We start from the raw sequence: 72,089 nt of genomic DNA on the forward strand, positions 1-72,089 counted from the left end.
TAATTGGTGGTGTCATGCTGAAATTTGCACCTTGCCGAATTTGGCATTATTTTGAGATATGCATATGCATAAAGCGTTTCATTGAATTTTATCTTTGTGATTAAGAGTTTTGAACATTTCAAGACCAAGGGACATAAAATTATTTTGTAATTGAGAAGGAAGTCCCCATTTAAATCTGGTAAGATGCTGTTTTCAGTCTTTTTCCTCTTTCTTTAGCTGAATTTATCATATTTTTCCACTATTAAGAAAAAAGTAGTATGCAAATTCATTTATAGATATCTCTAAATATTTGAAGATATCTCTAATCATTTCCAGATATCTCAAAATCTTCAAATATTTAAAGATACAGAGATATCTCAAAATGATTTACAGATATATTTAAATGGAGCTTTAAATGAGATATCTAAAATGCATTTTTAGATATCTTTAAATCGACTAACTTGCTATGCGGCCCTCTGCTCTGTAAACTGTAAATGAATACATTAATAATAATGAAAACGGACGCATAAGCTTATTTCAAAATAATGCAAAATTCAGCAGGGTGCACAGTTCAGTGTTCGTTAACCCCCTCTTCCTTTCTCCTTGCTCGTGTAGATTCGGTATATGCCTCGGTCTTTTTCGTCATCGAACGACTTTCTCTGGAATCCCCGCCCCGCTAGGTTCCCTGCGTTGTTAGGGGACTGTAGGAAGATGGCGGCGGCCCCGCTGTACTGTGTCTGCCGGCAGCCCTACGATGTAAGCCGGTTTATGATCGAATGTGATATTTGTAAGGATTGGTTTCACGGCAGGTAAGAACACAACATTCTTCTTCACCACATATCTGAAAACGGTTGAAAACGATCAAGGAATTTCGTAATAAGTACTCCTAGAAAACAATGTGGTCAATTCGGTGTCAGTCCCAATCTGTGCGGTAGGGGGGTCTTCATGTGTGTTATTGTTGTTATTTACACTTAAATATAGATATCTCCATACATGCAACGGCTTTTTTTTATTTCAGTTGTATTTCAAAGTAATCCTACAAATATTATGCAGTTCCTGTTCTCGTTTCTGAAATTAGTTAGTATATTTTGGGGGTTAAATTATTTTGCCAGCTGGGAAAAACAGTGCTGTATATTAAGAAAACAGACAGAAGTGTGTGTTACTATGTATATGTAAAGGAACATTTGGAGAAGAAACGTTGTTTTGATACTTTGTTTCCGTTGTTTGAAGCAACACGTGCGATACTGAGGTAGGTTTGTCTCTGGTCACAGTGTTTCTGTTGGACGTAAGCAAACGTCAAAATAATACGAAAAGTACATACCGTGGTTAAAACGGACCAGGTTGGTTGATGTTTTGTCAGTAACACCCGTTCCCATGATTATTCTGCAGTGTAACAACACGTTTGGTGTATTGTTTTTGGACGTTTTAAAATGTCTTTATCCAAGGATTACACATGTATTGAAGTGTTGTATTATTACAGCGGTTAATGTGACAACGCGCTGCGCTGTTTTGTGTTACAGTAAACTTTCCAAATATCAGTTCTCAAATAACCTAAAGCCCACAAGAAACAACAATTATAGCTGCATACAACTTTCATCATACATCGTCTGTTTTTGAAATCGGAGGGGGAAAAAAGACACTGGGTATCTTTGTGTAAGGATTAGTGTCATAAAACAAAGACGAACAACTATGACATTTATTGCAAACAAGTTGGCATGGACACCATTTTTGTTGCATGTTCAGGTAGTTTGTCGATGTTTTTCTTTTTTGTATAGTTTTGTTGAGAATTACAGAAAGAAAGAAAAAAAAAAAGCCTTGTTGTGATTGTTGGGCTTTTGATTGGCAGTAGTGGTCGGACATTTAAATACCCCCTTTAACAAAAATACACATAAGCAGACAGCCAGGCTCCCTCTAGTGGATTCAAGAGGAATGCGATTTTTTTTTTTTTTAAAGAGACGCACCATTTTTAATGTTTTGTTTTAATGTTTTGTTTTTGCCACCAGCTGTGTACAAGTATTAGAGCATCAAGCTGTGGACATTGACCAGTACCACTGTCCCAGCTGTGACATTTTACACGGACCCTCCCTCAGTAAGTCTATTATCTGCTTTATTTTGTACATTCTTTTATTTTATTATGTACAGAACATGTTGCTAGTTGTCTACTTGTCTGCATCAGCAAACAATATGTATATTTTTCAATAGAGATTGTCATTAACGCATTTATTCAGGGCTGGGATAAAAACTTTCAGTCTAATACAACTCCACAGACTTGGTTTATCCTTTAGATCCTAGAACATCACTGTTCTCCCTGGAACGGTTGCTGATGGCCGGCCTGTTGTCTGAATAGAAATATTACAGTGCTGCTGTAGCATGACGTATATGAACATATATGAACACATACAGGAGAGTTCCATGTATTCTTTCAGTTAGTAACTATGGCATGCCATAAAAGAAAAACAAATATGATCTAGGAGATCATCTTTTGGAATGATGATAACAGTATTGATTATTTAAAAAGGGGAAATATGAAAATATGCTGTAAAAATATTTTTCCTAATCTAGTGAAGAAACGGAATAACTGGCATCGACATGACTATACTGAGGCTGAGGACGGCAGCAAACCCGTACAGGCTGGGACGTCTGTGTTTGTGCGAGAACTCCAGGCTCGATCGTTTCCTAGGTATGGATAAAAATGTGCTTCTGCTGTGTAAGCAGATTTAGCAAGAGGTTGTGCAGTAGCATGAATATCTGTTTTGAACTAATAGTAAAGTAAACTTAAGAACAATTTTCACAAGTTTTTACAAAGGAGGATATGGACAACATGCCCCACATGTCGACATGTTCCTATTCAGTTTTAAATAACTTTAGCATAACAGAGGCAGAAGTGTTAAAGGGACTAGGAGCTCTTAAAATAAACAAATCCCCTGGGCCGGATGAGATCCTTCCAATAGTACTCAAAGAAATGAAAGAAGTTATTTACAAACTGCTAACTAAGATCATGCAACTGTCTCTTGGTACAGGGGCTGTACCGACAGACTGGAGAATTGCAAACATAATACTGATCCAGAAAAAGGGAGACAAAAACCGAACCAGATAACTACAGACCAATAAGCCTGACTTCTATTATATGTAAATGTATGGAAACTATAAGATCCAGAATGGAAAATTACCTATATGGTAGCAGATCCTGGGAGACAGTGAGCATGGTCTGCTTGATTTTTTTGAGGATGCAACATCAACAATGGATAATTGCAAAGCATACGACATGGTTTATTTAGAGTTTCAGAAAGCTTTTGACAAAGTTCCGCATAAAAGATTAATTCTCAAACTGAACGCAGTAGGCATTCAAGGAAATGCATGCATATGGATTAGAGAGTTATGGGAGACACTGGAATTGAATTAGGAATCTATGAAAAAATTCTAGGAGTTTATGTTGACTCAGAAATGTCTTCATCTAGACCAGGGGTCTCCAACACTGGCCCTGGAGAGCCCCTATCCAGCAGGTTTTTAGGTGTCTTTACATCATCAGTGGGTAAATATCTGGAACACCTGTTAATATTGACTGTCAATAATTGGTTCAGTTAAGTACCTGAGAGATTGGTTGAAACGAACACCAGCAGCCACAGTAGCTCTCCAGGACCAGGGTTGGAGACCCCAGATCTGGACAATGTGGGGAAGCTGTAAAAAAAAGCCAACAAAATGCTCAGATATGTAGTAAAAAGTGTTAAATTTAAATCAAGGCAAGTGCTGTTAAAACTTTACAATGCATTAGTAAGACCTCATCTAGAATATTGTGTTCAGTTCTGGTCACCTCGCTACAAAAAGGATATTGCTGCTGTAGAAAGAGTGCAAAGAGCGACCAGAATTATCCCTGGTTTAAAAGGCATGTCATATGCAGACAGGCTAAAATAATTGAATCTATTCAGTCTTGAACAAAGAAGACTATGTGGTGATCTGATTCAAGCATTCAAAATTCTAAAAGGTATTGACCCAAGGGACTTTTTCGACCTGAAAAAAGAAACAAGGACCAGGGGTCACAAGTGGAGATTAGATAAGGGGGCATTCAGAACAGAAAATAGGAGGCACTTTTTTTACACAGAGAATTGTGGGAGTCTGGAACCAACTCCCCAGTAATGTTGTTGAAGCTGTCACCCTGGGATCCTTCAAGAAGCTGCTTGATGAGATTCTGGGATCAATAAGCTACTAACATCCAAACGAGCAAGATGGGCCAAATGGCCTCCTCGTTTGTAACCTTCTTATGTTCTAACATTCATTCTTTGTGTGTTTTGTATTTAATTTATATGCTTTATTTTCTATTCTAGTGCCGATGAAATCATTATGAAGATGCAGGGGAGCCAGGTGACACAGAAATATCTGGAGAAGCAGGGTTTCGATTTCCCTATCATGGTGCCAACGTTGGATGGGATAGGGCTTAAACTACCCCCTCCCTCCTTCTCTGTTAAAGATGTGGAGCACTATGTGGGTAAGGCTCTTGCTGCTTGCCCCAATAGTCACAAATGTTTTATCAAGGTTGTTTAGTTGTGTGCCATTCAAGTGTGGTCAAGAAGATATTCTGCTTAATCCTTAGAAGCGATATGGTCTGAAAGAGCTTCAAGAATGCAAGTTTTCATTTAATTTCATATACAAACAAGCTAGTTTTGCACTTCAGGTCATCTAGGGCTGCCTGGGTTGAAATGTTGTTAAACCCTCAGCAATCCTTTTCTTTAGCATGTTAAAACTGAATAGTCAAGTATTCAGTCCATTACTTAATAACCGCGAATGCTAGTTGTTTCTTTTAAACTTATTCATTTTATAAAAATGCATCCACATGTTTGTAACCTAAAGCTAAATACGTATGAAAAAACTTACCAGTACAAGGGAGTTGAGGTCCTGTGTCTGGGAACCAGGGAGGAATGGGAACCTGAAAAAAAAAAAGAGAAAAGAAACATTAAAAGATGGTAGCAGGGATGTCGTGGTACACTGAACAGTGGCTTACAGTATATACCAGCAAAATGTTGTGCAAAGCGGCATGCTGTGTTTGTTAGTGTGTGCTGCCTGGAACTAAGGATGGGCATGTGTGTGTGTGTTGTGCATCCTTTTTAAGTCTGACGGGAGCATACCTAATGTAAGTCTATGAAGTGGCAAAGAATGGATGGAGAAAATGGTTATTTTTATTTCCTAAAGTACCTCATCCACAGCGACTCAAGTAGTTTAGTAATATTTGATGTATTATTTTTTGTATACAGGTTTTAATTATGATTTATAAATAGTTTAACCCTTTGCGGTCCATTTATTCAGCGCGTCTCAGGCACGTCAGGTCCAATTTATTTTCACACGCGCAGTTTATTTTAGATGCGCTGTTTTAAAAGTATTTTTTTCTCAGTAAAATAGGTTTAAAAGGCACTGCATATCAACAGGACACTCCAGCCCCGCTCCACCCCTTGTTAAGACTGCCTGGCTTTTGTCTGTATCGGTTGTGCTGTTTGCTCCGCCCTTCCCCCTTCTCTCAGAACAGCGCCAAATTTGAATCAGTTTTTATCAGAAAAAGCTGCTAGAATTTAATTTACCAATTTACTGTGTTTTCTGATTAAAGCAATTAAAGATTGACTTTCTCCCTTACTACTTCTATCTGCTCTGTACTTTTCCACGACTGTACTTGAAGTCCTGTATTTGACGCAAGTGAAAGAACTGCTTCAGCACTGCCCCACGACTCAACCATCGTACATCGGTAAAATACAGTTAATCATACTGCGATTCCAACTCATTTAACAAGGCATGAAACTGTCGATGTTGCAACCCCCTGCTGCAGATGAAATTCACACACTTGATAACAATGCTCATTATGTGTTCTAATTCTGCAACTTTTATATTACTTTTAGAAAAAAAAATCAGTTTTACAGTTTTGTATGTACCTGTTTACACAATAGTGTTCAGTGGAACTGCGTCTGTGTTTACAACACAGATCCTGGATGCAGGCACAGTCAGCTGGCAGACGCGTACGCTCCTCCATAGAGTACAATGCAGCCGTCATACCAGAAGTAGTGTTATATTTTCTTTTTATGTTGTATTAGAAACAATGGTTTTGGTTTTCTAGTTTTGTGTGTACATGTATCTGTTTATACCTGTACACGGGTATATGTACATACCTGGGTTTTTTTAAAATGTGTATTTTATTATATTTTTTCACTGTTTGTAATTGTGCTGTATATGCGTTCATTTTAAAAATAAAGCCTTTTATGTTTAATTATTAATTTAAATACGGTGTTTCTGCGATGCAAATGTTAGATATGATGTTCATGAATAAAACTTTTCAGTTGTATCCGATAGTATGTCTTTCATTTTCATAACGAAGCAGTTTAAAAATGTATGGGTCAAAGTGACCCACGTAGATAGTTTGAAAATCTGTCGGTTCTAGTGTTAGTCGTACAGTGTTTGACGCACACTTCCTATAGCTTGTGAAATGTGCATTGTATGTGCTGCTATGTCTCATAAGTCATGACGGTGGAGAGAGAGTATTAACTTTCTAAGCTGTGTGTAAACCCTGCCAGTGTTCATTGCCCTTATTGTCTTAAAAAGAAGAAACTTAAGTGAGCTATGTTTAACTGTTGAAATTCCTGCAGCCCCAGTTTCTGCTCATATCTTTAAAAGTAGGCAGAAATTTATGTGTGAGGTTAATCTTTCACTTCGTAGTTAAATGTTGGCTTCATAACTTTGAGGTTATATTTTCTACTTATCAATTTGCTTATCTACATTTTTATCTGTATCTTTTGTCTCTCTTGTAAATGGTTTCTGTTTTCTCTCGTCTAGGTGGTAATAAAGTGATCGACGTCATTGATGTGGCCCGACAGGCAGACAGCAAAATTAAACTCTGTGACTTTGTGGAGTATTACTACAAACCCTATCGGCCAAAAGTGTTAAACGTCATCAGCCTGGAGTTCTCAGACACCAAGTAAGCTTTATGTACTAATAATGCATTTGATTGGTGTCCATCCATTTAAAAGGTAAGTAGCAGGGTTCCAAAACATGTAAGAAATAACCCATGACAGGGTGTGCAGTAAGACAATTCTTACTGCACGCCCTGGCAACCACCCAGGAAGTGTAGTAAGAATTGTCTTACTGCACACCCTGGAGTGGGTTATTTCACTTATAAAATGGCTACATTTTGTTTGGAAAATAATTACGCAAACTAGCTTTTTTAAGGAAAAAATATGAAATGTATTGTGTATCCTTCCACTGAGAAAAAAAAAGTCCCTGAATACATATATTTTGTACTTTATTTGCCATAAACATTACATTGAACATTCCCATTTATGGTAAATTTTCAAGATAAAATGGCATTTGGGAATTGAAAGCAGACTGATTTCCCACATCTGAGGGAGGATTCACGGAACAACTAAACACTGCACTGGCACTTGACATTGAGGGAGGAGCTTCAGGGGGTGTGTTTTTATTTTTATTTTGTTGTGTAGGAAATGAGCCTACTCAGGTTTTGCTGACCAGTAATTTCAGTGGCTGTATTGACACCGATGGCTGGTAACCGGCATAATTTCCCTAGATTGTAAACCAGCATTCGATGATTTGTGGACTAAATGACTTCCGTGTCAGTTTGCGCTGTGCCACAGTTCTTCCCATCTGTGGCGAGTAGAATAGAATTCTATGCCAAACCCAACCTTTTTTAAAAGCCCAACAGTTGTGTCAGAAGAGAGCAGGAGAGATGAACTGTTTTAAATAATGTTTCTGAAATCGGATGCTAATGGTGAGATGTATCTGTTGAATTGCAATGCCATAATAAAGTTTATTCTCAGTGTGAGATAGACTGATGGTGCTTTCTCACCAGTCCCTAATCCCCTAGAAAATAACATGATTTTAAACCCTAGTATTACAACCTACTTTAATGCTACATACCCCAAAAATTGGGGCTCGAGTCAGGGAAGTAAGACTCAAGTCGAGTCGCAGACTTTGCTCAAGTTGAGTCTAGTCGAGTCATCTATCTGGCTCGAGTCCATTCGAGTCATTAGTTATGACAGTTCAAGACAGTTTGATTTAATCACCATTAAAGGTCCAAGGTTTCTGCCTTGTGTTTTGTCTCCATTTCAGTGAATTCAAGATTCCTTGGCCTGTTTATAAGCAGCTTTTGTTAGTGACCATACAGAGGTCCTTTTACCTGTGCTCAATTGGGTTGGATGTACAGTAATGGATACCACAAAACAAAATAATGCATTTGCATTTATTTACAATTTTACAAGTGTTTATCACTTTCTCAACAGTGAAGCTTCTTGATATTTTTTTTTTTGATACCTTAACCCTTTGCAGTTCGATGTCAGACTTGGTCCGACATTGAAATTATTCCTATCCGGTCCAATGTCGGACCCTGTCCGACATCATCAAAAAGACGCAAAAAACGGGTTTCTAGACGTTTTTTCTCCGGAAAAAGCCGAGAAAACCATTCAATGGCCGAGTGGGAGCGACAGGAGTCGAGACAAGCCGAAAAAAAAAAAAAAAAAAGACGTATCTCATGAATAGTCATACTTGCCCCTGGTATCAGATAACGGCAGCCATAAGGAAACAAGCTGGCTGTTACTGCATCAGCGCTCGGAGAATATCACAGACATTTGCAGAGCTTTTTTGAGATGTTATAGTAATAAAATAATGACTTGGATCGCATTATTGAGGCGTTTGGTGATAAAACGAGTGATCAGGAGATGATTGATCGGTATGTACGACTATTATTATTATTATTATTATTATTATTATTATTATTATTATTATTATTATTTTTTTTTTATTTTTTTTTTATTATTATTATTATTTATTTCTTAGCATATGTGAAACCTATAGCGAACGAAAGGGTGGGGCGGGGCTGGAGATGCCTAGTGAGTGCTTTGTTGATATGCAGGGCCTTTTAAACCTGTTTGACTGTGGAAAAAAAATACTTTTAAACAGCGCGTCTAAAATTAACTGCGCATGTGAAAATAAATTGTACCTGACGCGCCTGACACGCACTTAATAAATGGACTGCAAAGGGTTAACCATATGAAAGGAAATTGTATTAATTTTGTATAGAGATCTTTCTTCTAAGCTTAAAGCATAGCAGCTACAAAGGAAAACAGTCCAAGTACAAGTACAGTTACATTAAAAATAATGTAATTGTATGTAAAAATAATATCTTGTAAAATAATATCTTGTACATGAGTTTGGATTCGCAAGTGGTTGTTTGGATTTTGAAAACAAAATGTAAAAATAATATCTTGTAAAATAATATCTTGTAAAAATGATATCTTGTAACAATTGTAAGTCACCCTGGATAAGGGTGTCTGCTAAGAAATAAATAATAATAATAATAATAATAATAATAATAATAATAGGTAATGCAACTGAGGCAAAGTCAGAGTTTTAAAATGTACTTAATGTAAATGTACTTAAAATGCACAAACATACAGTAATACTAAGTGGTCAATTGTATTTTGAATAACCCTACTAACATAAAAGACTGGTATTGTAGCTGCTGTTTCTTAAACACCCCAAAATACCCCAGCAGTGCAAACAAACACTTTTTTATTATTACTGGTGTAATAATTGATCTGTTCACCCACAATAATTGATCTGTTCATGACAAAATCCACAGATCACTTCTTAAATTCATTGAAAACAATGCAGTTCCGTCCTCAACCTCTTTTCATCTGGCAATGTTGATTGTGCCTTTTCCCAAAATCATGCTGCTGTGGTCTGGTCTGCTCATTTTCATTTTTATGAATTTGTTCTTCAAAAAAAGCAAAACGTTTTAAACCAAACTAACTCTAAAATATCCAGCATGCAAATCCTGATGTATTAAATTAATCAAGCACGTCTAGCTGATTAACTCGGTTTGGGAATTCTGGAAATCAAAGAAGATTGATCTGTACCGTGTAGTGCCAGTGGTTTAGAAAGCTACGGGAATGTAAGAAAATAATTATTAAAGCTCCAGAGGGTTGTTTGTGTGTTCATTTCTTGTACAGTGCATCATTACGTTACATTTCATGTGCAAAACATTTTTTTTGTTGTTTTATAAACTTGTACATGAGTTTGGATTCGCAAGTGGTTGTTTGGATTTTGAAAACAACTAACAAGCTTAGCAAACTATGGCAAAACATAGTATAGTAGGTCAATATACAATAAACCAGACAACAAACGCTAAACTCCTATTTTCTCTACTGCATTTAAGTTTTAAGTGTAATTTCTATTAATTGGCAAGAATTCATAAAAAAAAGACTGATCTGGATGGCTGCAGGCATCAGACCAGGGAAATGAAACCAAAACAAGGAATGGCAGGGCAAACAGAGACGCTGCGGTGCTCTGGGTTTTATTAAACAAACAAAAATAAATATTTAAACAGAAAACGCTGATATAAACAAAAGGGCACAAGGGCCAAAACCAACATGGAACAATGAACACAAGTAGTATGCTGGTTACAACTCCCAGCATGCGTAGCAATTGTATTTGAGATATTTTCAAGACTCATGTCTCTTGTCTCGCCTCTGACACTCTCCACCTTTTATATTCTGGCCGAGGGGTTAACTAGCTAGTAATGATCTTATTACCCCTCAGCCAGAGTCTGCACGAGTTTAGTAAGGATGTGTGACTGTCAGCTAGTTAAATAATCAGTAGCTGACAGTTGCGCATTCTCACAAGGAATTTAAAACAATAACAAATAATGGTGTTGGCTTTTTGTCCGCGCTGCAAACAATAATAATATAAATAATACATAATAACGGCGCACAATTATACATAGTGGTGGGACAATCCGCCACAAAGACCAAAAACTATTTCAGTTATTTTAGACAGTTTATTTTAGTTTGTCATTTCTCAGTGCTGGCAGGATGCAGACTGCTTATTTCTCTCCCTGTCTACTGCATAGTTCTTGCGAACTCGACGACGGCAGGTACTCTTGAGTTTACTTTCCATACTGCTGAAGCTCTTCTCTCTGGGTGCGTTCACGGAGATCATTCTGCGCAGATTCTGTGCAGAATCAGACCAGTTAACCACACGTTCACAGAGCACCCTCTGTCTCTGTTTTCTCTAAGGACATATATTGCAATACATAAGTATTGTACTATAGGAGAATATTTATGCTCAGTTAGAGGGTAATTTGCATTATTGGGTTATTCCTGTAAAAGTGGTTTAGCTCTAGGGAGGGGCTAGCACTGGGGGGGTATAAAAGTAGTTGGTATAGACCAGAGGGCTTTTTGTTTTTTTGTCTGGTGGAGGAGGTTGGACTGAGTATACTGGGAATAAAAGCAGGACCCAGTAGGTTTTGCAGGTTTATGCGAAAGTTTGTTTTATGATTATTATTTTCTTTTATTTTTCAACGTCTGTAAATAGTTTCAAGTTTCTGTTCCGTGCTGTTGGTTCTGGCTTTTTGTTGGTTTGATTCATCCATCTGCTTGTAAACCTGAATGGTTTTGGGAAATAAACCTTTTTCTACTTTGGAATCCGTGGTCTGCATTCATCTCTGCCATTACTTAGTACATCAAGGAACCTCTTGGTCCATCTTGAGCATCCAGAACACTACCGTAAACAGAGGGCAACACCATCTGCCTTGCACTTAGGATCTTTTATAAGCAATAATGGGCCCTACTCTTGATTTATTTATCAGTAATAATGGAATGAACTGATATCAGTTTAGTTCCTGAAACATTATCTGCTTATCTACTCATTTCTTGATATTTGTAAATGTTGTAAAAACATATATATTAAAACACATGAGACCGAATAAATGTTCTAATATAGTAAGTCAAATACATCAGGTTTACAATGTTTTCCTGTTTTGTTTCTGCGTGCTGCTGTAAACAGACTCCTCCCTTTAAAAATGAAGTGCCCATCTCAGTGACATCACACAGAGTGAAATTTAATTCCTCCCTTATCCAATGATGTGCATTTCCGACCTGTAAGGCAGTGTCGTGGCCCAGTCAGTAAAATGTAGTGCGTTTTTTATCATGTTACCTGGTCACAGGCCCAGAAAGACACTTGGTATGATTGCGGTCCTTAAAGGGTTAAACTTATAAGTGTAAAAAGTTGTTAGAATGTTAACAATGAAAAGAAACATTACGGATACGTTAAACAAACAATTATAGCAACACGGGGTGGACGTATAACGCTGTGTTTTTCTGAACCCTGCTACTTACTCTTTAATGCTTAATGTTTACTATTGACAAAGTTATTGCTGCTGCTACTAAATGGTATCGGTTTAGTTGCATATTCCCAGCCTTTTTATAATATAATGTGAAATTTTACTTTAAAAAAAAAAAAAAAAAAAAAAAAGATAAAACCTACTTTTAATTTTCTAGGATGGCTGAGTTGGTGGTGGTTCCAGACATCGCTCAGAAAATGTCTTGGGTTGAGAACTACTGGCCAGACGACTCTTTCTTCCCAAAGCCTTTTGTACAAAAGTACTGCCTGATGGGGGTGAAGGACAGTTACACAGACTTCCACATAGACTTTGGGGGAACATCTGTCTGGTACCATGTACTCTGGGTAAGCATCTTTCAGTATTGGTCATCTTCATTTCCTCATGCATAAACCAACTCGACCTCTCTGCTGTCAGTTCAATGTACTATGAAGGGTAACAATAATAGATTTTGTAACAAACGATGTGATCGTCTCCTTAGATCAGTGTCCCAACCTTTATCAATGTAGGGACCACCTTGGTGTTTGGATTTTTCCCACGAACCACTTGCACGCATTGTTTCATCAGCATTTTGAAATTAATGTTTGTGTATAAATACATATAGAAGGTCATTTATATAACATGACTAACTTAATGAGATTCCTGAACTTGAATCTTCACTACCAGGTTAGTAAGGAATGTTGTCATTTTGAGCAGTAAAAGTTGCTGATGGGTGTTCCTGTTTCTTTTGTTCATTTTTTTTCCACATTTTAAATGGTTTGTAGGTAAATGGCGTCTCTGTTTTGCCGGTTTAAGAGTTTTGTTTGACAAATAATGGGGCTTGAGTCGTCCTCGGATCCAGTAAATGTAAATGCCAGTGCTGGTCCCCGCAACCGTTACCTTGTGTAGCAAATTAATCTATCCATTTCTAGAGCACCTTATTTTTTATTCACCAACTTCGCTCGATGTATGTATAAAAAAACACGAGAAGACGAGGTGGGTGGGAAGCAATTTAAAGAAATATAAAATGATTGGAGAGTGTACAGGAGGATTTCTGCCACTTTTTGTTGGCGATGTGTACATTTAACAGGATTGGTGGCACACAGCATTATAGCATTTTGGTTAAATATGACTGCGTCAAGAACAGACTGTACACATTATTTGTGGTGTTAATAGCATTTGCTTTTGGCATATAGTCTTGTGAGCTATTAAACCTAGCTGAATAAACTCGTATAATAACATGGAGCTGAAATCGATCATTCACACTACGGTACACTTCATAAGTCAAGCAACAAATATAGCCTCTTTTTGTGTCATTAACTTCTGTTACTATATGCAGCTAACCTCTCCAAAAACATATGGCAATACTAGGTATATTCCTATATCTCTGGCAACACTGTAGCTTATATTCTATATTGTTGAAAATGAAAAGTACTAAAACGGTGGTTTTAATGTGTTTTTTTTTTTTTTTTTTAATGATGTCATTCCAGCAGAGTTGAATATTCAGTGCAGTGTGCTGCTTTTATGCATAATGAAAAGGCTGGGACAGCCAGATTACAAGCAGTAGAATGAGCACAGATTAGAAAGATGTGCATTTACATGGATGCTAGATGTAAACATCTTTTTAAATAATGCTGGCTAAAAAGAAGTCTAATTTTGACAAGACAAACGTGTCTTCATAATGTATGAGTTATTTAGTTGGTATTTGTTTCACATTAGAAAGCTGTTTCAGTTAATGGCGGCTTTCAAGGCGATGCGTGGTATTGCATCAAAGGGAGCTGTAATATATATTGATTTATAAACATACCTGTAATAAAAGAAAACAGATAAAGGGGAAAAATGCAGTCTTCATACACATCTTATAATTGTATATCACATGGTTAAAGCAGTTTGTTGTGTTGCTTAGGTATACATATTGTAGTAGCACAACTTAACTGAATTTGGGGTGTTGTCTGCAGACCACCTGGAGTTGGGAACCACTGCCTTAGATTTATCCAGTTCTCCTGATTCGAGTCCACCGAGTGCTTCTAGGACAGAAGTTATGCTTTCTACACAAGCATGTTGCCTTAACGAAATTTTTTCTAAACCCAGAAAGGCAACATGTTTATTCCTGAAAACATTTCAAACAACGCTTATTGTAGACATTGGCTCACAAATTTTTCTATAAACTGTCCTGTGCTTAATGAACTGTTATATATATTTTTTAAACTTCAGGTTTTATTGATGTGTGATGAACCAACTTGCATTACATTCTCCAAGAAACCAATTCTAAATGACCAACGAAATGCCTCTGCCTAAAAATTGTTTCATTTTGTTATTCTGTCTCCCCCCTCCCCCAACAAGGGCGAAAAGATTTTTTACTTGATAAAGCCAACCAAGGCAAACCTTGCACTATACGAAGCATGGAGTTCGTCCCCCAATCAGAGTGAGGTGTTTTTTGGGGAGAAGGTGGATAAGTGTTACAAGTGTGTTGTGCAGCAGGGAACAACTCTTTTCATTCCCACAGGTAAGGAGTTCACAATGAGTCTCTCAAATCCAAACATTTACAGCATTTGCCTGATAATGTGTGCGCTTTATCCTGTATTATAAATTTGTTTCTTATTAATGGCAATTTATTACGCTTACTCACATTCACACCAGCAGGATTATTTAAATGCCTAGAATCCTGTTTTTTTTTTTTTTTTTTTTCCTCTAAGATTATGGAGGCCAATACAAAAATTGCATAGACTAACATTTGTCATGTCAAAATGATTTTTCTGCATTGCTGTGAATTAATAGCTTGGGAAATTTCTATATATATATATATATATATATATATATATATATATATATATATATATAAATTACAAGCTACTGTACTCTGCTTACCAAGATTCACATTTTGTTATCTTGTTGTTACCTTTATTAAATTGTTAACTTTATTTCTCAACCCAGGAAAAAACAAATCGAATGCAGTAGTTATTATCACTGACTGAAAAAAAAAAAAAAAAAAAGTTTTCTGTAGCCCCTATGGTGTGTATAAACGTAGCATGTTAACATCGCTTTTTTCATTTCTTTAATGTGATTAATAAAATGTACCGGTAATTGTATTTTAAATGTATGGTGCTTGCTTGTACAGTACTGCGTGCAGCAACAGTCTCGGGTCCAAACCGTCAGCTGAGTGTAGATATACTATTTACATCCTCGCTATATGGCCTTCGTTATACGATTTAAATACTGATTTAAAAAAAAATAAAAAATAATAATAAATTAAAATTCAAACTGCTGCTGATGTTGGCTTGTACAGCTCTATGCAACTGGCATGGCAAAGCAACATTTTTCACATTGTATTTGGTCAAAAATTTTTGTGGGTTGTAGTAATATATAGAGGGAGTCTGAAAGAAAAAATGACACCAAAGTTTGGTGCTTCTTTCATTTGTTTGGTGTGCAAGGTAATCAAACATGCAATCTTCAGGTGTGAAAGTTATTGTCCCCCTAGCTAACTTAACCCAATTAAAGGGATAATTAGGGTCCGCTGTTTGAGTACTTTGGTTAACAACCAGGCCTGATTTGGGCCAGCCCTGCTCAATATAATTCTGACAAACTTTGGCCCTTACCATCAGAGTGAAGTTGTCACATCATGCCACGAACAAAATAAATTCCTGAAGACCTCTGGAAAAAAGTTGTTGATGCCTATCAGTCTGGAAAGGGTTACAAAGCCATTTCTAAGGCTCTGGGGCTCCACCGAACCACAGTCAGAGCCATATTGTCCAAATGGAGAAAGTTTGAGACAGTAGTGAATCATCCCAGGAGTGGCCGTCCTGCCAAAATCTCTCCAAGAGCAAGGCGTAAAATCATCCAGGAAGTCACAAAGAACCCTAGAACACCACTCAGGGATCTGCAGGCCTCTCTCGCCTCGGCTAAGGTCAGTGTTCATGACTCCACCATCAGAAAGACACTGGGCAAAAATGGGATTCATTGCTCACTAGAAGAACATGAATGCTCGTCTCAAGTTTGCCAAAAAACACCTGGATGATCCTCAAGAGTTCTGGAACAATGTTCTATGGACAGATGAGTCAAAAGTGGAACTTTTTGGCCGACATGGGCTCCATCATGTCTGGCGAAAACCAAACACTGCATTCCACAGTAAGAACCTCATACCAACGGTCAAGCATGGTGGTGGTAGTGTCATGGTTTGGGGGTGCTTTGCTGCATCAGGAAGCAGAAAATCAGATGGCAAATACTTTTTCACGACACTGTAAATATCAGTCTATATGTATATATGTTTCATATTGCAATTATGTTATTATATTTCTGTGTTTTGGAAGACTTTGCATACATAGCCTTGCAAGGTTGTCTATTAAGTTTGTTAAAAGCATGTTGCTACATAAAAAAACATGGCCGCCGTGAGCCAATCAAATTTCAGCTATGGTCAAATTGCACATATTACTTTGGTAAAGCTCAAATGCAAAACTTGTTTAGAACTCCTTTGAGAGTTTAGACAGTGTCATAGTTACTATAGAATACATAAATGAACCCATATACAGTGGTTTGCAGAAGTATTCACCCCCTACCAATAATGTCACATTTTGTTGAATTACAAATAATCTATGCACAGTTTTTCAAACAAACTTTTTTTTATTCAATACTGTAGTGGTTAAACTGAACACAAATTTCAAAGGCGTTGATTATCCCTCTCAGCGCAGTGAAGTCCATCATTAAGAAGTGGAAGATGCATCCTACCACCCAGACACTACCCAGATCAGGTTGCCCTCCCAAACTGAGCAGCCGGGCAAGCAGGAAACTGGTTCAGGATGTCACTCTAAAGCCAACAATGACCTTGAGAGATCTGCAAAGTTCTGTATCTGAGATGGGAGTTGGTGTTCAGACATCAACAATAAGCCGGTCCCTACACAATGCTGGCCTGGATGGACTGCTGGCAAGAAAGAAGCCATTACTCAAAAAGCCTCATCTTAAAGCACGTATGGAGTTTGCGAAAAAGCATGTAGATGATACTGCAGAGATGCTAGAAAATACAAAGTGCAATCCTACTGTGCAAAGCTAGTAGAGACCTATCCATAAAGACACATAGCAGTAATTGCTGCAAAAGGTGCTTCTGCCAAGTACTGACTTAAGGGGCTGAATGCTTAGGCAACCAGTAAATTTCATTTTGTGTATTTTCTTTGCAAGTTTTGCTGACATTTAACCTCCTCCTCATATAAACAGAAAGTACTGATTAGAGGAGAAACCTCAAAATGGAGCGAGGTAACCAGCAGACCCAACGCCAGGAATTACATGGGAGGGGGCACATGTACATACCATATGATATATGATACCATATGATACCATTTCATATAATATACAAACTGACACATTGTACCGGTATTTAAATATGAGTGACACAAATAATAATAATACCCAAGTGCTTTACATTGCTACTCACTATATGCACCTAAACTGTGAAGGAAGACAAGTGTTGAATTGACAACAGAACTGGCAGAAGGCACAGCTGTCGTTGTCCATCCATCAACAGTTCAAAGCACCTTCAACCATTGTTCCATAGTCCAATTTCCTTGTTCTTGTGCATATTTTAGCCTTTTACAGAGTTATTCTTACTGTAACACATCATTTAAATCCTGATGTCAAGAATGACCTTCGTACTGTTGATTTGATGGACAACAACATTAAATTTTGTTTGAGAAATTTCTAGAAATTATAAATTTCCATTGGGGTATGTACACTTTTGACGAGAGAGAGAGAGAGAGAGAGAGAGAGATTTAATTTATCTGACTGTTATTATCTAAACAATCAAAACTGTGTTTTAAAATGACTCAGTAGCCCAGTGGAGCTCTCAGTATTGTTTCTTTTGAAAATGTTGTCATCTCAAATAAAAACCCTGTAAGAAGGGTTTCTTGCTGTCAAAAAGCAGTCTCCGACTTTATTCCAAAAAAACCTGTTTTCTAAAACGTGGTAGTTCACCCCTTACTATGATTTCTGAGAATATTAAACATTTAAGAACCATACTTTCTTTCTTTATTTTTCTTTTGCTTAAAAACTGATTAAACAAACATGGATTGACATTTGATTTTGCAGTTTAAATACTGTGTATACAATAGTCTTATAAAATGAATACAACAGTACATTTTTAATTATATTTTTAATCATTTTTAATTAATTCATTTTTTCCTCACAGTATTTTCTAAATAACAAGGAGAGAATATTACAAACGCTATTTCAAACTCGCTTGGAGTTTTAATGTTTGAGATCACTATCCTCCTAAATTGCTTACCACGACCCCCTTGCAAATGAAGGTCTCAATTGGTTAACTTCCTGCATAAATAATACATCAATGACGTGTATTTTATAAATATAATTGACTGATTTTATTTTTATTCAATAAAAAAATATTGTATTAAAAAGTTTATATTTTCACTTGATGCCCTTTTTTAACACCCCACAATTACTTGCTAATCGCAGATTGAGCAGCATCTTTAAAATCTGTTTGGGAAGAAATTTCAGTGGATAGCTTTATATCGATCAAAATAATTTGCCCAAAGACTGAAATAACCTTTTTGTTCTTTGTAAATTCTCAAATCGCGAAATGTTTATTTCTCAACTCCGCCTCCTGATGGATCTTTTCAATGGCAATGTAAAATTGAACACATCAAAAATAAATATATTTACTTACTTTTGCAGGTTTCAATTAAATCAATTTAGCTTAACATAATGTGTAGTCCAGTTATACTATTTTTGTGGTCCCTTTATTGGCGTAAGGAGATAATTAATTAATTAATTAATTAATTAATTAATTAATTAATTAATTAATAAATTAATTAATAAATACATACATACACACACACGCAATAAAGCCCTTCAGGGTGTCTGTGACGTCAAATATACTGACTTCTCGGGGTTTGGAGGCCTTATTGTATACATATGTCTGTACATTTTGGCATTTTTGTAAAATATTAGCATATTTAATTTTTCATAGCTTTTTCTTTATATAATATGACATATATGTAGTTATATCATATTCAAATCTGTGCTTGTATCTGATAGGATGGATCCATGCTGTTCTCACCTCTCAGGATTGCATGGCTTTTGGGGGGAACTTCCTTCATAACCTTAATATAGGCATGCAGCTCAGGTGAGTTGATTTTATCTATTTATATTACATATTTCAACTGAGCCCCTCACTCTTTATAAACTCCAGGAGTGAAATGGTAATTCACAGTTCTATCCCTGTGAAATGAAAGTTCTACTTTGGTATAGAATTTGCTGTACTTTGCCTGTGGTATCTTTCAAAAATGTAATTTTTCCTGGTATGACCATTGCAATCTGTGACCTCCCTGTTTTCATTCTACCCCCTTCCCCCTGCAGGTGTTATGAGATGGAGAGACGACTTAAGACTCCTGATCTCTTTAAATTTCCCTACTTCGAGGCTATCTGCTGGTATGTGGCCAAGAATCTGCTGGAAACCCTTAAAGGTAAAATTATGTTACCCCTATATTTAAGTTATTAATCAACAGTGTTAGTTCTATCATCTTTGTTGCCTTTCACTTAAACAGTGTACTTCAATGTAATTATACTAACTAACCCTACTATAACTAATTAAATGAGTCTTAAGTAGTACAAATGTAATTACCTGGCCTGCAGTGTTGAAAGAGCTAAAGTTATGAGTCATAGCAAGGTTTAACATTGTTTTACCTACTGTGACTTCTGTATTGTGTGTGTATATGTTGAGCAATGCGAAGGAAAGATACGGACGCAATGCTGACAGTTTTCTAAATCCACTGCAAATGAACCATTAATGTCCTCAAATAAATTTGCATACCCACAAATGTTCTATTGGATGAGAAAAATGAGTTAAACTGTTGCAGAATCTTGACCCACTGTGTTCTTATTCTTCCTTTTTATTAACCTGTAGAATTGAGGGAAGACAGCTGCCAGCCCCCATACTTTTTGTTAGAGGGAGTGAAAGCTTTAACTACTGCACTGAAATCTTGGCTAAAGAGAGAGGTATATGATTACTGCTTATAAACTAACAGACCTCCACGTTTGAGGTGAGCTGTCCATGAAAATAATTTCTTCTTAGTCTGAGTTTTTTTTTTTCTTTCATTCTTTCTTGTTTGCAGGTAACAGAACCTGCTACTGAGGTTCCTGACCATATCAGACCGGGCAATCTCATTAAGGAACTTTCAAAGGAAATCCGCTACCAGGAGGTAAGGTACAGCTTGGGACTTAGTGGGGCGAGAGGAAAACATGGGCAGGCAGAATCTGTGTATATAAAGGGGAAGTAAAACCAAAACTGGAATAATGCAGATTATCTGAATGATGATTTTTCGTTTCCTCTCTGTTTTGTGATATGTTTTGTGTGCAAACTTGATCTGTTGGAATAACAAGGTAAGTTATACTGCTATGTATATGTGTTCACAATTACTAAATGAAGCCAAAGCATATTAGATGTGTTATTTTTGTCCAAAAAAAGATAAAACCACAAACTTTACCAGAACTTGCGCTTCTTGGCACTGTAGTTCTAAACAACATTGAGGAGGTGAATGTTTTCCCCAGATAAGAGCCATCAACCAAAATTTGTCTTTTTCCAATATCTTTAAGAAAAAACAGCAGTGAAATGTTTTGTGAAAACCTAAAGAGGAGAGGTTAACCTGACCTACACACACAGTGGTTGAAGAGAACTACCCCATCCCCTTCTTTTTTGGTGAAGGTTATACTTTTTTTTTTTTTGGACGGTTTTTCTATTTTCCTCGCTGTCAAAATGTCGGCGCATAAAAAAGACACAGCTTTGCCAGCTTAAACCCCGACTGGGAAACTAGACTAGGGTTCCCAGTGTCATTTTGTACAAAAATAAATCAATAAATCATATACTTTGACAATTAATGTCCCGGGAAGTCTTACAGATTTCCCAGGACAGCTTCCTCAAAAAGAGAACAATCTAGGCAAAACCAGAACTGGTGGCAACCCTATTTCAGACCCATCTTCGCAAAATCCCTCAGAGGCCTGCATCGTGAACGCCGTTTCCCAAGCAACACAAATCCCTCGAGGCAGTGATCTCTAAGGCCATGAATGGTGCGATGGAAGGAGTGAAAGTTTTGCTTCGGGAAACCAGAGAATCTCTAAGAACAAACATGGATTTCCAGATGACAGTAGTTCGAGGGCTGATTGCTAAGTTGGATGGTCTGCAATCAGAGATGAGAGTAATGAAGCGTGATATTGGGCACTGCACTTCTGAGATGGACAAACTGTATCTCAAAATAGCTGATTTCAAAGATAGATCCAGAACCGGGAAGGAGACAATCCTGTCGGCTTTATGCAAAAAAATGCTTCCCTCACTGGCAACCCAGTACCGATCAGACGTGCACACAGAGTCTACAATGGTAACTCGAATGGTTCTGAAGTAACACGCACCATGATCTTCAAGGTTCTCCAGTACAACGATCGGCAGGCTATTCTACAGGGAGCCAGAGAAAAGAGTCCTATTCAAGACGCTGCTAAAACCCGCAGATTTTTCACTGATTACAGCACGGCTACTGCACAGAGGTGAAAAGCTTACGCTGGAATTCGGAGAGAGCTACAAGCGCTGGGTGTCACTTCCTTTTTAATTTATCCAGCTACCCTATGATTTTCTTACAAAGGAGAACATCTCACTTTCTCATCGGCTGTTGAGGCAGAACATTTTCTGAGCAAAATCAGTAATTCCCATCACGGTTCCAGCAGAAAATGACTCACTTTTCTACCTGACAAGACACAACAGTTCAGATGGAAGATCCAAATTGAATTTCTTGGACTGAAGAAATGAATTTCAGATACTGTTCGGTTAAAAAATTTCTATTTTTTGGTCATTTGGCCTGGTATATCTGTTGAAATCTTGGTCTATGTTCAAATAATCCTTTGCTTTCAAGTGTCCTTGTGAGGGCGCCCACGTACCACATATCCAACTCGAATGGACTGATAAGTATTATATAGTCTTCTATAATCCTGTATGTTTACAGGGAGGTTCTCGATGAAAATGTATGAGGAACTGCTGTCGGTTCATGATGGCTGGGATGTAACTAGGAAAGAGAGAAATAGAATGATTATATTGTTTTAAATAACCTGATAATGTTGTACTTTTAATTTTACATTAGTAATGAAGGGATGGAGGGGTGAGATTTGGGGACAGATCAAACGATGACTTTTCTGGTTATCAGCAATCGGCATCCCAGCATTAAATCGATTAGCACAAGACCTGAATGTTTTAGATATCTGGCGTCTACAAAATCCTTCCTACAGTTGTTTTTCCTTGCGTCATAAAAGCTTTCAAGAATTGACTATATTCTGTCTTCACCTGATTTAGTTACATCTGCCAATATAATAACAGTGCTTCCTGTGATTCTGTCCAATCACAACCAGTGTGAATTTCAATTCTTCCCTGCAGTGCAAAACATCAACATGCTGGCAATTCAATTTAACTTTACTACAAAACCCAAAGTATGTTGCCCAGTTTAAAATTAACCATTTGTGGCCCTTTTATTCAGCGTGTCTCAGGCGCGTCAAGTCCAATTTATTTTCACACACGCAGTTTATTTTAGACGCGCTGTTTAAAAGTGTTTTTTTCACAGTAAAACAGGTTTAAAAGGCACTGCATACCAACAGGCCATTCAGTACTGCATCTCCAGCCCCGCCCCACCCCTTGTTCGCTGTATTTGGATCACAGACACAGTCAAGACTGCCTATGAGCAGGCCAACATGCACCCTCCAGAAAAGCTCACTGCTCATTCCTTACAGGGGTATGGCAATTTTGTGAGTTTTATTCCAGGGTGCATCTGTCTGTGACATTTGCAGGGGAAAAATGTGTGCATTATTGTATGTAGTGGTGTTGTTTTTGTGCTGTATAAAAACACAATAAAATTTTGATCACAAGTGGATTAAGCAGGTATAGTCTACTTGATGTGTCTAACCAGTGGATTAAGCAGGTTTAGTCCAATTTCTAATCCCGATTGCAGCGTACCAGAAGTCAATCACAGGTAGATCATCTGCTAAATCAGACTAAACAAGATCCTGATTGCAGCATACCAAATCAGATTTGTGATGATCCTGTTCAAGTTAGTTCGCTTGCTTGTCCTAAGCATTTACTGCTTAAAATTGTTTGCAGAGACAGCTGCATTTTCCCTCTAAAATGACAAGTACATCTGAAAACTTTATTCTGAAACTATATTTCATTTTTTATGTTCACCTTTTTAAAGACATTTTTTATTTTCGTCATCGCTGACTTATCAAACAAAATAAAAACATAAATACATGTAAAAACAATAGAGACATGAAAGTTCCCTTCTTGTACCAGGCAGAGCGATCTTTAGAAATATTTCCGATTTTTGGTTGGTGTCCTTTTCGTTGAAGACATTTTAAAAAAATCCTGCAGCTCTATGCAGCATGTTCAATCAATTACCAGAAACAAACTTAACCGGCTACCAGGTTAATCAATTAAGTGTAACTGGTCATGTGTCTGACAACTATTCAAAATTACACTATTCTTTCGGAAATGAGAATTTTCACAGGGAACTACATATTATATGACAATGGGTAAATTCCAAGGAAATCATGAAATAAGTGATAACCGTGATTGTAGGTATGTTTTCAGCCACCAAAGTCATGAAAAGCTGCACTCCGCAGTAGTATTAGACATCGGGATAGTAAAGTAGATTGTTATGATATGATCCGTGCCTCGTTTTTATGTAGGACGCAGAATATAACTGCAGCTAAACACTGTGTGCTATACAAGCGCCTTTTTTCTGATCCTGCGACCCTGGTGCTGTAAAAAACATGGATTTCAGGTGCAATGCCTGGTAAATAGCCTTTTTGTACAGTAGAATGTGTTTTTTGTTTTATTCTTTACTGTTATTTCTGACCAAATTTTTCACACATATTTGGCATGATTGGATAACTTTCTACTATCCAAAAATCTAATGAAAGGCATTGTATCAATATAAAGATGTAGATGCTTACTAAACAACTCTGCATGTTTCTAACCATTCTTTGTTACTTTCTGTAGGAGGACCATGGTGGTAGCAAGCCAATGAAAACTCAGGGAATGGGAATCTCGTGCCCGGTGACGCAGTCGACACTGGAGAGAAGCTCCCAAGCAAGAAGGAATGCTAGGCGACTTAGAGATCATGGGAGCAAGGCTCCCTCAAACCTTGATATCCTAGAACTGCACACCAGGGAGGTGCTGCGCAGGCTGGAGATGGCTCCTTGGGAAGAGGTAGAGTAATGTCCACAATAGCCCACATCTATTCTGTTACAAACACTATGCATTTGAGCCTCTGCTTTTCATGTCCATAGTCAATTTGATTGTTTATGAAACAGATATTCAGTGATTGTCCAGATTGGATTTTCTCATGTGCGTTAATGGGTTGAAACCCACTGTCCTGGACCCAGTTATGCATGCTACAACAACCATGTGTTACTAAAATGTTCAGGAGTTCTCGTCTCCAGATCTTTTATTTACCTGCTGTAAGAGATTCAAGCACAGTAAAGAAGAAATGTAAACAACAAGGTGTTAACAGTGCAGGGCCAGGCAGGATTTGCACAACCCTCATGTAACTGGCAGTGGATTAAAAGATTTTGACTCCTTGTTTTCTTCTGTTGTGTTCTACAGGATGTCGTTTACAGCGCCAAGCTAAACAGCAGATTTAACAAGATCTTCCAACCCTTGTCCACAGTGCCTGAAAGGAGGAACAATGACAATAATATTCGCTTGGTGCTTTCTAAGGGGCAAATTGTCAGGTAAGCAAGGGTGGCTTCATTTGCAGCCAGCAGGGAAAAATTCTAGTTTGCAAAAAAGTGGGGGGAGGAGAATTAAAAAAAAGTGGACATATTTTCAGTCTAATGTGCAAAAGAGTAAGCTGTGGCTTTTTATTATATTTTTAAATTATTTGTTTCTTTGGTTTTTTTTTTTATAGTTTTCTCTTCAGGTTCAGTAGTATTATTTTATGATTCCCTTTAATCACATTTTGGCTAATATCTTCACTAAAGTAAAACTTTTGAAAAAACTTGTCAATGCATTAATCAACTCCTAATTTATTAATGGAGAAAACTGTGTTAAAGTTCAGAGCGAGAATGAGCCTGGCAGTACTTGAGACCTTGAATAATATTACTTCGTATTTTGGTTGCAAAGTTTATCATTTTGTGTTGTTAAAGTACATATAGCTAACAAAATAATTCCACTAAATTTGATATGTAGATCTCACATTTTCCAATATGAAAAATAATTTATTAACATTAAAATTGGTGAAAGTATGTACTCTCTTCCATGCTGCACATCCTGTTGAAGGAACGCGTTTGACGCATGTAAGCTGCTTCTGGGAGTTCTTGTACAATTCCAATGACTCTTCTAAACTTTAAAAAAACAAAACATTAAAAATGTTTGCTATTTATTTCCTTTAAAATAACTAAAACTCCCAGAAGCTAGAAGAATTGACTTGCATTTGAGTACCAATCACTGCTTTTCCTATGACTGATGTGTTTCAATGGCGACTTAATTCCTTCGCACGACTTTGATCGGAAGTACTGCATTTTTTCTTCTCCATTACCATTTAAAAAATCGAATTGTCCTTTATCACAATTTGTGCTTTTTCATGTAGGAAAATCTGAGACAAACAAAATATAGAACTGTATTAGGCAAGATTTACTAGATTTATGATGTTCGCACTGTGTACTTCAAGTTTGCTGTGTATGAGGACAGGGTTGGTTTTAGTGAATTTAAGAACAGCTATAACCTTAATCACTGTCTTCCCCTGTAGAGACAAAAGGCAGTCAGTTAGAGAGGAGAGTCTATTTACTGGTAACAGTGATGACGACAGAGGAATTTCAAAGGAAACCAAGGTGGTGAAGAGCGAGGAGCGCTGGGGAGAGGAATCTGAACAGGAGAGGACCAGGGAGAGTGATACAGAGCAGAAGCCGCTCAACAGTAAGTTTTACAGCACACCTGAGGTTAAGCTTGCTTAACAGGAACAGTTCTACATGACTCTTTTGCTCGTGATATGTTTCTGAATCTATTTAGACTAGAGCAAAGAAGGACATGATCTGAAGTGTTTAAAATCTTAAAAGGAGTTGACATAGTTAACCAGGACCCGAGGACACAGTTGGAAATTAAGTGGCGATAGACAGAACAGAAGGAAGGAGACACTTCTGCACACACAGTGGAGTGGATGGATGGGCAAAATTACCACTTTGAGTACACACAGGCTGAAACATTTCACTAATTTTGTGACCTTTCAAACAAATCATTTGCACCTGAGCTGATTTAGGGTTGTAGTAGCAGTAACCCAAGACATATCTTACTGTACGTCTGGGTGATTGAAAGCACTCTGCCTAGAGCAGGGATGTCAAACATATGGCCCGCAGGCTGGCCCCCGGAGCGATGTCATCCGGCCCATGTAATATCACAGAATATGTCAACTCTCCTTTATTTGCCGGGACTCTCCCATTTTCTTTGGACACTTTTCCCAGACAACTCCCTGGACAGATTTTCTCCTGTATTTTGCTCAAAACTGCACTGTTAAACCCCTTTATGTCAGCAAACCTTTAATTTCTGCAAAAGTAATGTACAGTCTGTGGTTACTTAAACCCCCATCTGTACCTAGCAGGGTTTAGGACCCAGGGGAGCCCTGTGGCAGGCATGCATTAAGTGCGCAAGGCAAGCTTACATAATTGACCATCTACGATGGCGTCGCATGTGATAAGCCCTTCCCGTAAAAAAACGAAAGTATTGATGCAAATTTCAAGCTTCTTGGACAACAAAATATTCTCGCATAATCCGAAGCAATGCTGGAAAAAAACGCATATTGTCTGTAAACTATGAATGACGGATTTTAACGGTGTGAGCAAGAATGATGTTTGTGATAAGCACATGGAGATCACAGAAACACCTAAAAGCCAGTGAGATTTTGGGTTTGCCTGTGCCAAGCACCAGGGTATTGGATCAGCCCGCCATACTACACAGGTTTGACACCCCTGGCCTACAGCCTCGTGCCTTTCAACACACCTAGGTGTGCACCCAGATATTAACTGCTCACCCTGTCGTGGGTTATTGCTTACATAACAAATACCAATAATATTATCATAATTTGACAGAAGAAATTCATTAGAAAAAAAACTTTGTTAAAAGATGTTACTAAAGTTTTTTTAATTCATTTTATTACCTTTTTTCACTGCTCTCCTTATAATTGAATGCCACTCTGCCCATCACATCTCAGTGGTATGGCATTTCCTGACTTTAGTGGCTATAAGTAGCACCATTGAAGTTACCATTATTTTTTTATAAAGAATGTCTTAACTTTAGTGGCTTCCAGCTTAAACTATAACTATTTAAATGTTTTTTTTGTAATAAATTATGTGCATATTTATGCAGTCCTTTTCTAAATTCTACAAATGCTTTTCTTTAATCTAACCTCAAAAGCAGGCTTTGAAGAGCTAATTTACTTTTACTGACCAAAAGGCTTTTTGTATTCATTTTCCTTCCTTCCTCTCTAACACGTCACTCTGCTATTACAGTGATAATGAAAAAATTAGATCAGAGTGGCCCTGTGAAGGAATATTACAGCATGACTACTGCTTTTAGGACAACTGTCTTTGTTTTTTTTCTCCAGTGTTTTTTGAATGCGTGAAATATGAACTCAGGAATGGAGCATCAGGGCACTCAGACATGTCAGATTCTGGAACAGAATCTGAAGACAGTTGTGCTACAAAGGTATTGTCAGCTTACGATACTAATACAATGTACAGTGCTGTTCAGAAGGCCTATCCAGCAATTAAAGTACTGTAGTCAGTAGAAAACTCTTCCGACATGTAATTTGTGTATTCACTGTGCAGCCCAGTGCATCAGTTTTATAGTTTTATTGAAAGCAGCTTGGTACTATGATAATTATAGAAAGACGTCAATTATAAAACGAAACTAGAGCCCAGGCAAACATATTATAGAACTAGAAAAGCTATAACAAAAGAATAGTTCAGTTGTAAAAAAGCTGAGGAGGACTTTGCATCTTAAAAAGTAAGTCTGGCATGCCAAATAAAAGCACTGATTAAGCCCAATTTCTTGACCATGAGTATCAAAATTAACATAATTCGAAACTTGATAGAAGAGCAAGAAAGTGTCTAGTTTGTCATGCATAACAAACAACAAACGTATTCATATGAAAAGCAGATAATCATTGTATTACTGTGCCTAAACATTTCATTCAATGATCGACAGTCATATTCAAACCTTGCTATTGACACATTTTGCTTTCTTAGATGGAAATGTGTGTTCTGATAGCATTTTGTTTTAAAGCAGAAATATTCTTCCGAGGAAGAATCAGGTAGCTTGGAAGAAGATGGTGAAGAGGAGACCTCCTCCAAGAGGGAGATCCAGAGAGGCTCTGGGGGCATCATGGACCTGTACCAGGCCAGCCAGAGACTCCGGGACCAAGAGAAACCACTCAAACGGTGAGAGGGCCCTGTGCTCCACGCTGTGCATTCCCATGCAGTCTGGAAGATGCTACTTTTCCATTTTAATATTTTTTTTTTTCTCTCATTCTGTGCTTCCTTTTGTATTTAAGTATAATATAACAGTTAAAACATTTTAGTGCTCTTGGGGCTTATAAAACATAGCGGTGGTTTTAGCAACATGCTTTTAGAAAGCAAAAGCTAAAATGTTTTTTTTTTCTAAAACCACAAACTTTAGGTCATCCATGGTGTGTCTGTTCCTTGTAAGTGCTGAACTAGTGGTTCATTTACTTTTTTATTTCTTATTTGATAGGTAGTTCTGTAGTCTCTCCTACGTATTTTATTTTATTACATTTATGCAAAGTATACCATATACAATATATACACAGTGCACTCCACTTAATTGCATAATTGATTTTATACGGGCCTGTATAGTTAGTTCGGGTAATTGCATTGATTAAGAGTTGACCGCGTGACCACAAACCACTTGACTTGTCATTATGGTGACTTCTAAGAGGAGGCATACCACATTTACTTTAGCTCAGCGAGTTGAAATTTTTAAAAATGTTAGAAATAAACAAAATTCGAAGTCAGTTGCAGCTGAGTTTGATGTTGATCAAAGCACAATTTCCCGAAGAAAATTATTGACGAATGGCAGAACAATAGCAATCCAAGCAAAAAATCCCACAAATCTGGGAAAGTAGAAGATGTGGAGGCAGCGCTGCTTCAATGGTTTAGCCAGGCGTGCGGTTGACAAGTTCCCATCAGCTGACCTTTCCTGGAGGGGAGGGGGAGGGGGAGGGGGAGCAAACAGCCTCTCAACTGAGCTGGGTGTTGAATTTAAAGCAACGAGAAAAACAAAATTGTAATTGTAATTACAGAGAACTTCCTACCTTACCAAGTACAGAAGAAGACGCTATTCAGGGCATGCTGTCTATGGCAGGATTGCTGTATCCTCAGTGTTTTCCCAGCCAGACAGAGGGGACATTGAGCTTCCAGGAGCCTTGGGATTCTAGGGAGCAGTGGTGGTCGAACCCCAGTACCAGAATTCCAGACTCTGGTAAGTAACTTGGTGTGTGGTGTTGGGGTGGTGTACAGTGGTAGCCACAGACAGCTATAAAAATGTCGAAGTATGGCGTGGTACTCCCTGCGGTAAAACTGAAGTCAATGTGATATGCAGTTTTGTTAACTGCTATATTTTTTGTTTATTTAGCAGACGCCTTTATCCAAGGCGACTTACAGAGACTAGGGTGTGTGAACTATGCATCAGCTGCAGAGTCACTTACAATTATGTCTCACCCGAAAGATGGAGCACAAGGAGGTTAAGTGACTTGCTCAGGGTCACACAATGAGTCAGTGGCTGAGGTGGGATTTGAAGCGGGGACCTCCTGTTACAAGCCCTTTTCTTTAACCACTGGACCACACAGCCTCCTATATGGTGTTATCTGACTAGAAACTGGTCTGTTACAGATTATTACTGAAACACAGTGTTTCGCCAATGGATGCCACACACTAAAGCTCTTGAATACCAAAAGCGTAATTTGTAAACTGTACTGTACAATTCCGGTAACAACTCGAATTTTAACATGAATTGAACAACAATCTGTTCGGCTAAATGTTCCCCAATAATAAAAAGAAAAAAAGTTACGCGTTGTTAAAATGTGTGTGCACACGACAGTAAGCAGAGCAAATAAAGAAATATCCCGCTGTCACCTGATTGATTTTTTTGTGTGTATTTATGCAACCTACAGTAGTAAATACACGTTCATCATTTGTTTTCACTTACCGTTTAAGACCAAGAAGTAATGAATGGATTTCTTGTCAACAACAACGCATTTCCCAAGGGTGAAAGTCAACAATGTACAGAAAGAATTAAAATATAGGAAGACTTGTGAGTACAATAATTATGTTCTGTATTATTTTTAAACGTAACACTAGAAAGGCGTGTGATTTCAGTTTAGCATTTCATATTTATTTACTTACAGGACGGTACATGTATATTTATTTGTTTCGCGTTGTCCCTTTTCCAGTGGGATAGCTATGGCATTCTGGGATATTCTTTTTCATTCCTTGTTTAAACAGCAAGAACTCCATTTCTGTTTTTCCAGCTACATTTTTATTGCCCACGTTACATTCCAGGGTAAGGGCTGCATACTATTCAGGGTCCGCTGGGTCCTAGTGGCGACCGCATACCGATTTTTATACAAATACGTTGTTGAGAAATAAAGATTTTAGTACTGATGCAATGTGAGGGGGACATTTCCCCATTGTTGAAAAAGTAAGAGTGACATGTACCCTGTGTAAATTACGCCTATGTGTTTGGGCTATACAGTAGATCCTCAGTAGAGCTGAAATTGTGGGCGAAATATTTTAAAAAAAAAACTGTGATGGCACTGGAATCAGAAGAGGAAGAAAAGGGTCCGTTTTTAATTTTTTTAAAAAAAATTTTTAGGAAAGCCTATATTGAAACTTCCATTTTATTTATGTAAACATTGTAAGAAAATATTAGGCGATTTTTTTTTTTAAATAGAGCTCTCTTTCACCACGTACTATACACTGTTTTACCATGTTTAGATGTTCTGTAATGTATAATAACGTTGAAATTGAAATGTAACCATTACCGTACGGAATATAACCTCTTATAGCCCAAATTACTTGAGCACTTATAACAAAGTTGCTTCTTTAAGAGCCCCGTATGCGTCAGACGTCGTCTCCGCCCCAGGAAATAAATACGAGTGAAGCATAAGGCTCAGCGCCATTTTCTTTTCATGCCTGTTGCGTTGGAGTGAATGCAGCGAACTTGAAGGTTAATGGTTACATGTCTAGTTCAGGTCAACCAGGGTTATGATAGTAACCTGACATTCCCTTTCAAGTAATGTAACCATTACCGTATGGGATAGAATACCCAAGCCGTCACAAGTGAAGGACTTGCAGCACCGGCAGATGTGCTACAAAGGAAGATAACTGCCTTTAGCATTCTGGCTGAGGGCCAAAGAGGATCCATGGCATATATTCCACAGTACAGTCAGGGAGAACCCTCATGCAGTGTATACGCTGCAAGGTTATGCTGAGTATGTCCATGACATATACAGTATGACTTCGATTTTCCACACCCCGAATACATAGCACTGTGCCACTGCCATTTTAAGACTATATATTTAAATTTTTCCACCTTTCATGCATATACAGTAATTAATAAATACAAAATTAACAGGACTATATAATTGTTTGGTACAGAGTAGTGAATCATTATAGTTGGAAGTGTACAAGTACTGTACAATATCAATACATATTTGCATGAATATTATAGTAAGGACGCTGCAGATCGTATGAGATTCTTGCGGGACTGATCATCTCCTGTACGTTAAAGGGTGAGTGTTTTGTGTAGTTTTTATACTTGTAAGCACATTTTATTTTAGTTCAATAACTAGAACTTGTTTGAACAGGCGTGAACAATCATTGACGTAAGAGCAATTTCCACCTGGTGGCAGGACTAATGAAGTGCAGCTTATTTAATGTAGTCGTAAAAGCTGCAACATTTTTGTGTTGTCGTATCGCGACAGGTAAATAAATGTGAATCGCTGTTTGATTAAGGCATCTCCTCTCTTCTTTCGATTGCCCATAATATATTGCCCTCAGTTTATTGCTGTAACCGTACTGAGTGTTTTGCATATTGAAAAAAATATGAATTACGTATGATATTTAAATTTGAATGCGTAAAAAATACAGGTAACAATTTTGGTGCATTTTGGTTCACATGTTGTCAAGCTTCTTGTACTGCGTTGGTTCCTGTTGTAAGAAAAGATGGCTTAACCTATTGTTTCCGTAATATTTCTTGACACCAAGAGGGAAAGCACCAGTCATGACACACACCTTCAGGTCACAGTAATCAGGTCTTATTAACATACAAGTAAATGGTTATACAGAGAAATTCACTACTACTAGAATATATGAACTAGAAAGTAACAGATAATAGGTTAATACTTTCCAGTAGCTGCTAGCTCCGGACAGTTGGCGATGTCCGCTCTCCTCCTCCCTTTTCCAACTGCTGAGTTTACCAGTATAACACTGCATGTAACCTAAACCCCCACCTTGTACTGGCAACATCATCCCATACATTCCTTGATAAGCAGAGGACCTCAACCCCCCATAGCAACAACTATAAACAACTATAAAAACTGTAAAAGCCTAGAACTAGTGGGAGGAGACTCAGAGAAAGGCAATAGCTAACTACATCAAGAGTAGCAATTTCCCAGACTATAATATTATTAAGACAGGAAAAAATTGCTGCGAAAAAGACACTGTTAGATTTTTAAAATAAGGAAAGGGAAGTTGTTATTGTAAGACCAGTGCTTAATTTGAGCCGGATCCTGCCGGAACAGGATCCGGCGCCTCTCAGATTTGACTTTTTTTGTTCCGGCACCTAATTTGCCTGGATCCGGTACCTCTCGTGGCATGATTTATTATTTTTTCCACTGTCTGCACTGTAAACATTCTAATGAAAGCGATCAGAGTTAAAGTTGCCTCTGCCTCCTCGTTATTTCTCCCGCCCACCGTAAAAGCGCATCCTATCCTACCACACTGATTCCAGACCTGCTCTCTTATTTGTACATAGAGGTTATGGGGCGGGCCGGCGAGGTAAGTAACTGATCTTGAAACAGCTAGTGAGAGGTCCCTACGTAATCACGTCACTTAGCTTAGTCGTCGCTACTGAATTTGAAACGTGTCGTGGGAAAGGAAAGCCAAATCAAAAATGAGGGGGAAGCTGCCATCAGTATCAATCTAATTTAATTTAATCTTTAAAAAAAAAAAAGTCAATTGCATTTCTTGCGTGTTTTTTTTTCTATCCATTTGGAGTCACCCATTGTTTTTTACAACAACAAAAAAGAGAGGCTCTAAAGAGTGGTATTTGTGGAACTAATCCGTGGTATTTATTCAGCACATAGCAAAACGCTGTTTGCCCAATTCCTCTTCTATCCAGTAAACCTTTGAGATTAGTCATGTAATCAATCACACGTTGAAGCACACCCATAACCGCAACATGTACATTTTATATAAACAAAGTTTAAACGTGAATATATTTAGTATTTTTTTAGTGTTTAACACAGTAAAATAACATTTAGAAAATGTATATTTAATGTGCGTGTAAAATATAATAGACGTTTAAGAACGTCATCCATTAGAATGTGCAATATCCTCCTAAAAGGTGGTTGTATCGTAGCTGATACTACGTGTCACCTTGTGGACTAAGGTGAATCTCCGTCATTATTAAATTATAGAATATTTAACCGTAGTTGTAAATTGTCATGTATAAAATACATTCATTCCTCAAGGTAAAATTTTTAATCACAAGTTATACAATTAAGCCTTGGGTACAATAACGTTACAATACCAGTAGATGTTTGTATTTATTTATTTTGGAAATGAGGTGTATATCTCAATAATTATTATTATTATTATTATTATTATTATTATTATTATTATTATTATTATTATTATTATTATTATTATTATTTAGTAATTTGGCTGACTTTACTCAAGATGACAGAAGTATTAATCATAATTTGTGCAAAATAGTTAACTATAGATATGATTAATTTTGTATGTGTATAAAAAATAACAAACACATATAGGCTACAACTAGTAGTGATTCATTTTATTATTTATTTGTTTGGCAGACTTACACAAGGTTACGTACATAGAAAACTAAGAAGAACTGTAAGAAAAATAAAATTACGGTGCACAAACCTGTAATCTGAGTTTCTGACGGCGTGAAGCAGCACTTTAGAAAGTACACTCCGTCTGGATCATATAGCTATGGTCTGGAGGATGTAACCATTTTGGCTCACACAGAGTTCTTATCATGCACTAAGTAAGCGGGAATTTGGATCCAACATGGCACATACGGTCTTCAGTTTCATAACAATGAGTTGAGAGACAATCCGGTTTTATTGTTACAACGAACAAATCAGCCAGACTCGAGAGGTAAGGAATCATTTCATGACTTTTGATAGGCTGGTAACTCGACTCCTGCGCCACACAGTTTGTTCATAGGGTGAATCAAAAGAACCAATTCAATAGGGACTCTGATCCGATTCCCATCGTTCACCTTAGTGAGTCGTTCAAAAAGAACGATTCGTTCGCGAACTACACATCACTAGGGAGGACAGTGCATCCACCGACGAAGTGCCCGGAGCAGGTGCAGTTTGGACGGAGGCTCAGTTCAAGAAAAAGCAAACGTATAACCCCTGGCTTGTCATGCAAAATTCAAAGCTGGGCTGTACAACATGCAAAAAGGTAGGGAGCTTTGGTCCGGAAAAGACTGGAGGGATGAAACTAGCAAAAGAGTGGGTGGAATGTACAGTAACGTCATCTGCCTCCAACGTAAAAAAAAAACAACAAAGAGCCCTCAGAAAAAAGGTTTTTGAACATGCCTGAACCAAGGCCCATTTAGCGGCAGCAAGCATTGTAGCCAAGTCTAAAGATGACACCTTAACACAGGTTATAGTTACATTGTCTGGCTACATTGTGTTTGTCACTTTTTTTCTCATGCGTTCCGGTACCTCAGAGCCCCCCGGAACACCCCCCCTCTCGCACTCACTATGTGTTCCGGGACCTCCCGATTTACAAATTAAGCACTGTGTAAGACCCATGTTTTTGTACAGAAGTTCAGAGTAACATTACAGTTAAAATGTGAGGCTGCAGTTAATGCATACCCTATAAGTTAGCATTAAAGTATGTACAGTATTTATTGAAAGTACTCATTACTTCAAGGTAATGTTGAATTTTATCACCCAAAATACATTTTACTCACATAGTGTCTAGATTGAAGAGTATATTCCTCAGTGACCCAAAACCTTATCTGAAGCACTGGCCCTAAAGATGGAATTGCCTAGAGACTTCTGTATGTGATTCTTTTTCTGCTTATGTCCTGCAGGTTTTCACAGTAGAGAGGAGCCGGTGTATAAGGATGAGAGCCAGGGGAACTCTTTAGGAGCGGGACTGTCAGCTGCAGCTCCTAGACTCGACCATCAGGTATGTCTGAATCCAGAATGAAAATAAAACAATGTTTTAAGCCCCTTTCACACTGGCACTCCTACCCGGGTCCGGACCTGGGTTCTGGCTACCCGGGTCACAATTCCTCAGGATGTGGGTTCACACGCTTTGACCCAGGTTGAGCGAGACAAAATGTATGATGGCAGATGAAAGAACAAACAGCCACGCCTGTGTGAAGGTTTCATTTCTGCAAGGAACGTTTTTGTTTATTCTGTTTAGCCATATTTTTGTTGCTTGAGACACACCATGAGACAGATTGCAGCAGGGATGAAGAAATGTTTGCTCTAATCAACATTTGGGCTGACTGTTCAATCCAGAGAAGCTTGGATGGAAGCGTCCGTAACAAGCTGCTTCCGGGGGCATTGATATGCACATTGTTTACTTGCGTCTGTCACCCAGGTCAACCCTGCTTTATCAAAAGCAGTGTGAAATCGCGTAGCCAACCCGCATGACACCAGGTCCTGACCAGATGCCAGTGTGAAAGGGGCTTTAGATTGATCCAAATCAGCATCTGCAACCAAACCCGCTTCAACTTTGTGAAAATGGCTGCCACCAAATTCATCAAAACGCGCCCAAACATCAAACATCAAACTGCTTCCGTTTACAAACCGTTTAACCAGCTAACTTGGTAGGTGTCATCCTGGGGACAATGGAATTCAAATATGGCAAAATGGTGTTCTTTCGTTAAACAAGATGGCGGCCAGACCTACATTTTCTTCTTAAATTTAAGACTGCATCAATTGAAAAATGGTTTATTTAACTCCAAAGGTGACAAGCATCATTCCTGTATCAATACAATTTGCTTTTTCAAAAATGGTGTTTGTGCGTAAACCAATATGGCCATATGACGCATTTCTTTAAAAACCTTTTAAAATCTTTGGTCAAATGTAAAACTATCTTATAACTCCTTACAGTGCAGATAGGTTAACGGTTACTATGGGACACATATAGGAAACCATATGTGCTCTATCGAAAAATGACCCTGCGACCTTTGACCTCTCCTTAAGTTAAAATGTAAAACTAGCTTATAACTTAGAGTGTATATAGGTTAATGGTTACTATAAAACACAGATAGGAAGCCATATATCCTGTATCCAAAAATCACCTTGCCTGTGACCTTTGACCTCTAAGGTCAAATGTAAAACTAGCTTATAACTCCTTACAGTGCACATAGGGTTATGGTTACTATACAACACATTTAGGAACCCATATATGCTCTATTCAAAAATTACCTTGATCGTAACCTTTGACCTCTCCTTAAGGTTAAATGTAAAATTAGCTTTAAAGTTATAAAGCATCATGAGAATGAACTAATGCAGTATTTTGAATTGAAACTGCTCCATAAAACTGATCTGTTGCTGACACTTGTGCTGCAATGCTACAGCTTGCCAAAATTTCCAACTGGTACTGAGCTTGGAAGCCGTAAAACTGCCTGGCAGTTTTAGGTGTTAAGATGATTATTATTATTATTATTATTATTATTATTATTATTATTATTAATTTCTCTAAAATTCTGAGTGCGGGATGTTGCTGATGCAATCTGTGGGGACATGACTTATGTCATTGATTTGGTTTCTCTGTGCTTCTCAGGCATTTGCTGATGTATGGGAGTTACGTGTGATTTGCATGGCTGATAGCAGCTTCTGAACTACATTCACCGGGATGCATAGCGATGACTTGAGTTGTGACGCAGAGATTTTAGATGCAGGTTTGCTTATTCAAGTTAGGTGGCTTGTTTTGTAGCGTTATTGAGCAGCTTATACTGTAGTTATCGCTCAGAGGACTTAACACAGGATTATTAAACTTAATTTATTGTTGTATTTTATTTTGAGGATGATAAGGGTAACAATTAATCTGTGTGTGTGTGTAGGTTAGGGTTGCCACGATATCAAAATTACAGTTTTTGATTGTTGAACCATTTTTATTCTACGATTTTATTGAAGTTTCGATATCTACAATACGATATTTAAATTAGTTTACATAATTGTTAGCATTAAAATGGCAGTCATTTTTTATTTTTATTTGTGTAACTGGTTTGAAATAATTTAGTATAAATTCAAGGTAACAGGTAAAACTCAGTTTTAAAGTGTGTTAAATGATCTTATCTAGAAAGACACAGAGTATTAAAGCTTGTGACAGGGTCTGCTGTGTGGGTGCGTGCATTCGCTGCTGAGTGACAGGCAGGAGAGCGAGACGGAGGTTGAAGTGGATACGCCCTGCAGACGAACAGGATTTATTTACATATCTAGCCAACACACTGAACAATGGTAACACACGGAGCACATACAATACAGTGTACGGAAACTTTGATGGGTTCTGCAATCTCTGAACTAATCTTCTCTGTTTAATAATAAACTAACCTGGCTGAAGAGCTTGATCATGGCGGATAAACTGGTAGGGCGGATATGTGACTGGCGGATTACTGTATTTACTTTCATCATGTAGAGGTACTGTTTCTTACTAGTTTTTGATTTCTTGTCTTTTTATGAATTAAAGAAATTAAACTGCTTCCAGTACATTTTGACCTGGCCCCAGCAGCTACAGATTAAATCTTTAAACTTAAAATTCTGAATCACATGTGACAACATTTTCAGGTCCAAAGTTGGCTGGTGGGATATATTACAACTGTTTATTATAAGTTGTCTTATTTTTATACTTTAACATTGCTGTTAACATTTTGAACATAGCAAGTCTTTTATTATTTGTTTATTTAGCAGATGCCTTTATCCAAGGTGACTTACAGAGACTAGGATGTGTGAACTATGCATCAGCTGCAGAGTCACTTACAATTACGTCTCACCCGAAAGACGGAGCACAAGGAGGTTCAGTGACTTGCTCAGGGTCACACAATGAGTCAGTAGCTGAGGTGGGATTTGAACCGGGGACCTCCTGGTTACAAGCCCATTTCTTTAACCACTGAACCACACCAGTTACATATAAGTATTTTAGCAGACTGATTGTGACAAAAAATACAGTCAACTTGAAAGTCATTTAAGATTTTGTGACAAAAACTAGCATGTTCACATTTTCAGGGTCCAGACGGTAATGCAACAGTGTATGTTACCACCAGAGCTAAACACCCTTTCAGAAGAGACACTTGAAGCAGGGATGCAGAGGTATTTCTTTACTAGTTTGCTCAGGAAAGGAAACAGACTCTGGTGTGCCTTCCCCCATTCAACATCAGTAAAAGTGATTTAAAGATCACCATTTAGTTGTGATTCTTTCATCTAGATTTGAGGTGTGGGCTGTGGAGGCATCAGAGGTGGTTGACTCTTTGGAATATTTTCTTAGAGGAGTGCCTAAGTCCCTTTGATTTGTTTGTTGTGTTCAAGTCACTGGCTGCAGTCGCTTTGTCTCTATCACTGGTGGCAGCAGCAGTCTCACTGACAAGTTCTTGCAAAAACTTCTGTTTAAACCTGGGGTCCAAGAAAGATGAAACACTGATGCACTGCTGAGAAGAGTTAGTGGCATTGCTGTATCTGGAAAGTGGATTTTCTTTGATGCAAGTTTTCATCTGCGACACCAAAGAACGGTCTACCTTGTTTGTGGAAAGTAGATTTTCAAGGATGTCTAGAATTGGTCTGATAGCTGAAACTGTAACGCGAGACTCTCCACACAGAGAGTCTGTAAACTTGTGAACTGGCACCAAAACTTTTGCAGTGTCTTCAAAGACAGCAATAGCAATAACTGCTCTTAAGGAGCCCTCTCTTCTTTTTCCAACGTCTGCTGATTGCAGACACAAGGTACAGGTCTTTACAGCATCTTGCACCTGACTGATTTTAAGGGCTTGGTTAACAGCAAGATTTAAGTTATGACCAAAGCAGCTCAGTCTTGGGATCTTCAAAATGGTGTAAAAGGCTTTGACACAATTTGATCCATTTATTTATGTATTTATGTATTTATTTATTTATTTATTTATTTATTGCTTGCTTGCATTTATATAGCACTTTTTATACAAAAGTATCACAAAGCACTGTACAGTGCATAGCAGAAAAAAAGGAACAAACCACAATACATTTGTATAGCATGTCACACATACAACTGCCACAATCAGACCATTTAAATAACATATTTAAATAACAGTATACACAATACAAAAGCAGTGATTTTAAAGTTACATTAAAACCCACTAAGATAAGAAAGCTATTTTATACTTGAAAACTGTAACGGTCCCAGCTTCCCTGACAAACAAAGGCAGAGCGTTCCATAATTTAGGAGCGCTACAAGAAAAAGCCGTACCTCCTGTGTTGCTTTTGTTGACCCTAGGAATAACCAGCAGCCCCGCATCCTTTGACCTCAGAGTGTGGTTTGGAAGATACAGGGTCAGTAACTCTTGCAAATAACTAGGTGCTAATCCATTCAGGGCCTTGTAAGTTAACAGCAAAATCTTAAAATCTATTCAGGGGTAATATGTTCATTTTTTCTGGTTTTATTCAAAATTCTAGCAGTGGTATTCTGAACAAGCTGCAAGTGGGATGTCACACGTTTTGGGACAACAGAAAAAAGTGCATTACAATAATCAATTCTAGATGAAAAAAAGGCATGCATTAGTCTCTCGACATCAGATACAGAAATAATTGGTCTTAGTTTGGCTATATTGTGGCTAGGGACCTACATGGAGGTAACACTCTCACTCTCTCTCTCTGAGCGCAGGATGAAATGAAAGTGCAGAAACACATCAGGAAGGAGTGCACAGCAGAGCTGAGCCAGAGAATCCAGGAGAACAAAAACTTCATGGACAGTCAGAGCAGCAGCGGCAGTGATGGCTGGGCTAATCACAGGCTCTCACTCAGCAAGTTCTCATCCACCTTTAGTCCTCTCCGTGATGACGACAGTCCAGAGTTCCAGTACAGCGAGACTTCCCTGTCCCCACCTCTTCACCCGTCCAAGAGACCAGCTTCAAACCCCCCACCCGTCAGCAACCAGGCCACCAAAGGTCAGTCCTGCTGCCAGCTGACCACTAGGTGCCAATCTTTATTGTTTAGGTCTGGACCCTTACGTGCTGATCCTGTCTGTCTGTGACACTCTACACTGGTAACACGATAACTGCCTTGATTTTGCAGTAATTCCTACCAAACTTGGATAATGCACTCCTAGCCTCTTACACAGTGGTAGCCATGACCAGATGTATAAATGTCTGTAAGCGGGGTATTCTCCAAGATAAAACTGTGGTTAATGTGGTATGCAGTTTAGTTCCCCTGTCCTACATCTTGTGCACATTATCTGAGTAAAAACTGGTCACGGATTCCTACTGAAATACAATGTTTCACCAGCAGGTGTCACACGCTCAAGATCAGGTCGCGATAGAAGGTCATGTTCTGAACTGTGGTGTAACTTTGGCTTCAAAAGTGGGAGGGACAGTTTCTGTAGCTGGTGCATTTATAAAGAGTATTCTATCTGAAATAACAGAAATAGAAATAATGGAATTACAAAGCCATGACGTTACTCTTTGAAGAGCACTGAAGCACCACTCAGACCGGAGACTGGATCCAGGATTTAATACAACCCTGGCCTTGAGGCAGTGTTGAGCGCTACAGCGAGTATGGCATCATGCAGATTTAATGAGAGGAATGAGAATTGCCCTTGAAATATATTTCTAGAAAAGTTGAGGTTTCCCCGCAATTGAAATACTTAGGAGAAATACAGTTTCGCTATTAAATGATGCCTGTACTGTATTTTCAGCTTCCATCCACTTAAAATATGCAGATGTAGTTTGAACCTCAAACCGCAGTGTATCAACGATAATGTAAATAACACCAAACTCCAATGAGTTGCAAACTTTAAATGTGTTCCTGTTTGCAGGTAAGAACTCAACTTTACTATGATGAATACTATAATGTTCATTATGGTAATTGTTTATTAGTTTAAAAATGTTTTGTAAAATGTGACAAGAGTGAGTTTTTGGAACACTGAGAAATAGAGACATCCATGACAGAGAGTCGATGTATTTGCGATGTATTTAAACACGCAAAGTAATTTATAATTAGTAATATATTGTGATTAATTTGATATAATTAGTGTGTAAAACGTTATTGGTTATGTATTTCATTTTTATTGATGTCTGTACTTATTTGCATAATGCACAAAGGTCATTTTGCTGTTTTAAGTTTACTGTTTCAATTTAAAATGAAAGGCTAACTATGCAACTATACCAGTTACTAGAATATACTAGCAATAATGTTAGGAAAAATAAATGGTCCAAACCCCTTAACAGCAACCTGACATATCTAGACTAAAGAGAACATGTAAAAAAAAATAATAATAAACAGCACTTCATGCTTTCATTTCAACAAACACACGAGGCTCTGTCAATTAGAATCATCATGGATGAAATCACACTTGTATAGTGAAATTGGTCTGATAGAGCAATTATATCAGCCTTTGTGGTTATATCCCAATATTTTCCTTTCCTACACCTTTCCATTTTAATTTGAAACAAAACACTGAAGTCAGAACAGATGCTCAGTGTTTTTGTTAACTGGTAAGTCAGTTGACTGGCAGCAAGAAACATTGACTGTCGGTAACAAGAGCGAATGAGTGAGCCTCCAGTGCGCTTCTATACTATGCCCTGTAAAGGCACAAGAAATCGAATGAGAGTGATTTGGCAGTTCCTACCTTGGCGCATGCTTGTTAACAAAGCAAGACACAGATAGGCCGATTCAATCCACACCCCACCTGGAGGGGAAGTATTTGTTTATTTCCTTTTGATCCATGATGATTGTGATTGACTGTGCCATGTGTTCATTGAAATGAAAGTATAAAATGCAGTTTATTTTTGTATTGCTTTTTTACGTGTTCTTGTTAGTCTAGATATGCCAGTCTGGTCAAGTTTGCACACCCTCTTATCTTTTCAGTTTAAAATGTATTCATTGACGCTGATATTATACCAGTAGTTTTCAGTTACACTAAGAATTATTGTGTAAAATATTTGAATTTCAAATTATTAAGCGAAATATGAATGTAAAAAAACTAAAAAAAATCTTACGGATTATTTCTTTCAATAATTGATTGTGTATATCACATGTTTAAACGGTAAAAGCGAATCTATTGTTTTCTAATCTGTTGTGCATAAATAATTAACACATGAAGTGTTTCTTTAAATAGTCTAAAATTCTGGTTTCTATTTTCTAAATTCTGGTTTGTGGGTTAGTTCCTGTGATCAGTCTAATTTATATGTGCACTGCAGCGCACAGGAAATGTTTCTTTAAATAGTCTAAAATTCTGGTTTCTATTTTCTTTATTCTGGTTTATGGGTTAGTTCCTGTGATCAGTCTAGCTTGGTCCACTTGATCAGATCATCTAAACAGGATCTTCTGATTAACAGGATATTCTGATTACTAGCTACAATTTGGACACATTTTATTAAAATCCTGTGGATCTAGTCCCCTTATAGTATACTAAACCATCTACTGCAATTGACCCATGAAGTTTAAAATCTATTTACACAATATGTATGTTTATAACATGGCTTGGAAAAATAACAGCCTCTGATTTGGTTAAACAGCATCACATGGTCGTGCATATATATAGCGTATAGCACAGCTTGCGCTTCACACTGAATAAATCACTACACACCGCTACATTCTAAATGACAAACTGCGGTTCATCTGGCTCTACAGCAATTTTTTCCAGAGATACAAGGGATATGTGTGCTGATACGTAGACAACACCACAGTGATGGCTTATATCAACCACGGGGGAGTCTCCAGTCTCTTCGTCTCAATGGTGTTGCCCGGGAGCTTTTGCTATGGGCCTGGGCTGAGGAACTGGGTGGCGGACTTCCTCTCCAAAGGGGACCCCACAGTTCGTAATGGCGACTTCACCCAGAGGTTGTGAACCTCATCTGGGAGAGGTTCGGGTGTGCACAGATAGATCTCTTTGCGACCCAGGAGTCCACCCATTGTCCCCACTGGTATTCCCTAGTGGAGAGCGGTCACCCGCTAGACAGAGACGCGCTGGCCCACAGATGGCCAACGACTCTGATCGGTGCTTTCCCTCCATTGCCACTGCTTCCATTGGGCACGGAGAAGATCAGGCAAGATCGGGCCCAGGTGCTCTTAGTAGCGCCAAAGTGAGGAGAACATGGTTCTCGTCACTGGCACAGCTTCGGTTCGGTCAGCCGTGCGACCTACTGAGCCAGGCACTGGGGACTCTGGGGCATCCAGATCTAACAGATCGGCAGCTTTGGGTCTGGCCCTTGAGTGGAGACATTTGAGCTGTCTTAGATTATCTGACAAAGTCGTTGAGACTCTTCAGAATGCCAGAGCAGCATCTACACGCATGTCATATGCAGGCAGGCTGAAAGAATTGAATCTATTCAGTCTTGAACGAAGAGGACTACGCGGTGATCTGATTCAAGCATTCAAAGTTCTAAAAGGTATTGACAGTGTCGACCCAGGGGACTTTTTCGACCTGAAAAAAGAAACAAGAACCAGGGGTCACAAATGAAGATTAGATAAAGGGGCATTCAGAACAGAAAATACAAGGCACTTTTTTAACACAGAATTGTGAGGGTCTGGAACCAACTCCCCAGTAATGTTGTTGAAGCTGACACCCTGGGATCCTTCAAGAAGCTGCTTGATGAGATTTTGGGATCAATAAGCTACTAACAACCAAACAATCAAGATGGGCCGAATGGCCTCCTGTCGTTTGTAAACTTTCTTATGTTGTTGTTCTTATGTATGGCTATAAATGGGGTGTATTCCTGAAGTGTCCACACATGCCTGATGAGGACAAAGCGTCGCTGTTGGATGCCCCTATTACACTGGGGCGTACCTTTGGTCCTGCGGTGGATGAGATGTTGCAGCACGGGAATCCACAAAGGAGCTAGTGCTCTTGCTTCCCAAGTGACCACCCCCAGTGCCCCAGGCCCCAGCAGCAGGGACTGGCACAGCCGGCTGCTCCTGCTGCCAGAGGTGGTATTCAGAGCCGGGCCGCGACTATAAGAAGTTCCAGCGCAGAGGCAATAGCCTCAGGCCAATCCACAAGGTGAGCAGTGGCCCTAGGGGTTTGCTGCCACAGGAACAGGGCCCCTTCTCAGGGAGCCATCTGGAGTGTTGGCATCAGTGCACCACAGACATCTGGGTGCTTAATACCATTCAAACTGGCTAGTCTCTGCAGTTCAAGCATGGTTCTTTCCCTTTCGGGGTGTGACTCCAACTTCAGTCACAGACCCGCAAGACGCTGCAGTGGTGTCACAGGAGGTAGCAGCTCTGCTGTAAAAGTGGGCTATTTGTATGCTACACCCCCTCCAATTGGATGAAGGGTTCTACTTCAGGCACTTCCTGGTGCCCAAACAGGATGGTGGCCCCAGACCACTCCCTGACCTCAGACAGGTCAACCTGTATCTGAGCTGAAGGAAGTTCAAAATGTTGACGATGCAACAGCTGTTGCAGTCAATCAGGCCAGGTGACTGGTTCACCATGGTGGACCTCAAACATCCCTATCTAGGAGTGTGCTTGGATTTCAGGTCCATGCTGTCCACTCTGTCGGACGGCAGAGTGCAGAGAATAGACGCCTGTTTAGAGCTCTTCAGCTCAACAGAACCTACTGGGCTTGATGTCAGCAGCTTCTCAGACCCTACCTCTGGGTCTCCTGCGCATGCGCCCTCTGCAAGCCTGCTGACAGTGTCTTGTTACTGTCTAAAGGCACCCTCTTGGTGAAAACAGCCTGCCCATCTACGCCTCAGACAAATAGGTCTTTTTAGTTTCAAATATCATTCTGTCTAAAAAGGGTTACCTTTTTGTTTTTACTAATTTGCAATACCTAGCCTCCGTGTTTAGTTCCCCCAGATGCCTTTCTTTCAAGGTTACAGACTTCCATGAGTGTATGTGCACTAATAACAAAGGAACATAGACAAGCTTTTTTTCTAACATTAACACTTGTCAGTTTTCTTGGTTTAAATCATTGTAACCTGTTCATAATTTGCTGCAATATTATTTATGATGGTTTTATATTCTTTAAAGCACAATGCAATTATTACAATATTCTGACAGTGTCAGTTAGTACTGAACTACTTTATTTTTTAACTGTAATATGTTCTTTCAACAATAATACTGTTATTTGTATAGCAGTTTAACTTTAAGTGATTTTATAACATGTATTTCTAATTTAGTTACTTCACTATAACAGTTGCTAATATTATTTTACTGAATTAAGTCTGACCCCTTTCTCTGTTCTTACAAAATCCAGTTGAAGCAGGTTTTAAGACAACCTAGCCTTTTTGCCAATTTTAAGGTTGATTAATAGGAGACATGAAGCAAAGAAAGTAAAGGATCGAAAGAAGCTACTTTTTCTCATAAAACTGGAATGTGCTAACAAGGCCTTATGATAAGAGCCTGCCGAGTTTAACACCTTCCAGCAGGTGCTTTCATAGACTGCACGCAACTATCCATTGTTTTCTACTGAATATGCAGATCTCAGCATATTCAATTACAATTAATTGGAGATAAAAGATGATTTAAGATAATCATAATTATTTTTTATTGATTTCTAACTACTTGTTTATTTTCTTTTTAATGCATAGTTTAAGTGTTGACCTGCATAGAGAAGTTCTGAATGTTTAAGTATTGCCACTTTGCATTGCCTTATGTAGACCAATAAATCTATCTTTCTCCTGTTTATAGGCAAACGTCCGAAGAAAGGCATGGCAACAGCAAAACAGAGACTGGGGAAGATCCTGAAGTTGAACAGGCACAGGAGCTTTTTTGTTTAGCAACACTTTTACCACAAGCACAAAGTGTTTGAGAGAGACGCATGTACTGTAGAATCACTGCCTGAGGAACAAAGAGTAAATTACCTTAACTACATGTTCACGATTTAGGTGACAGAGTTTTGGATTTGTGCAAGCAAAGGCAAAGCCACTTAAATTAAAATGGCCAATGTGTTTGGAGATTCCAGTATAGCAGAAAGTCAAGGACTAGGATTGACTGCACAGATCACAAAGCTGGTCCAGCAAAGGAGATTACCGGAGATGTATCTTGAAAAGGGAGGGGGCAGCCATGAGAAATGCTCCCTCTTAAAAGCTATTTATTCTAATTGTAAGACAGAAAAGAGCCATTACAAGCCAATCTTTGCGAGTTGCTTAATCAAGCCATCAGATGTCCTAAAGGAAGGTGCGTTTGTAGGTTGTAAGATTGGATATCATGATGGGTCCCTCCCTGGTGGAGTCCAAAGTCACTGATGTTTCATTCCCTGTCCCCTGCCCTCTCACATGCTCACCAGCAATAATGAAGTTGGAGAAGTGGATCTCAGTTAGTGTCTTCCATAATGCTTACATTTGTGTCATCCCTAAACAAAATGCAATGAAAGGGGGTGAGGAGGGTTCCTGTTTCTAATGGTGTTTTTGGTCCCCATTAAAAAAAATATAATAATAATAATAATAATAATAATTATTCCATGCTGCTACATCAGGTTTGAAATATACTGGTAATTCAATGATGTTTTAGTGATTGATTAGCATTCATAGGAAATGGATTAAGGTGTAGTGCCTCATGTGTTTGTTTTATTTAACTTTTGTTTACTTTTAGGGCTATAACCAGCCTCAAGATGTCCTTTTTACCTCCCACTGCTGCAGGTAGTAAATATGAGCCAAATAGTGTTCCACAAGCTGAAACTGTGGAATATAAACAAACTGCTTTTGAGGGTTCACAGACGATGATAGAGACAAAGGATTTTTTTTTTTATCGTGGGGCACTGCGCAGATGTAATTTTAAATACAAATATGTAATGACAAGTGTGGTAATAGTTGATCAGGAGGTTTATGCGGGGATGGAAGGAGAAAATAATTTTACATACAAATATTGTAACTTCTGAGAGATAGTAATTATACATCTGGCAGTGCTGTTAATGATTTAAAAACAAGAGAAAAAAATGAAATAGTACAAAATGAAATAGTAAATACTTTTGCCTGAATAGATAGTGTGCAGATTTATATAGTGAGAAATGAAAGAAATCATTTTCCAGTTTATTTATTTGTCAGAATTTACACCTTTTGGAATTAGCTATTTATTAAATAAGTTATGATGTTTTTTTGTTTTTGTTTTTTTGTTTTTAATTGAATGTGCAGGCTTTTCTATATTTTTTCTGTTTAGTAATAAAAACACCTTTATCTGTTTCCATCCAGACAGAAACCTGGCTGAAGTTAAAATTACTGTTTATTAACCAAAAATTTAAAAGCACAAGTGTTTTTTAATTTGAATGAAAAACATGAATCTGCCTAATGTCACCAGTATTTTGCTGTGTTTCTTGTATTTATACACATAACATATTATTGTATAGGATGCTGTACCATGCAAGCTGATACCTTATGCAAGAGGTCAGAGCAGCTTGTATCTTACACAGGACCCAATACGTATTTTATAAAAATGTATAGTAAAATCAGAATATCTCATTTTAATGTGACGTCATTTCCATCTGATGCAAGCCATTTCAGATGGCTGTATCACATCAGGGTCTACTATAATATTATAATTTAATCTCAAATATTTTGGCTTCAGCAGGGTTTTCTCATGGACCACGTATTGCTATGCCTCAAGGGTGCGCAAGGATTCCATTGCTAATGAAATTTTTTTATTTAATCTTATTTCTAAATTGGCAGTGTACATTAATCTGCCCCAGGCATCAATACGCTTGTATCTTTGTTATAATACGTATTAGACCAGGCATACCGTGTTGAGTAATAATCAGGACATTTTTTCTTTTTTTGTTCTAAGCTTCTTTGTTTGGCTTATGTCCGTGCTGTAACCAATGTAATAGTTTTACCAGGTTTTACCTGTGCTCAATATTACACAGAGTAAACATTTCTCAAGTCAAAAGATCCTAACTTTGAACTATCGATAATGTGAGGCAGCATGGGCTTTAATGTTAGTGGACCTCACTGTGGCTGCCCAATCTGTCTTCCATCATGGCTGATTGTTAATAAAAAGATGGAAAGTACCGTCGGTGGAAGTGACCTAAGCACAGTTGTTGCTCTTCTTTTACAATAGAAGAGCTGCCATCAAAGATCATTTATTTGACTTGATGAGGACTGTTCGTCAGATAATTTGAACACTCAATAGTGCTAAATTTAATAATAATAATAAATTCAATGACAAGTGTTTCAACTAGAAGTCTTTTTTTGATAAGCAGAAATAAATTGGAAAATGTATATAAGTATATTTTTCAGAAGGTAAACAAAAGGACAGATTTGTTGATACCCAAATATTTTCTAGTATAGTGGTGTTATTTTGTTCATTTCAAATTAGCTATGTTACTAGTCGTGCTATGAAGTGTCACTCCCTTGTCTTTCGTTTTGGTAGCATGTAGGGCTTCTGATTTTCTGTTTTAACTGATAAACACAGATAAAACACGGCAGATACAAAAAAAAAATACATATGTGAAATCGGTGCATAAACACAGGAAAAGAAATGGTCACTCAATTCCATGTCCATACTCAATAAATAAATAACCTGACTATCTCGCATTGATTAGTTCTGAATACTTTAAACCCACTCCAGCTACTGAGTGGCAGCAAATTCCTACATTTCTATTGGAGGATTGTACACAATTAAGAGATTTATAACAAGAGTACAATTAGAAGCAGAGGAGTGTTCTTGCTCGAGAGATTTAAAGCTGTATCACAGTTCGAGAGGGAGGATTTACACACTTGTGGAATTTAAAACAGAATTACAAATTAACTTCATACAGTATATAAAAAGTGAAAGACCTGAAAATAACAGATTTCAGGGTAGCCACATAAAACTCAAAAATAGCTAAAAATAAACACAGAAAAACAGAAGCCCTACGTATGACTGATATACATGTGTGTTTAAATACTTTGAAAAATACTTCTCCAGTTTTCATTATTATTATACTAATTTTATAAAGCTGAGGAAAATAAGTACCCAAAGGAATACTGCTTTTATAGTTGCCCAATTTTGTCAAGAAAAACATTTTTAGATGAAGTTTTATATGTATACTTTTTTATAGTACGATGAAGAAAAAGCGCTTCAGTCATGTCATCATGATGCCATGTGAACTGTGATAGAAGCACAACTATTCTAAGAAATGAGGGCTACATTTTTACTTGTGCTAAGAGCCAAATAAGTTCTGTGTGGAGTGAGAATTGCCTGCATTACCGTAGCAAAATAAATAAATAAAGCCCAATGAAAAATACACTGTTATACATTAAACCCCAGTTATGTCTTACAAAAAAGCCAATGCCACTTAACTGTTACTTCAGGGGATATATTAGTAGAGCAAATGCTGTAGACTTCCCAGATTCAAATATGTGTCGTACTGTCTGCTGTGTGTTGTTTTGGGTGGTGGTAAGTTTAAATTGTTTTTATCTTATGCGCTCATGTTTCTAGAATCGGAAGACATAGGTAAAGTAGTTCCACCTTCAGATACAGTGCTCCTCTTTATATCGCTGTAGTCGGGAGCCATAGTTAAGAGACCGTGCTGTTTGTGTTCCACCTTATAACGCAAATACTAGTATTAGTGTAATGGCATTATGGGACAAATGGGAGCCATGATCGTACACCTTATAACCTGTTTCTGCAGTATAAAGGGCTGCCATATACACAGGGAATACTGTATTATGTACATAAAGTGCATATAGCAACAAATTACATTTATGATTGCTATCTTTCTGAACGGTTCTGGTTGGTTAATCTAAAAGGCTACCATAGACTGCTTCCATACTTTACCATGTTTTATCAATGCAGAAATGACAGTTTAAGTCATACAATGGCTTTTGTCACTACATATACTTTAATGTTCCAGTTGGTGACCCTGTGTAATAGCCGTGCAACACATCAATTAACTGGTTCTGCACTGAAATCAATCAATTAATCTGCATTTGCCCATGTCCAGTGACTTAATACACCCTATACTGTATGCATGCACATATTATATGTGTAATAAAAACAAAAAATAAGCACAATTTAGTTGAAGAGAAAGCCATCTCAACAGGGCTGTTAAAGAAAACCCTGGAGCATTTAACCTGAAAACATTAAAAACTACCTATGCAACTTTCTACCACTACAAGGGAGGGTGGGTTAAAATAGCATAACAATATGAGTTTCTATCTTTTAAATTAACTTCTGTCCATTGTACTTTCCTATAGTACTTTGGGTTCTCCAATACTATTACTAAAGACAACAAATTAGATTTTTCTCAAAAGAAAAACATTTTATATATGAGTTAACTAAACCCATCTATGTTGAGACCCATCATTGTTGAGACTGCAAGTACACACGCATATACAGCAATCCAAGCACTAATTGGTATAAACAATATTTTTGTTAAAATATGGGTAATATTACATTATTATGGTCTAGAAAAGTACGAATTATTTATTTTGACTAACTATAACCACAATAAGTAAAATTTAAACTAAAAGTAAAAATTCTATTAATGCATTGCTATACATGTATATGTGCACCGAAAATGCTTATAGATGACCTCCGTGGCATCTACTTGACACCTTGCTGTCAGTGCCTGGAAAGCAGTTGCCCATTGTCTAGGTGCAGAGAGACCTGTAATAATTCTACAGTGCCTTTCATGTGTTTCACTAATAATCGTTGCCTGGATTGTTCCACTCCCAAGTGAAATTAGAACCCCCTTGATGGGCACAAATGGGGAGAGTGGCTGGGATTAAATTGAGAGGGGACCTCACTGCATGTCTGTCTTGACCTCTGATACCCAGCTCAAATATAACTTGCATCTTTTCATTGCTAAGCATTAAAACCACTGCACTGAAGTGCTGAACCACCCTGCCAGCTTTGTCTTTCTGGTCTTGAATTTATCTTTGTGGTCACTAACACTAATTGATTTTTTTTCTTGCCACAGTAAGCTATTTTCCTATACACCTTGGTCACATATTTTGGTGAAATAAATGTACTTCAATATTTGGCCTGCAGGCAGGGTATGTATTATTCAGTAGTGTAAATTGTACAGTATTTATTTGGCCTTTTTTTTCCTTTTTTTGTGGTTTGTGTTAAGCATTATGTATCTAACATTTTGCAAGAAAAAAAATCAGAATGGTTTTCTGAAAATGTGATTTGATGTTTTAAGGGTATTTTGATATCTTGCTATGATTTGAAAAAAATGGATGTCTTCTAGATCTTGTGACTTTGTTATTCATTGCAGTGCAGCTCTGGATTTTTTTCTGTTTTTGAAAATCGCCATGTAAATATTAAAAAAAAAAAAAAAAAAAGATTTCTTAGATTTAAATGTTTCTTTGCAATTTTGTTTTGGTTCTCATTTATTACATTCCACATCACAAAGTCGCAACAAAAAATATGTAATATATACAATCTATATAAAAATCACTACACAACATTTTCAGGAAGTTGGGCACTGTTTAAGCGAAGCATTTCAGAATGTGTGTTTGCCTTTTTTCTGTCCCATGAGATTCTGGCTCGCTCTAAAGCAGCACAACACATTTTAGTCCCAGATGGCTTTCCATCAGATCTGGTTTGTTTACTTTGCTGTCAAAAACTTAGAGGCTCAAGAGCTGCTGTGTTGATCCCGTATTTTTGTTTATATATAAAAAACATATTAAATCTCACATATCACATGGAGCTCTTTTTCATGTCAAAGAATATTCATTTGTTGCACATAAGTAGTATTAAAATGTATTCATTGTATGGTTAAAATGCTGTTCTATTATGCACAGTGTTTGTACGGATGCAAGGTTTAAATTTTTAATTGACCATTTTTCCCATAAGTGTGTAGCAATTTACTGTTTCTATGTTGGATATAGAACTTTAAAACAGTTGAAGTGAAGTCCGTGATTTGTAATTATTATTTATTTCTTAGCAGACGCACTTATTCTGGGCGACTTACAATTGTTACAAGATATCACATTATTTTTTACATACAATTATCCATTTATACAGTTGGGTTTTTACTGGAGCAATCTAGGTAAAGTACCTTGCTCAAGGGTACAGCAGAAGTGTCCCCCACCTGGGATTGAACCCACAACCCTCCGGTCAAGAGTCCAGAGCCCTAACCACTACTCCACACTGCTATTGTGTAACAAAAAAAAAATCATACAGTTCATTTATTCAATTAAGAATTATTGCATCAGAGAAAAAATAAAAGTATATTAAATAAACAAGCAAGAAATAAATGTGTATCAGGGAGCAATCTTGGGAGTGTAAAATAAAAAGGTAACGAAATCAACTGTAATAGATTTATTTATGCCAGCCATATACGTGCACATTTTTTGCTTTACTAAAGACATTCCTCAGGGATATAGGTAATACCCCCAAAACATTTTATTTATAGAATATTGTTAGATGAATTGTTTCTCCAGTTCTGTTGAATTTGTTGTTCAGGGGGGCGGCTGTACCAGGCAATTTGTTTCTTCATGGACTTTACATTTCATACAGATGTATTCGCCTTCCAAGTTCTCAAAATCTCCTTCAGTCTCAGGTTGGTTGTCGACATGTTCCCACCGTGAGCACCTGTCGCACTGCATCTGCCATTGAACACACAGAGTTTCATTAACTGCAGTACTACTAACTACTTACACAATCAAAGCATCATATGGCACACACTCTATCACCTGCCTGGCTACAACAGGTATGTCAATGTATCACAAGAATGATACCCCAGCACTGAAAACCTCGTGGATTAGTGAGCAGCTGGAATCAATACAGCCTTGTATCTATTTTAGCATTCAGTTCAGAATATGAAGCCTATTTGGATTTAGGAAATGTGCATTGGCAGTAGGGGTAGCACTAAGGTGACCTCAGAAACTCATAGTTGACTAAATCACATGTCATGTGATTTTGAAGTAACTGAAGTGTGCAGTTTAAGATGAATATAGTGCAGTTGTGGTTGCGATCAGTTAACATATAAATGACATTTTAGAGCATTAAAATAGTTTAAAATTGCATGCAGTTTTAATATATAATACACAACAGCAAAGTGTTAGGAAACGGTACATTCACAACCATAGCACCAGATATTATCAAATGCATGATTTATAAATATATTTTTGTGGCAACTAGTCGACCTATTTGACTCAAATTAGTAGTCATTCTAAGGATGGATGGAAGATGTAGATTTGCATAGAAGCATTTGCAGCCACTCTGAGACGCCTAAATCAGAAGCCATAAGGGGAGTGAAATGGCCACTGTACACCCACAACTTTTAGTGACAAATACTCCTGAAATGTTCAACGACGTGGGTAAGGTCTTTACTACCCACCAACCAAGGTAGATACCAAGGACCACGTCTATAAAGGGTGTTTACCAGGTGTTTAACTTCAGACTTAACTAAGAGTTACATATGTGCAATTTGGAGTTAAAAAGGCTTTTCAACCAAACAACTAGTATTCCTAAAAGGACTTAAACACTCTTAGCTATACCTCTGTATGGCTCAGCAATGCACATTAAACACTCTTTCAGCTATACCTCTGTATGGTTCAGCAATACTCATTGAACACTCTTAGCTATACAGCTGTATGGTTCAGCAACACTCCTTGAACACTCTTAGCTATACCTCTGTATGAGTTCACAATGTTCATGCAGATACAAGTAGGCTACGAAGATAAACAAAGCAGATTTCAGATTTTTTAAAATGCTGTGTTACCTATTTTTATTTTGTCCTCTACCAAGACATTAACCATTGCTTCTTTTTCACTGTTTAATATTCCTTCACACACACACCATACGAGCAGTCAATAATGTACCTGAGGTAGAATGAGGAAATCTGGTCTCCGAGCTAAAGCTGATAAAAATGTTAATACAGTAAATACACCCCTAAACTATCCTGACATGACATCTTTTGGTATCTACACATGAACTATATATTGGCTCTGGAGTGACTGTCACCCTGATGGCTGATCTTGGGTCGGTTTTACATGAAAGCTTGAAAATAATCCTTTACAATTCTACTCCGGCCAATTCTTTTATTTCATCTTATTGAACTAAAGTTGGTCTAGACCTGTGGTGTCCAATCCCGGTCCTGGGGGGCCACTGTCCCTCCTGGTTTTTGTTCCAACTGTGTCCTAAATGACTTAATTGGACCAATTATTACCAGTTATTGTTCTAGAAAGAGAATATGCACCTTTTGCTTTCATTATTTATTTTTTTTAAATCATAGCTTGAGGTTTTTTGTATTGCATTTGTATTTCTGTTGCCTCTTGTGTGTTTAAACGCTGCAATCATAAAAGGACGGCTTGTAACAGATCATTAATGCATATTTACTAAAATTAAAATCGCCATTTTTGTGGTCAATCTTAAGTTTTACCGGTAACTGTCAACATTTCCATTTACTGGTTAGTCTTATGATATAATGAAGCTTATTGGTAAATACAGGTATATCATCTAATAACATATTTATGCCTGCATATAAATTGTCAATTAATAATCAATGTCGAAGAATATATTTATTTCTGCATTAAAAATTGGATTAACAAAATAATCCTGAATGAGTTTACAGTAATGCACAATTGAGCAATTTAAACTAGTTCAACATGGCACTGAACAATATTGTGATCCACTTATATAGAACAACCAAAACCAATTCACAATGGTGTTGAAGGATATTGTACTCCAAATATGTAGTAGTATGATGAAATTAACATTATGTTAAATGCAAATTAAGCCATTTAAGACCTTAGTTTTTTTTTTTTTTATATACAGAAAACACCACAGATAGGCAGTAGATAGATATATTTGGTTATTCTTGAGTATTATCGATAAATGTCTTAAGTAAAGCGTTATGTTTAGTTTGGACATTTACAGCTTAACTTAAATCTTGATTTGCCAATATTCTAACTTTTACCGTACCATATACACAGTAGGATATATGCATATTCTTTACATAAAAAAAAAACAAACTTACTACAATGACCTTTCCCACATCATCCAAGTTTGAATTTTCTTGTGATTTCTCTGGGAAATATGCTAGTTCAGGCTGTAATAAAATAATTTATACATATTAAATTATACAGTAACTAAGAATTGAATAATATCAGAAACAATTCAAAGTATTTCGTTTAAAATATAATTGAGGTATTAATCCAGACAAGTAGTACACTGGGTTAAAGAAATCTGGTTGCAGGTCTTGCTTTCAGATAGTCTGCACTTTCTCTGTCATTTTACTGTGAAATTGCCCCCATCTTGAAAAGCCTGCTTCCCCTAATGACTGACATGCTTTGCAGCCAGTAAGATGACTCAGAAGACCCTGCTAGTGTAATGGGCAGTGTAGTGTTATGGATTCAGTCCCCTGTCGTGAGATGACAGGAGGTTAACTGCCCTAAAACTATTAATGCTGACCACACCGGCTCTCTTGCATTGTGATTAGGACAAACAAGACGCACTGCTGGACAGAGCACATAGGTCACTCCAGCCACAACCAAAACAGGGCGAAAAACCGTGTCCTTTTATTATTAGGTTACACAACTTTATTGCTAGTGAAGAAATCCTGCGTCATGCCAGAAGGGGAACCCCTCTGATTTTATTACTTATCTTCCCTATACGCTGCAGCTGCGGCAAGAAACATGATGTGTAAGGCGCCGTGACATGTGCTCTGCGTGACCACCAGGATGTGAAGCACGTTCTGTTGTATCCTGCACGCTGCAGACTCGCTCATAATGGAACTGAGCAGATCTTTAACAATCCAGATGATGCAATGGCTTACGTGAGACAGCATGTGAGCTCCATGGATTGAACCGGATGAGTTGGGACTAATGCATGTCTTTGTTTCATCTAGAATTGATTACTATAATGTACTTCTCTCTGGTATCCCAAAAGATGTGGACTCACTTACAGCTCATTTTTTGCCACAGACCACTTGTCACGCATTTTTTCACAACAGTACTTTGAAACTAATTTGTATGTGTATATGTATAAGTACATGTAGAAAGTAAAGTTTTTATATAACGTACCTGACTTAATGAGATTCCTGGGCTTGAATCTTCAATACTAGGTCATAAAGGAATGTTGTCATTTTACGTTTTGAAAGTTGCTCATGGCAAAGTTCCTATTTTTTTTTCTTTTTTTTCCGACATTCTGAATGCTTTGTAGATAAAGGGCGTCTCAATTTTGCAGGATTAAGAGTTCTTTTTGACAAAACCTCCTGACAAATATTGCACTGGGTCTTTGGTATATCGGAATGAAAAATAAACGGAAGAGCGTGGTCTTTGTGCTGTATTGGTTGCTGCGGCAGGGCAAAAGCCCTGCTCGTATAGTGTGTGTAGGAATGCAAGGTTGGCAGGCATGTGGTTAATTCTGTCCCTGCTAACAATCACAGGTGTGGCCATTCTCCAATGAGGTAACTGAGTGCTAATTGGAGAATGGTCACCTGTATAAAGGGGAAGAAAATCTTTGTTTAGTGGAGGGAATTTGGTGAGTGTTTTTGACCTGTGTTGTGAAGTGCATTTTGACTACTTGTAGTGAAAGTGATTGCCCAGCTTATGATTGCTTGTTTTGTTTGAATCTTTATTTTGGCCCTGTTTTTTTGTTGGTCTTTGTTTTGTTGTTAAATAAATGTGTGCAACTTCACTGCAGCTTTTGTCTCCGAGTCTCTAATTCCTGCCGGTAACAGCTTGGGTTGCGATACTATCATGTCACAGGTGCTATGATAGACATGCTGTAAACATCATCAAGCAGCTAAAATAGTTTGATTTAATATCGCATAAATTGTTGCATAATTTGTCATTTTTGACGCATAAAACATACAAACAATATTGCATCCTTTTACTCTTTCACATAATCTATAACTTTCAAAACTGCACATTGGAGACCTATATGGTGAATGGAAATGTACAATAGTTTAGATTTATTTAATATAGTTTAGATAATTTACGCTCATATTAAAACAGTTGACTTTGATGGTTCTAAAGGAATAATGCTGTATAGCTCTACTTATTGGCTGTAATTAGTGGGTAGTTAACTGCTTCCTGAACTCACTGGTAATTCCGCAGGTACTTCAGATGGTAATCGGGCTACTCTTCCATACAGCAGGCGAAACGGGCTGCATTTTGTGTTTACATGTTTTTCGTATCGAAGATGAAACAATGTAGGGGGCAAATTAATGTCCCAGTCTTCCTGCCTTTCTTTTACAAGATTTAAAAGAGCGCTGAAAGACAATGAAGAAAAAAAGAGGATATTTGTTAGTGCTTACTGTATACATACTGGAATCTGTACATAAGTATGTGCATACATTTTATAAAATTACAAGTTAATTCATTAAAAAAGTTACTGAAAGCCATTTAATATTTGGCAAATTGGACCCAAAAGACCATTTTACAATTCCAACATACTGAACATTTTGGTCATTGCAAGACTACAAAATATTTTAGGTGGACACAAAAACACTCTCCAGGTTTGGCTCTCCACGCTATTATAATTTTTTGATAGCAAGCACTTACCTTTTCATGGTGCAGAAAGTTGTTTTGTCAAGTTCATTGGTTAATGGATAGTATGCCACTAGTACACTGTGTTTTATAAAGAACAAACAGCACAGGTTGTAGTTCACCTGAAGATAAACATGAAAGCACATAAATATGAGGTGATGAAGGAAGTGTGACAGAAAGGCACAGGAACCGAGAACTTTCATTAACCTAGTATATCAGCAGGTATCATGTTTTTAAGTGAAAATGCATGTTTGCAATGCTTTCAAAACTGCACAATTGAGACCCATGTATCTAAAGGAGGTGCAGGAGATTTTATTGAATCAAATTATTATATACAATTATTTTAATATATTTTGGGGAAACATTTGGTTAAATATCAAATCGAATCAATGATGTATTCACTACTTAAAATACAGTATACAAAAGGTAGGGGAATGTAGGCTAAACATATTAGTAAGAAAAAAAGGTGAGCAGTCTTTCAGTAGGTTGTTCCTGGTGACCATGTCTAGGTTATAATGGCTACTTTTCTTTCCAGATTTCCAGCGTGGAATAAATCAGGCACCCTTTTTGTTATGAAATTTTATGAAAAAAATAAAATAAAACAAAACAAAACAAAACACTACCAGTACCTCATTGACAAATTCTGTGCCTTGATCAGTAAGAATCCTGATTGGACAACCGTATTGGCAAATCACTGCACACAGCTTCTCAGCAACCTCTTTTGCACAGTTGGTTTTCATGGGGAAAGCATCCACCCATTTTGAGAAATAATCGATCACTGTTAAAATATAGGTGTGTCCGTTCTTTGTCTCTGGCAGAGGTCCAATTATATCGATCCCAAGCCAATCCCATGTGGCAGTAATCTAAATGCAAATAAAGAAATTTGTGCATCAACATTAAACATAAATCAAATTCTGGATTTGGAAAAATTGTAAATTATCACTTCTTGTAAGATTTTTTTCAATTCACTAAAACGTACTAACTGGCTCACCAATGCTCATCCGGTTCCTTGTAGCTGATTTACCCCAGAACTAGAACTAGAGTCTATTCGGTTCTTAAAGCATCCCAATGACTAAGCAGCAACACCATGGTCTGGTAACTCATTCCACTCACTCTCCACTTACTGTTTGTCTCTGATCTGTATCTGTCTCCATTCAATATACAACTGTGTCATCTAGACCTGGTCTCTGTGCTGTGTTTGAAAAAGTGACTAAAATCACCTTTGTTGACTCCTTTTAGGATTTTAAAAGACTTTGACTAAATAGGCTAAAATTCACTGAACCTACCACTAGGATGCATACATTTTAGCTTTAGTCTAGGTGCATTTTGCTGTATTCCCTCCAAAGCTGCAATGTCATAGTGTTCTAACAAGTGCATTAACCAACTGCAACATACCCGCCCTTGATTTATATTCTACACTTTTGACTATATAATAAGGCATTCTGTCATTTCTAGTTGCCTCTCCACGCTGTCTGATTGCTGTCAGTGGCAAGTCTACTACAACCTTGCTAATTAGCACGTTAAGGGTTTCAGAATTAGGGGGCATAAGTAGCATATGTCTGTCTATCTGTCTATGTAAAACTTGGTGAGTCACTTTTTCATCTTACCGATGCTGTAGCTCTAATTTTGCACTTATATACATGGTGGGGTTTTTTAAAGTTGTAGTAGTGTCTTCATGTTTTGTATTGCAAAGGTAGAGACAATTCTGAAATGAAAAAAAATAATTTTGCCAGTTTTTGGCGCCTGGTCAGTAAGGGCTACTGCAGCACGGTGAGGTGACTCAGTCCTGCGCCGAATTTGCCTAACTCGTGGTAGCATTAGAGTCAATGTGACACTCCTTATGGAATCCTTAGCAACTTCACTCAGCCTCACTTGTACTCTCCTGGCTGTATGACTCATCTCACACCTTAGCATTTGCATTTGCCTCAAAATAGGGCCAAATGTGTTACCGTATGAAATAACAGCATCGAATTAATGTAATTGTTTAAAACATACAATATATCATCATGGTTTAAATTAAACTCTACCATAACCTTTATAGTTTATTACACTTATTAAAAATGAAATACTGGACCTGCAAATAGGTTGCAAATAAACATTCATCCATTAAAACGCTAGATATAGATAAATCTCAATAAAATAAATGGTGGGTTATAAGAGGCTGTGGTTTAAAGAGGACTATGGCAGGAATCCTGTTTACTGGTAAAATCTGGTGTATTGCAGAGGGTGTAGTTTATGAAGGAGTGGTTTATCACAAAAGTATTTATTTAATATTTTGTATATTGTACTGCTTAGTATTGCTGTTATAATACATTACCTTAATAAATCCTTGTTGTGGTTCACCAAGTAGCATTGTTCCATTGTTTTCATTTTCAATCTGGATTGGGAACACAAAACAAAATCACTGGGTAAGAAAGCACAGAAACAAATACGTCAGAAACTAGCAGGTGGGTGCTTTACTAAGGCTGCTCCTAAACACATCCAATTGCCTTAATTCAAGTCCCAAATTTGCATTACCAGAAGGGGCATCTGTTTACAATTATCAGTGTTTTTAACTGCGTTTATAAAAACATTTTGATAATTTAAACTTGATCTGCAATGCTCCTTCTTTCTAAAGCTGTAGTCAGGAGGAGTCATAGGTAAGAGTCTGTGCAGTTTGTGCTCTGGCTTATGAGAATAAAAGGGTTAGTGTAACTGCATGACGGGCATATGACCATACCGTGCATGATAACCTGTTCCGTGGTTTAATCCTTTCCAGGCCAGGACAGAATATTTCAGGCCCTGTCCCTTCACAGAGCTGCCTGGTTTATTTTTATTTTTAAAATAGCGCTGAAATGGGCTGTGTGTACCGATAGCTTAAAACAATCAAGTGGACTGAAGGGAAGGCTAGATGAACTTTGAAGCTGGATGACTTTAGTTAGGAGGGAAACGGTGAGCTAATTTTGTGTGGAGTGAAGTTATTAAATGGAATTCGATAAGCGATCTCGCAGGGTAGATGTGCAGGCTGCATACCTTGTGGGAACATTCCACTTTGTACGCTACCATGTTTTGAGTTCTGGCACACAACATAAAATCAAACTAAACTGTGACACAACAGTGATTTATTTACTTATTTATGTATGTATGTTTGTTGAAATCTATTTATTGGTCTTGTTTTGTAATATTTGATTTACAGTATTTACTATTTGATTTATTTATTTTGTTATTTGCTTATTTGACTACAAGAGGTCAAAGCTCATTCTGTTTATGGTCGTCTTATTGGAGAACTGTGAATATATAAATAGTTATTGAAAAATGTTTGTAATTTTACTTGTTTTTTTTATACTCCAGCATGTTCTGAATTATGTAAATAGTTACTGGAAAAAGGTCTTCATATGCAGACTGAGTACTACTGTCTCTCTGGTGGGAACATTGCTTTAATCAGCAGCACAAAGTTTTGGGACCTGAAACACTGAAATGGGATAGCCGGAGGATACATTGTTATTGTTTTTTAAGAAATGTTTAAATTCTTTTCTGCCAATTCTGTACCTTTTTACAGTTTACCATGTTCTGGATTCTGTAAACACTTTGAAAATAATATTCTTCAAGTTCTAAGCTTTTAAATGATAAATGTTTTTATGGTGATTTGACAACATTTGAATGACTTGTGACTCTTAAAAACAAGTGTGTGCATTTTTGTAAATGATTATTATTTTTTATATATAGAAAGTTAATAAAATACAGTGCTCCCTAGTTATATTGCAATGCTTTAACCCTTTACAGGCCATTATTTATATTATATATATATATATAAAATAATGGCACTGTATTTTATTAACTTTCTATAGTTCTTACCTATCAGTATATCCATCATGAAAACCCAATAACACTTATTACATTTGTGTGTAAAGATTACATGTATTGTAGATGACATTCTGCATAAAGTATTAATTATGTGTTTGATTATAAGTTTCTTTACTTCTGTGTTAAAGTTTTATTTTCATATTTTGATACAGCTTAAAGCACATGTAACTACCTAAGCAAGACATCTGCAGTCTCTCGTATCTTGGCGACTGGGCAGAGCGCCAAAGTTAGCAGGTGTCTAATCAAGTTGTGTGGAGGAGTGGAGACACTGCGAAAACAGAACACCACAAACAAAGGACTAGTTTGAAACAGTTTCTAACAGATTAGGTTAAGATAGTCTGTAAAATGCTTAAATGTGACGCACTACAGAATGTGATAGATTTGGGCCACCTGATCAGGATCCAGTGATCTTAATAAGCAACGATTCAATCACGCCCAGCTAGTTAAGGCAACAACATTCCAACTATATACACAATACAAACTATTTAAAATTGTATCACATACATGGTTTTCACCCTGTCACATTACCCCTTACCATTTTGTCAGTCTCTGCTGGGGACTCAGTGGATGTGGTTGGCTGTGCAGCTGTGTTTTCAGACCAGGATGGATGTCCTTTATGAGCCTTCCTGTGCTTTGCCTGATAGGCCCTCCACTTTGTCCGCTGCCAGTGCTGTTCACGGGTAGTCCTTTCTCTGATGCGTTTGATTTTCCCCTGCTCCTTTCTCTTAATGTATCTTTCACGTTCCCGCCTGAGATACTCTGCGTGCTTTACAGGGTCCTCTTTTATCCTTTTCCTGGTAAGTTTCACAGTTTCCACTGGTTTGCTTTGCTCTCCCTTTGCATCCTGCAAAAGTTATTTGTAAAATATATCTTTAAGGTAATACTTTCATGAAACCCAATTCAATTACTCTCCCTCATAGCAGCAATTCCCCACAGAACTGAGAGTCAGTGGGGTCTTCCAATCGCCCCTTTAAACCCATACATTTGACGGCAGATGTCTCAGAGTTACTGGCCCCTGGGGAACAAAGTCCAGTTCGGCAGGTGTCTGCTTGAGTTCATCAGGTTCCTGCCCACTAGAGACTGCTGTAGTTGTATGACTTACTCTGCACAACGTATCTTACATGCTTGTTGAAATACCCACTAAAATTGACCCTAATGAAATTAAAAATAAACATTACAGCAACATAACAAATTGTATTTTCATTTTGTTTTTATAATTTAAATAATATGAACTTTCAGGAATTCCAGGCTTCACAAGTACCAACATGTATTGTCTTCTTCACTCCAAAACTATTGGAGAGAATTCAAGAATGTGGCAAAATGCAGCCGATGCAGCATGTGGATTTAGAATCCTACTTTAAAGAGTGTCAAGCTTGCGGGTTAAAAAAAAAATAACAGTGGACAAAGAGATCCCTGACCTGCCTGGGGGTTCATCTTTGCTGGAGCAGGCAGCAAAATACCTATTCACTTTCCAGGTCAGAAGCAAGCATGTGCACTTTCCTACTGGGGGAGGGGGACAGGATATAAAGCCGACTACATTTTTTTAAATGTTCTCCTTGTGGCTGTGTTGCATATTAAGGCGCTTTTTCTGTGATTAATTTAAAATTACCAAAAGTGTTCTAGTGGTCATAGACACAAACAAGTCTCAATATAACTATATTCTATATATAAGTCTATATTCATTATAGGAAAGGGAAACGGAAGTTTGAAAGTAACATTTTCTTAGTAGGATTTTAAACGAAGACGTCAGATTGAATTTACTCTTCCAATCTACATGACACGAACTGAACTGTACACACCAACATTTATTTTATCAGATAGTTGTTTTTTTTATCACAATCCTTACTGCTATGATTAAAATAACAGATCTCATTGTGATAAGTGAATACTCCCTCCATTCAGATTTAAACTGCGAGAGAAAGCAGCACGTAAGGGTTTGCAGTTTGCATGGCCATGTTTGTTTTAGTGTTAAAGAAACAAGCCTGCAATAATCTGTGGCTTGCTAGTGTGTTAGAATGCCTCAGTAGTTTTGGCTTGTTGATCTGTAATCTCCGTGGCCAATGTTATGACAACTGTGCTAATATGAAGGGCAAGTACAATGGAGTCCAAGCTATCGTTGCCAAAAAAAACCCATTGGCTTTTTTTGTTCCTTGCTCTCCACACACATGGATTCTTGTAATTATGCATGCCGCTGAAAGCTCCACTGAGGCAAAGTCATTTTTTGGACTTTTTCAGAGAACTTACACGTTATTTGCTGCTTTTATGAAACGCTGGGAAGTTCTGAAGCAGCACTTGACAAAACTTACACTGAGGGGCCTCTGTGAAACGCGCTGGAGCGCACGTTTTTTCAGTTAGAGCAATTGTGTTACAGTTTCCGTAGCTTAATGGAGCTTTTGAGCAGCTTCTGACAGCAACATTTTTGATGCTGAAGCGTTATCAGAGGCACAGTCAAATTTCCACGCACACACTTGTTTAACAAATGGGCATGAAATCTTGTCACAAATTGACAGAGTTAGCATGGCTTTGCAAACAAAACATGCTAACATTGTCAGTGAGATTCCTTTGGTTGAAACTGTGATTTCAGATTTTCAAGCTTACTCTCTCGATGGACTTGTAAAGTCTGAAACCCAAGCTGCAGAAGTTTGCAAACAGCTAAATATTCCAACTGAAAATCCTGTCCGCAAAAGAGCAAGAAAGTGCTCAGATCAAAACTGCCAAGAAGCTTTTTGCCTCAAAGCTGCTCCTGCAGCACTGTACCCTGACCCTAGGCTAAACCCCTGCTTGAAACAGTGCTGGCTGAAATTAAAACAAGATTCAATTTCCTGCAAAAATGTCATATTAACTATGGATTCCTATTTGATATTTAAAAAAAAAATGCTGCTGACACTGAAGAGTTTGAGAAGCAGTGCAGGGACTTCTCAGACTGTGTAGCTCAGGACCTGTCTGGGCTAGAAATATTTCAGGAACTTAAAACACTGGCAAGGATGCTACCTGATCACCTTTCACCTTTGGATACTCTGCAGTTCATTGCCTCCCGATCACTGTGCCCTATGTTTCCAAATGCAGTTATTGTCTCTTCCAGTCTCAAATGCCTCAGGAGAAAGGAGTTTCAGCAAATTAAAACTCATCAAAAACTACCTTAGGTCACAGATGTCACAGGAACGATTGAATGCCTTGGCTGTTTTTTCAAGTGAGTCACAGGAAGCTGAAACTTTTAACTTTGACAATGTGATCTACAAATTTGCAACTGAGAAATCAAGACGGAAAGCCTTTTGACTGGTAAGTGATAGATTTTCAGTCATTTATATTTGCTTAATCAAATGCATATATGTTGTTATTGACAAACTTATATTTTAATTTAAAAATAAAGTTTTTAAAAATATATTTTTGGATTGAGGGCAGAGGTTGGGATTAGGGGTGGGAAGCCCACTAGAGGTCCATTGCCCAGGGCCCACAAAAGTCTGGTGCCAGGCCTGGCAACACAGTACATTTTCTTTACATTATAAGTCTCACTGTATAAGTCCCAGTTTTGTACCTACGTGCAGACGCCTCCACAATATTGTTGTTGAAAGGGATATTGATCCCCTTGGTGGGGTAATAAACACTGTCTTCATTTTCATTACTGCTGCTGTCTTCCCTGGCCCTTCACTGCACTGTCAGCACCCAGTGGGGTTACATCTTGTACCTAAACCAACTGGGAAACGGGACGCAGGGTCACTTTTTACACTTTGTATTTCACAGTTCAGAAAAAACGTTCTTTCACACAAATAAACTTTGTGCATTCTATTTTCATTGCTGCTCTTCCACTCATTTTATTATCTGAATTAAAATTGAATACTGAATATTGGCTTTGGACAATTTGTTGTTTGCAGAGAAAACATTTAAACAGATTTTCAATTATAATAATTGAAAATATTGTCGAAGAAATTAGTTACCTGACTGTTCTGTTGCTGCGGTTTAACTCGGAAGAAAGGCTTGCCAAACTTCTGACAGATCTCACATGTTGATATCTTCAAAGAAATTAACAAATTATTTTTTCAAACACAGACTGCAAGTATGCAACACAACAGTTTTCCAATTTAAAAAAAAAATGTAATAAAAATAATGTTATCAATGCTTTGCACACTCAGAAGAATAAACTTGCAACAACTATCTGCTTTCTATTCACCGACTGCTGTTGTCAAAGTATAACCTGTCCAGGAAGACCACGTTTGACTCTACAGGGATGTGGGACATATTTTCAAAGCTTTTCCTCCATTATTTAATTAACTCAATTTAAGAAACCAAGTCAATGTTACCAAACCAGACAGACATATGCCCTGTGGATTTAGATTTGACGAATCACATTTCTATTTGGCATTTTAAATTACAGAATGCATTTTTTAAATAATTTAAGACACACAATTACTTACTTTAAAAAATACAACATATGTATAAACCATTGCAGGTGTCAGTATGTATATTTAATTAGCCTAATTTCCCTCCTGAGTTTAAACTGTGTGCCTCGTGGGTTTAAATTTAGTGCTAGGTCTCTCAGTAGTCCATGGCAAAAAGATGAGATGTGTGTATTTTCTGATAGGTGTTTTTGTGTAGCTGACATTCAAATGACTGAATAGCAATAAAAGAACACTGGTGTGTACATTAAATACGATTTGACGGCAAATGATTGAAGGAACGACCTGTGCTCTTGTCCCACAATCCTGTTCACAATCTTCAAATTGCAAGTAGGTGTACACCGCAGTGTTCTTTGTTGCTTAAATGTGTCATGCTTGTTGAAGAATAGGTTTCCTTTTCACATTTGTGGTGCTGTTGTGTTTGTTCCTATTGTCAATGAGTTTTATTATGCATGGTTTAGTATTAGATTTTGCCTTGAGGAAGTTATTACATTACATGCAGCAAGGATTATTACATTTTTGATTAATATTATATTGTGGCAAAGTGGTTTGCAGTGTGTAGGTGTAGTGGTGATGCGGTGCTCAGGAATAATAGACACAAGACAGTTCACGGTAAAACAGCTCTTTATTTGGCTGGGTTGCATGCCAGCAACACTTAAATAATAAGCACAGGCTCTACACAGCAATGTGCATCGCTCCATGCAAAACAATGGGTTCAGTCCCGAAATAATACGACACGATATGAAATCAGACACACAAACACAACACGGTCACAAGACCACAGTGAGTGCTCTTAGAGTAGTTGGTGAAATACAGATAATGTGCACAGTAGTGATGTATAGTCCGGGTTTGGAAACTGGCCCCTAGCAACAGCTCCCGGATAGTTTAGCCGTCTAACAATGACAAACAAGACAGTTACTAGACAGGACAAAACACTCACGGTTAGTATACAGGTTTTTCCTCGTAGGTCTTTGCTTAACCATAACACAAGGAACAGATCGCTCGGCCACATCCCGATATACCTTCAGTCACGCCCCCTTTGGTAGCGAGTGCAATCACGTATTGTGGCTCTGGGGCTCACTTCTTGTTATATAGCGCCCTCACAGGTCGGGAGGGAGATTGTTGACTCTGTTTCATTCGCTGTCTGTCACACATTTATAATGTTTTGCATCTGTAGTGCTTTACAAACATAATTAGTGCTTTCAGTTTGGAACAGATAAGAATTGGAGCTTTCAGATTGGAACAGGTAAGAATTAGGCAGGATGTGATAGAAGTCTTAAGATATTTAAAAAAAGAGATGACAAAGTTAACTAAAGATATTTAACTACCCAGCTGCCCTTTTTTTTTTTTGTTGCAGATTTTTCATTGTTAGCCCTCAAATAGCAGTTTGGACAGTTTTCAAAACCATTCAAAACCATTTTTAAAAACACACATTGTTATTACGAAAAACAGAAACATATTATTTCAATAGAACTTAAATAACAACAATGTGTTTACAATTGTAGCATTTTAACAAACTCTCATCAATGCTAACATCTTTATCTATCACATATGCATCAAAAAACTTGCGTCGCAAATTTTCAATCACGTCATATACTGTATCTTCCACAGTTTCAGGTACAGGTGTGTATCGCTGTTATATGCATTATTATCTGTGAAGTGTAGGTACTTCATCAGCAGAATAAATCTGTCGTTTTGACCAGTACCAATCCTGACAAGGTTTCCTTACAACACCAACAAAGAAATAAATACCCTCATCTCATTCTCCGTAGCAAGCATCCATTTTTTATTCCCAGCTCTGCTTCTCAATCAATCAATCAATCAATCAATTGTATTTTTATATAGCGCCTTTCATGACAGGTCGCCAAAAAAGCACTTTAAGGATGAAAACAATACATATTACAAAAACAACAATAAGCAGTAAAATAAATAAATAAATAAATAAATAAATAAATAAATAAATAAATACAGAAAGAGGCAAACAATTTGGATATATAAGCTATATTATAAAAATGTGTTTTTAATCTAGTTTTAAAAAAGAGCAACAGTGGGAACATGGAGACAAGAATATCAGCTCATCCAGATGAGAATGCCAGGCTATAAAAACGGGGTTTCAATCTAGATTTGAAGGCATCAGATGAAGGGGCTTCTCTAAGTAGGTGCCATATTTTTTTTAATAGGTACAGACTGTAACCCAGCATCCAGTGATCGGGACGGGCAATTAGGGACATAGGAGGGAACTTATCTAAGGATGGGCCGGTCTGTCAAGCACACTTTTTAGGGACAGCTGCCTTCTGCCAGTGAAAAACAAAACTGCAGGCTACGATGCTGCGGAGTACCTTGTCTGTGTTCCAAAGCCTTTTCTCTGGAAGAAGCACTTACAAAATACAATGAATGTTACGTCCTTCAAAGAAAAAAAACCATGCTGGTCCTAATGCCATCCTACCTAAAGCTCGGAATCTTGGGGAAGACATTTTGAGTACATTTTGAGTACAAACAAACAATGGATCAAATTACCTTTTCAATTATACATACCAAAATCACTGTAAAATGATATAAGGTGTAAAAGTATAACCCTCGTTCGGGTTCGTTGCCCCTTTAAGAACTTGACCCAGAAACACAGGAATGGATTTTTCAAGCGCTGACGCGCTATTTTTTTAATAAACACAAAAATAAAACAAACAAAATACAAAAGCAAAACAAACACCTAGCTCCTCTTGGAGCACTAACTCAACTTTCAGGAACACCCTGACTAACGCGGGACAGCTACGCTGTTTACCCGTCCTTCCCAAAACACACTGGTTTCAAAACAACACTTACTTTTTCTCTCTCTCTCTCTTCCTTTGGCTACTCGGAGACAGCGCACCTCTCTGCCTCCTTCCACTCAGCAGCCCCGATCAGACTGCCTGCTCTCCTTTTAAACTCCCGCACCTGGATCTAATTTTTAATAATGCCCAGGTGCGGATAATAATTAATAATAAAACAATTAAACAAAACAATAAAACAATTAGCAAACTAAATGAAATAATAAAGCAACACAAATCAAACAAAAAGGTGCATTCTCACATGGTTTTTTTCCTTTTTTCTTTGCAGGGAGGTTTTAACCCCCTCCCTGCCGTCTCTCACAACCCGCTATGTTACACTTCCCCCCCCTTGTCTTTCCAAGACACAGGCCACGAGACGGCCACCTCCTCCCCTAAAACACAACCACCCACCCTCGAGTCCATAAATGTCAATTTTCGCCCTCTTCCACGGGCGAACTCGAGGGTGGATCGGTCCACGTCCTGGGTCAGCCAGGTAGGGGCCGCGCACCGGCGACGAGGGACCCCACCGGTTTGTCAGGGGCGACCGGAACGATAACCGGGGCACTGGAGGCTGCAGTAGCGGGCAGAGGTCTGCAGCTGGGACCCAGTGCAGCGACGTCCGGTCAACAAGGGGGAGCGAAGTAGTGACCAGGGGGAGCGTACGCGACGTCTGGGAGCAGCGTAGCGACGTCTTAGTGACCAGGAGGAGCGGAGCAGGGGACCAGGTGGAGAACTGTGCCCGATCCTGCCGACTCCTGGGCTCCAGGTCAAGTGAAGGGAGGTCCAGGCTAACCGACAGGGTGTCCAGGAGCAAGGGGTGAGGGACTGGACGCAGCGACGCCGGACTGGACCGTAGGGGTGGTGGTCGGGGCTGTGGTGGAGGTACGCTTGTCACCTCCTCCCTAGGCTCCGGAAGCGGCAGCTCCTCCCCTCTGGGCTCCGGCAGCGGCAGCTCCTCCCCTCTGGGCTCCGGCAGCGGCAGCTCCTCCCCTCTGGGCTCCGGCAGCGGCAGCTCCTCCCCTCTGGGCTCCGGCAGCGGCAGCTCCTCCCCTCTGGGCTCCGGCAGCGGCAGCTCCTCCCCTCTGGGCTCCGGCAGCGGCAGCTCCTCCCCTCTGGGCTCTGGCAGCGGCAGCTCCTCCCCTCTGGGCTCTGGCAGCGGCAGCTCCTCCCCTCTGGGCTCTGGCAGCGGCAGCTCCTCCCCTCTGGGCTCCGGCAGCGGCAGCTCCTCCCCTCTGGGCTCCGGCAGCGGCAGCTCCTCCCCTCTGGGCTCCGGCAGCTCCCCTCTGGGCTCCGGCAGCGGCAGCTCCTCCCCTCTGGGCTCCGGCAGCGGCAGCTCCTCCCCTCTGGGCTCTGGCAGCGGCAGCTCCTCCCCTCTGGGCTCCGGCAGCGGCAGCTCCTCCCCTCTGGGCTCCGGCAGCGGCAGCTCCTCCTCTCTGGGCTCCGGCAGCGGCAGCTCCTCCCCTCTGGGCTCCGGCAGCGGCAGCTCCTCCCCTCTGGGCTCCGGAGGCTGCGGAGCTCCGCTAGCCTGCTCCCATTCCAGGAGTAACCGCTCCAATTCGGTTGGCTCCCGCTCCTGTCTCTTCTGCGGTGCCAACCCCATCTCTCTCTCCCATCTCTCCAGCTGCTCCTTCTGAGCAGCGGCATTTCTATTGATCTGCTCGATCAGGTCCCATAAATCCATCTTTCTCTGGGTCGTAGGGGCGCCCACACTCTCTGACACCAAATGTAAAAGATTTGCACTCACTCGGGTTCGTTGCCCCTTTAAGAACTTGACCCAGAAACACAGGAATGGATTTTTCAAGCGCTGACGCGCTATTTTTTTAATAAACACAAAAATAAAACAAACAAAATACAAAAGCAAAACAAACACCTAGCTCCTCTTGGAGCACTAACTCAACTTTCAGGAACACCCTGACTAACGCGGGACAGCTACGCTGTTTACCCGTCCTTCCCAAAACACACTGGTTTCAAAACAACACTTACTTTTTCTCTCTCTCTCTCTTCCTTTGGCTACTCGGAGACAGCGCACCTCTCTGCCTCCTTCCACTCAGCAGCCCCGATCAGACTGCCTGCTCTCCTTTTAAACTCCCGCACCTGGATCTAATTTTTAATAATGCCCAGGTGCGGATAATAATTAATAATAAAACAATTAAACAAAACAATAAAACAATTAGCAAACTAAATGAAATAATAAAGCAACACAAATCAAACAAAAAGGTGCATTCTCACATGGTTTTTTTCCTTTTTTCTTTGCAGGGAGGTTTTAACCCCCTCCCTGCCGTCTCTCACAACCCGCTATGTTACAAAGGTTATAGGGTCACTGTAACAGAGAATGAATGACTCTTGGTGTTAGATCTCCCTCCCAACCCGCGAGGCATAAAGGGAACAGAATACCGTGGACTAAATGGCACGACAGTTTATTCCCAGGGTTAGGTGGAAGTCGGCCATCTAGAAAGGGGGCAAAGCTACGGTATATGAACTCAATGGCCCGGACGGGACACAGAGTGGCATCCGTGGATTGGAGGAGCGGATGCACTCGTTGACCAAGGGGTCAAGGGTGACGTTATAAAAAGGGGACGTAGTGATGTGATCTGTTCCTTTTGTGAATGGTTATATTAAAAAGGACCAGAAGGAGAACCTGTATTGTGAAACGTGAGTTTTTTGTTTGTTTTTGTTTGTTGTTAATAATACTGTTTGTAATTATTTGGATGGCTAACACAATCCAGAGCTGTCACCAAAGGCCAGCATTAAACCCAGATCAACAACACTGCACTTTTGTTTAACACTAAAGAACTGTCTTCACCATGAGCACTAGAGCACGCACTGTGGACTGGTGTTTGTGTATGTGTTACGTGTGGGTGAACTAATAACGGGACTGTTATTATTTTGCAACCCGTGAATTACAAATAAGCAATACACGCTGCTGTATTGCTTCATTACCATTGTTATTATTTACTGTTGTTTTGCCATCAGGCCATTGGATTTAAAAACAACATTAAAACAACATTGCACCTGGATTATAATTGTCTGTCTGTTTATTGATCACCTTCACC

At 38.3% G+C, this 72,089-nt stretch overlaps 1 protein-coding gene across 2 annotated transcripts; it reads left to right on the forward strand.

Moving 5' to 3' along the window:
* Positions 1-595: 595 nt before the first annotated feature.
* On the forward strand, positions 596-52,202 carry LOC117415966 (lysine-specific demethylase 7B-like). Of its 2 annotated transcripts, none has more exons than XM_034026947.3 (20): positions 596-788; positions 1,983-2,068; positions 2,542-2,659; positions 4,302-4,462; positions 6,787-6,928; positions 12,303-12,489; positions 14,465-14,627; positions 19,160-19,247; positions 19,481-19,587; positions 20,028-20,119; positions 20,236-20,322; positions 24,150-24,359; positions 24,756-24,883; positions 25,900-26,066; positions 27,748-27,848; positions 28,428-28,582; positions 29,464-29,642; positions 35,520-35,617; positions 40,292-40,574; positions 46,264-52,202. In XM_034026947.3, the coding sequence occupies exons 1-20, from the start codon at positions 604-606 to the stop codon at positions 46,350-46,352; spliced, it is 2,826 nt and encodes a 941-aa protein (XP_033882838.3). In that variant the 5' UTR covers positions 596-603; the 3' UTR covers positions 46,353-52,202. The 2 variants fall into 2 exon arrangements, with proteins under 2 accessions (XP_033882838.3, XP_033882839.3); XM_034026948.3 differs by having other exon boundaries at positions 597-788; positions 28,431-28,582.
* Positions 52,203-72,089: the final 19,887 nt, after the last annotated feature.

This window comes from Acipenser ruthenus, chromosome 7, assembly GCF_902713425.1.
Source record: "Acipenser ruthenus chromosome 7, fAciRut3.2 maternal haplotype, whole genome shotgun sequence".
Lineage (NCBI taxonomy): Eukaryota > Metazoa > Chordata > Actinopteri > Acipenseriformes > Acipenseridae > Acipenser > Acipenser ruthenus.

Bases quoted from the DNA above. Each gene is read 5' to 3' on its own strand.
- LOC117415966 (XM_034026947.3), top strand. From the start codon at position 604: ATGCCTCGGTCTTTTTCGTCATCGAACGACTTTCTCTGGAATCCCCGC. The intron at 19,248-19,480 runs GTGAGTTGATTT...TTCCCCCTGCAG, and splicing joins AATATAGGCATGCAGCTCAG to GTGTTATGAGATGGAGAGAC. The intron at 20,120-20,235 runs GTATATGATTAC...TCTTGTTTGCAG, and splicing joins AATCTTGGCTAAAGAGAGAG to GTAACAGAACCTGCTACTGA.